This window comes from Littorina saxatilis, linkage group LG17, assembly GCF_037325665.1.
Source record: "Littorina saxatilis isolate snail1 linkage group LG17, US_GU_Lsax_2.0, whole genome shotgun sequence".
Classification (NCBI taxonomy): Eukaryota; Metazoa; Mollusca; class Gastropoda; order Littorinimorpha; family Littorinidae; genus Littorina; species Littorina saxatilis.
The window spans coordinates 61,541,508-61,601,507 of NC_090261.1; the positions used below are offsets into that span (position 1 = coordinate 61,541,508).

A 60,000-nucleotide genomic window follows, 5' to 3' on the forward strand; every position below is an offset into this window, starting at 1 on the left:
ATTATTACATGGTGTTTGGTCGGAGTTCGATTCAACTGAGTGATTCCGGCCTCCATTTTGTTTTACACAAACTCATGATGATGTCTGACATAGTTTGCTAGTGACGTGTCTTTTAGTGCATGATGTGGTGATCTACCTGATCTAAATTTAGATCAAAAAATAGGTCAAGACCAGCCGGGTCCGAGTACGAAATTAGTTCGCAAACAAAATCGCAGTTCTTGACTCTTTGGGTGCAAGTCAATGAAACTTGGTAGTTCTTCTAACAGACAGCTGCCTGAGGTATGACTAAGAGCCCCAGGGGCTCCGTGCAACTGAATTTGACAAGTTCAGTACCTTTAAGCTTTGTAACAACAGTTAGGTTTAGTAAACCAAGATAACATTTTATATGATAAAAGCAGCATGCGACATCCTCTTTGTTGTTGCTGTATGTTGTTGTTGATATTTTTTTGTTCATTGTGGTGGATTGGGATGAGTGTTTTAAAAGAGGCTAACCTGAGGTTCTGCATTTATGTGCTTGGGACCTTAATTCACAAAAATACTTTCTTAGAACTGCCAAAGAAAATAAATTTGATGTTGTGGTGAGAGAGGTTGTTGTTTATTTTGTCATCCATTTTCCTTCAAATATCATACATATATATACATGTATCACCACTCTGCCACTATGAGTATGATTTGATGGTTTTGTGTTTACCCGACACCAAAAATGTGAGTAACCTGTACTTTTGTTTTGAAAACCACAATTGCCTTTCATATGACAACACATTGCCTGTGTCTGCTACAGTGGAACACCCTCTTTAGACTTTATTTTGGAAAATAAGATCATAGAATTTCTCAGGGCATATACATGTTCAGACATTGTCGACAAGGAAATCTGAACAAAGCAAGGGCTGAAATGGGATTAGGAAAGGGGGGAGGGGGGGTGTCTGTAATAGGAAGGGGGCTGGAGGGGGAGGGGGGTCTAAAAGGGGTTCCACTGTAAATAGACGAGATTTCATACACGAGACAATGATTACAAATGCCAACAACTATTCCAGAATGGGAAGTTAAAAATAGTATCTTGGTAAGTTTGAATCCACTTGCCACAAATTCCTCGACATTATTCATCGTATTGTAACCGAAGCAACCATATCGATATCCGGCGGACATATTGACTTATTGTCGGAATTTGGGGCGAGACTTTTGATTCAAAACGAACACAATGAGATTAGGTTTAAAAACATTCCTATAAAATAAACTCCATTAAATAGAGGAGCAATACTTGTGAGGCATAAACAGTGTCCAGAACGCTTTCCTTGGACCCGTAAGTTGTCCTCACTGTAAAAGTGCAAAGGTCGAATCAATTTATAGCCACGCGAAAAATACACTGTCATCTATCTCTATATATTTATACATATAGATATATATATATATGTATAATGCAACTAAACATGTGCTGAATGGTTCATCAATTTATTTAAAATGTATGTGCATATTAAACTTAATATAATAATATGCAGATCTAAATTCAGTTATGTTCAAAATTGACACTTTTTATCATTGAAAATTGTACATAAAATGTAGTATGACAATTTATTTTCAAATTTGTATTTGTATATAGACTTACAATTACAATGTGTTAAGTTTGCTGTGATCGTTGTTTGGTTATATTGTTTTCTGTTCCTGTTGACCCTATTTTAAAGGCACGGTGCTAAGCCTCCTGTAAACCATCACAGATACTGCCAGGCTTTTACACACAGTACAAACACCCTTTCATTTAAACACTCATCGCTTGAGAACAATCCTAGGTGCCCTCCGTAAAGAGCGAGACATTTTCAAAGAATTTATTTTTGCGTGGTTTATCTTACCCCTGAGCCATCGTGAACCCGTGTGATCCAGTTTCCCTTTTTCACAATGTAGTCGTCAGTTAGTAATTTGAATGCGACTGGATGTGAGCTTATCTGCAAAAGCACGTTATTATGTACCTCTGATTATGCACGAAACAAACGGCTGTGGTTCACAAGAACTCTAGCGATGGCTTTTGACTGTTCAAATGAACTGGTGATAGGCATAAACCGTCGTCTGCTACGAGAACCACGACCTTACGTGACCCTGCTTCCGGGCTTTTCTTTTTTCAAACTTTAAAAACTTCGAATTGTACTGATCTTGTCTTGATGAAAAAAAAGAATTATTTTATGATTTAAGATTGTTTGTGTAACAAGCTGTCAATTTATTATTTAGATTTTAAAAGTTAGGTCTAGCGCAAAAACGCACCACGGTCCTCTGGGACAATCCGCAAAATTAATTCTTTAAAAATTGCTCGCTCTTTACAAAGGGCACCTAGGATGTTCCCGTATAGTGAGCGTTCAAATGGAAGGGTGTTTGTACTGTGTGTAAAAGCCTGACAGTATCTGTGATGGTTTACGATAGGCTTACTGTGCCTTTAAGGCAAGGGCTGGATGTAAAAAAGCATATATTCTTGCTTATCTATTACCCTCGATAATAAAGATTGTGTCTTCTCTCTCTCTCTCTCTCTCTCTCTCTCTCTCTCTCTCTCTCTCTCTCTCTCTCTCTCTCTCTCTAGAGCTCTCTCTCTCTCTCTCTAGAGCTCTCTCTCTCTCTAGAGCTCTCTCTCTCTCTAGAGCTCTCTCTCTCTCTCTCTAGAGCTCTCTCTCTCCCACTCCCCAGAGAAAGAGAGAAAGAGAGAGAGAGAGAGAGAGAGAGAGTGTCAACAAAGAAACAATGTACAGTGTTTGGTGTCAACAATCTACGACACGACTGCCAATTAGTCTCGGCCCGCTCAAAAAACAATGACCGAGACTTTCAGTAATTACTTCGCGTGACGTCTAACCCTCTTACGCCATAATGTGACGTCTTCAAATGACGAAATGTTAAAGTTTCTACCACAGACATACACACGCACAAACACACGCACAAACGCACAGACAGACAAAGTTACGATCGCATAGGCTACACTTCGTGAGCCAAAAATGGAAAATTGTCCTGATGGACGCCACGCTGTTGGTCGAATGATAAAGCTGGCAGTTCGCAGCTGACAACAAGGTGCACGCAGCGAGAGACAAAACCATCTAAGTGTTTTGCTTTCTGTTGCACTTTGCTTGCTGATGTATCTGGGGACAATGGTAAACGAGAGAAGAATGGAGGTTGTTGGGTATTGGTTGATAATTAGCTTTTGGGAAACAGCAGGCTATATAATCACAGAACAATTAACAACAACTTAAAATATAGTGGTGTGTGACTGAACAAACGTTTCTCTCTCTCTCTCTCTGTGCACCTGTGACAAAATAATAACAATAACAGCACTACATAAAAAAGGAAAATTGTCCTGATGGACGCCACGCTGTTAGTCGAATGATAAAGCTGGCAGTTCGCAGCTGACAACAAGGTGCACGCAGCGAGAGACAAAACCATCTAATGGCCCTGTCACACGACCGCTTTAAAGCCTGCGTATGCCGACGTATGGGACATTTGAATAAGTGCACTCATAGTGTGAGTGGAGCGTCTTCGGATATTCCCGGCGTTCTGTTACTGTTACTATTTTTAGAAGGTCAACGCAGTGTCCAGAACGTAAATTGGACCCGTAAATTATCCTCACTGTAAAAGTGCAAAGGTCGAATCAATTTATAGCCACGCGAAAAATACACTGTCATCTATCTCTCTATAGATACGGCTTCTCTGTGTTTGTGTGTGTGTGTGTGTGTGTGTGTGTCTCTCTCTCTATGTGAGCAACACCTGTGCATTGTTCAGTTCTGTTTGTGATGTGGTCTGGCGGCTTTTGTATAATTTTATGTACTGGCCTTCCTTTGAGAAGCCATAACTTGCTCAGTCCTGTTTGAGTGGAGTTCGCCTCCAAAGGTGATTAACACGGTTACATTCGTCGACAAGGATGGGACTCGATATGGTCAGGAATGGCATTATGGCCACTAAATCATTTTCGTGCTGTTCCCATTCCACGAATCTGGGAGGGACCTAAGCTTGGCGGGTCCATTGTTCGGACCCGGCGAAGCCGGCGTACGGCTCTAAGTACTTCTTCCCGGCGAAGCCGGCTACCCGGCGAAGCGGGTATTCATTCTAGTATATATATATATATATATATATATATATATATACTAGAATGAATACCCGCTTCGCCGGGTAGCCGGCTTCGCCGGGAAGAAGTACTTAGAGCCGTACGCCGGCTTCGCCGGGTCCGAACAATGGATCCGCCAAGCTTAGGTCCCTCCCAGATTCGTGGAATGGGAACAGCACGAAAATGATTCGGTGGCCATAATGCCATTCCTGACCATATCGAGTCCCATCCTTGTCGACGAATGTAACCGTGTTAATCACCTTTGGAGGCGAACTCCACTCAAACAGGACTGAGCAAGTTATGGCTTCTCAAAGGAAGGCCAGTACATAAAATTACATGATGATGATAAAATCGTTTATTTAACGTCACTCTGTAAAAACATTGGCGACATTTGTCTTAGATTAAGAACACACACATGCACGCACACAAACTTTCCCTTTATGTACAGTGGTTCACCACCCTCCCGCCCCCCGCACACTCTCGCTCATCTAATTAAAAATGGTGTTAAGAGATACTTGGATATAAAATGGTATTTTTAAAAGTTCTGATAAAAATATATAGTAGCTGTATGAGAAGCAATGGCGTCAGCCGCAGCAACGTCTCTTCATATCCAGGGACCAAGTGGGTGCGTGTGCATAAGTCCAGCGATAAGTTTGGGACCTTGCCACCCAAGGTCTTTATTAAAACTTAAAAGATAGCTTAATTTTTCCTTTGAGGTATTTGGCAGAATATTTCTATTTGAGTTTATAAACTGAGTCAGGGGTTGAAAGTGGCATGAGTTCAAATCACACTCCAAAGTCAAATGAGCTATGGTGAGGTCGGATTGACAGGTGCATTTAAGCTCTAGAAATTGGTAATTCCCAGCTTCTGCCCTTAGGCGGTTAATCCTTTTTATTACACGTGGGCATGAGTTATAGGTGTTCATCTGTTTTGATGGGGCTTCCAGAATGAGCCAGCCAGAGCTTATAGCCTTGTGCATATATTTGTTCCTCCATTCTCTCCAGAGAAGAGAGTCTGTAAGGCTACTGATCTCAGAAGCAGACAATGGCAGGTCTACCTCGGAGGCGCCTATGCCTTGGGCAGCTTCTTTAGCGGCTTTGTCCGCTTTCTCGTTGCCAGGCACGTTCACGTGTGCTGGACACCAGACCAGGTTAATCTCGCTTCCTTTTTTTATAATTTTATTTGCCAGCTCCTTTATGGCAATGACAAGATCATGTCTTTTTGATCTTTTGTTAGATCTTAATGCTTCAATGGCTGCTTTGGAGTCAGAGAATATAGCTATCTTTTGAGGAGGAGTGTTCTTGAGATTGAGATGAACAAGCGACATGCAGATGGCAAGGAGCTCAGCTGAGAAGATCGAGTTTCTGTTGCACAGTTTAAATTTCCCAGTCATGTCATCGCTGGGGATTACAAAAGCTGCGCCAGCCTTCTTGTCATCCAACACTGACCCGTCTGTGTAAACATGAACATGGCCTTTGTATACAGTATCAATGTGCTCAAGGGCTTGTATCCTGAGTAATAACTGATCATCCTTTGTAGCTGTGCAATATTCTGTGTCAAAATTCATTTCTTTCATTGTCCATGAGGGATCACGAGATATGGGGTTTTGGGCCACATCATTTGGGTCGACACTGATTTCACTAAAGAGTGAAGCGTTGAATTGAGCCAGTGAGGAGAAAGTAGTGCCAAAGTGGGCCTTTTTGTTTTGGACATGATTGTAATGCGGTTGTAGCTCCTCTTTTGTTGAGTTTTGCACTGTGATGGCTCGAACATTGTAATCTGCGCAGCACTTACGCCGCCACATGTCAAGAGGGAGGAATCCTGCTTGGTGGTATACAATGGCCTGCTTTGAATGCCTTGGGTGTCCGAGGGCAAGCCGAAGGGCACGACATTCCGCTGACTGTAGCTTATCAAGCCATTTTCGAGCCGACGAGAAGTAGGCCTCCTGTCCATATGATAGTCTTGATCTTATAAGAGCTCTGGTGATGTTTGTTAGAATAACTGGGCACTTTGCCCATGGTTGGGCAGCCAGTATTTTAAGAAGGTTGATGGTCTTATTTGCTTTGCTTAAAAGATGCTTTAAGTGAGCAGTCCATAGTCCATTTGAGGTGAAAAGTACGCCCAGATATTTCACCTGCTGACTGGGTGAGACAACAGATTTATCTAGTGAGAACTGTATCTTTTCTCGATCTTCCAGTTTTCGGTTTGTAAAGACAACGAATACAGTTTTCTCAGCAGAGAGAGTGAAGCCATTCTCCCGCATATAGTTCGCAATGTTATCTATAGCTGTTTGCCACTCTTTAGAGAATTTGTGTTCTGTTTTATAGGTTTTGTTTTGATACTCTTTGCATAGAGCAATATCATCCGCATAAAGCGTCAGTTCGGCTCCATGTGTTTTAATTGTCGATATGTCATGCAGCATAATGCTAAAAAGCAGTGGTGCTATTACTGAGCCCTGTGGCACTCCCATGTCAACTTTGCGAGTGGATGATTTGGCACCTTTATAATCAGTTTGAAAGGATCTGTTCAGTAGAAAGCTTTTTATGTATTGAAACATATTACCACTGATGCCTAATTGCTTCAATTTGAACAACAATCGTTGGTGCCATACCGTATCGTAGGCTTTTTTGATGTCAAAAAAGACAGCAAAGAGAGACTTCTTGCGTGAGAGAGCTTTCTTAATTTTGGAGGACAGTTTTACAATGTGATCCGAGACACCCCTGCCTCGACGGAAACCGGCTTGGCACAGGGGTATTACCTTTTTTCTTTCCATTTCATCTTCTAGTCTGGATTTTAGTATTCTTTCATATATTTTGCTCAGATGGGAGGTCAGAGATATAGGGCGCCAGTTGGAAGGGTCAGCTCTTGGTTTTCCAGGCTTTAAAATGGGGATCACAACAGCCTCTTTCCAAGCTGAGGGAATCAGGCCAGATTTCCAGCATGTTGAATAAAAATCCAGTAAAAGATTTAATCCTTGGTTTGGTAAATGTTGTATGACCTGATAGTTTATTGGATCAGAACCACAGGCGGATCGGACTTTTGTCACCGATGCTATAGCCGTTTTCAGTTCTTGAATGGATAAGGGAGCATTTATTTTTAAGGAAGGGTTGAGTTCTGGGTCGTTTAAGTCCTGTTTATCCTCCCACTTCTTACGGAAGAGTTCCTGCTCACATAACAGTTTATCTGTTTGGCTTGCTGCTGCAAAAATATCTGCAAACAGTTCTGCTTTTTCAGGAAGGCTTTCATATTTTTTTCCTTCGTGCATAAGAGGACGTTCAGCCTGCTTGTGTCTGCATTTGAATTTCCTTATTTTGGTCCAAATTTTTCCAGCATCTCTGTAATCGCTCACTTTGCTGGACATGTTTTCAAAATATTCTTTTTTTGCTTTGTCTATAATTTTGTCACATTGTTCTTCAGTTGATTTCATATTGTTGTGGTTTTGTGCAGACCTGAAGCGATCATACTTCTCTTTTGCAGTTCTTTTTAACCTGATGGCTGTTCTGCATTCTTCTGTCCACCATGGGCTCTGATCAGTTCTACTGGGTCCGATAAAAGGTTTTGTTTTGGGGATTGACAATTCCATTGCATTCAGCAGGTTTGATCTTAGCTGTTTATATTTGTTGTCGATACTTTCTTGGGACTCTGGATTGCCATCCAAGAGGGTATGTGCATCGGCAGACTTAGTGACAGCGTCCTTGAAAACTGCCCAGTCCGCCTTTTTATAATTGTATTTTAAGGTTTTTGGACCTGGCTCTGTGTGTGGTGATTTCCCAATAATGGATATCATGATTGGTAAGTGGTCACTTTTTAATTTATCTGACACAACGCACCAGTCCGTTGTTAATCCGAGAGTGGGACTAACCAAGGTTATGTCAATGGCGGAGGGGTGTTGGTTTGAGATATCGGGTATTCTGGTTGCTGATCCGTCATTTAGTAAGTACACATTTGATTGCGTTATATAGGTGGCAAGGCTCTTTCCCACGGCACATGTCTGATCGGGGAAGTTGGCATCCCACAGGGGGTTTCGGCCATTAACATCTCCTCCGATCACCCAGGTGCGTCTTCCGTCGAGCTCTGGGAGCCAGCTGAAAATCGGGCCTTTGGTAATGTTTCTGTTATATATGTTTAATAAGAAGATGGATGGGCCATCATTCAGCAGAAGTTCAACTAGGTTTGAATGTATTTTTGTGTCGGCCGGAACAGGGGTTGGGTGAACATTGTACTTCAGATTGTCTCTGACATAGGTTACTGTGTACTTGATAGTTTGTGCTCCGCTCGTATCATCAACCTGATAATCTGTGACGGGTGGGTAAAAGAAACCAGATATGAAGGGGAGTTTTCCCGCATGACAGAGTGGGGACTGTATCAATAATACATTGAACATGTTGTTTTGGTTAAGATAATTAATAAGGTACGGTAGAGCAGTGTTAAGGGAACGACAGTTCCACTGCAGTATATTTATTCTTGAATCCATTTCAATCACAGAAGACCTAAAGTCTGTTGTGACCGTTTGATCTGCCCCTCAACTCTCTATGTCATTGTGTTGTCAAGGGGTTGAGACTCTGTTACAGATCTGCCTCCCTGAATGCCGAGAAGAGCGCATTGGTTTGGTTTGGTTGGTTTGGTTTTTGGGGTTTAATGTCTCTTCAGCAGATGCTAGCTGCTATTCGAGACCGATGCAGTTATTTTCTTTTCCCTTCATATGGCAAGTTCTACGTTTCAGACTATTTACATTCAAATCTATCACTGTAAAAGAAGGTTCTAAAAATTAATAATTTTCACTTCTGGTACTTTAAATCTTGTAAAAAATCTTAATCTCTTTTAAAAAGTTAAAAATCTTGTCCGGGGGAACATCCCGGAATAAAACCTTCAGTGTTTCCGCATTGTAGTGTTTGTCTCGAAATTCTTGAACGTCTACACATTTTGTGAGAACATGTTCTAATGTCCATGGTTCGTCACATCCAAAACAGTATGGTGGATCTTCACCTTTCAGCAGATACGAATGTGTAATGTGACTGTGCCCAATGTGTAAGCGACAGAGAACTGTCTCTTCTTTCCTGTTGAGGCGACATTGGGGTAGGCTGTCCGACAGCTGGGGAACGATCTTATGAAGTTTATTTTCTTCACATTCGTCCCATTCACTCTGCCATAGGTACTTTATGTACATGTTGGTGCGAGTTCTGAAATCTGAATGCTTTGTGTGTTTGTCAGTGATGAGTCTTTCTCTGGCTTCTTTAGCAGCTTGATCAGCTGCAGAGTTGCCTCTAATTCCAACATGGGATGGCACCCATGCAAACACAATCCTTTTGCCTTCTTCAATCAGAGATGCATGTAGCTCTTGGATTTCGACCAACAGTGGGTGATCTAGCTGAATTCTCTTCACGGCGGTAAGAGCCGATAGGGAATCCGACAGAATCAGGAAGTCTTTCTTTTTTGACTGATATACCTGTTTCAGAGCTAGCTGTAAAGCTTTCAACTCTGCAGAAAATACAGAACTGTCATCCGGAAGACGGGCCGAAAAGGCCCTATCGAGATTAGGACCTGTGACAGAAGCTGATGCCACTTTACTTTCAGCTTTGGACCCATCAGTGTATATTCGTTGATGGGAAGGAAACTCGGTACAGAACTGGCTAAAACACTGTTTAAAAATCAAATCATTTGTCTCTGACTTCTTTAACCTTGTCAGATCGAGTCGAACAACTGGATCTGGCAATGTCCATGGTGGTGTTTCTGTCCATCGATTTTCACTAACATGATCGAGTTTTATCTTTGATTCGGCCAGATGTGACTGAATCCGAGAAGACAGAGGTGCTCGATCATTTGGGTGACTTTCAAAAAATTCAGAGCATTGTGGTTGAAATACGCATTGGTAGGCTGGATTTGTAGGCATAGCTTTCAGTTTCAACACATAATTTAGGGTGAGTTTCAGGCGTCGCAGCCTCAGAGAGGGTTCTTTGGCCTCAAAATATAAGGACTGTACTGGAGACGTCCTGAAAGCTCCCAGACAAAGACGTATACCCTGGTGGTGTATTGTGTCTAATAGCCTTAGGTTGGATTTTGCGGCTCCACCATAGACGACACAACCATAGTCCAACTTGGATCGGATTAAAGCACGGTAAAGTCTGAGTAGGATTGTGCGGTCAGCACCCCAGTCCGTATGAGAAACCACTTTCAATACATCCAGAGCTTTCAGACATGATGTTCTTAGATACTGGATATGTTTAAGGAATGTTAATCGACGGTCAAAGGTCAGTCCTAGGAATTTAAATTCTTCAACAACCTTGACAGGATTACCATTCAGGACCAGAGAGGGTTCTGGCATGGCTCCCCTTTGTTTGCAAAGATGCATACAGACAGTTTTACTGGTGGAAAATTTGAAACCGTTCTCCGTTACCCATTTTTGCACCTTGTCTATACATAACTGAAGCTGCCTTTCCACTCTATGTAGGGATTTGCCACGCACACAAAGTGCAAAGTCATCAACAAACAAGGATGACTCGGATCCTTTCAGTACTGCCTTTACTATGTTATTGATTTTGATGTTGAACAACATGGGTGATAGAATGCTTCCTTGAGGAACACCCATCTCTTGTTGACAGAACTCTGATAGGTTGGGACCAACCCGTACTGTAAACAATCGATTACTTAGAAATCCTTCCACAAAAACAGGGAGACGTCCACGAAAACCCATTTCATGCAAATCAGCTAAAATACCGTGTTTCCAGGTCGTGTCGTAAGCCTTCTCGAGGTCAAAAAATATAGCTAGTACATGTTCAGATCTCGCAAAGGCCTCTCGAACGAAGGTCTCAAAACGTACCAAATGATCAGTGGTGCTGTGTCCCTTTCGGAAGCCACATTGCACATCACTTAAGAGGTTTTGTTTTTCTAGGTACCACACCATCCTAGCGTTGACCAATCTCTCCATGGTTTTACACAGACAGCTGGTCAAGGCTATCGGACGGTAGTTGCTGGGGTTTGTATGATCTTTACCTGGTTTTGGAATGGGGACAATCATCGCTTCTTGCCATGAAGGTGGAAAGGATCCACTCTCCCATATGTGGTTAAAAACCTTCAGCAAGACCAGAAGACAACTTTCTGGTAGGTGTGTGAGGAACTGATAATGTATTCCGTCCAGCCCCATTGCTGAGTTGTTGCATTTTTGTAAGGCTTGTTTGAGTTCAGTTATACTGAACAACTTGTTGTAGTTCTCCTCATTCTGAGATGAGAAGTTTATGGGTTTACGTTCTTGGGTGGCTTTGATTTTTTGAAAATCTGTGCAGTAATTTTCTATTGATGAGTTTTTTTCCATTGTTGAAGCCAGAACGTTTGCTACTTCATTCTTCTGGGTTATAAGGGATCCATTTACCACAAGGTGGTTAATTGATGCAGATCCTTTTTTCCCTTTGATTTTACGAATAGCATTCCAAACTTTACTTGATGATACCTTAGAGTTTAAGTTTGAGCAAAAAGACCTCCAGGATGTTCTTTTAGAATGTTTTATGACAGTGCGACTCTTAGCGCGAAATCTGAAGAAAGTCAACTTCTTGCTAAGGGTCGGGCATCTGTAGAACCTGTGTAGACTTCTCTTTCGCTCAGATCGGGCTTCTTGGCATTCTTGATTAAACCATGGCACTTTAATGCGGTTGTTTGAAGATGTTTTTGGGATGTACTCAGTGGCAATGTCTTGTAGAGTGTTTGTAAAAATAGATGATGGGTCGTCACTTCCATCAAAGACAGTGTCTTCTGTGAGTTGGACAGAACATTCGGCAGTAAAAGACAGCCAGTTTGCCTTGTTCAGGTTCCATCTCTGGGGGGAAGCTTCTTCCAATCCATCTATTTGAGACATCAAGATAGGGAAATGATCGCTACCACATGTGTCATCATAGACTTTAAATTCAAAGTCTAGAACAAGAGAGGTGTCGCAAATAACAAGATCTAGTATGGACTTGCATCCTGTTGCTGGATGGAGATATGTTGGTACTCCATCGTTTAAAACGCATAGATTACGATTGTCTAAAAAATCTTCTAGAATTCGTCCTCTCGTACTTAGAGAGTTGCTGCCCCATAAAGGGGAATGAGCGTTAAAATCTCCCATTAAAACAAAGGGAGCTGGAAGCTGATCAATAAGATTTTCAAGATCGTGCTTCGTGTAACATTTGGATGGTGACAGATATACACTGCAGAGAGTGATGGTTTTATCTAATGTCACTCGTGCTGCGACGGCTTGAATGTTTGTACATAGGTTGATCTCACTACAAAGTACACTTTTCTTAATCAAAAGAGCAACTCCCCCAGACGTGTTATTGTCTGAATGGTTTCTAAAAACATTGTATCCAGATACATTAAAATCTTTGTTTGGTTTCAGCATTGTTTCCTGTAATGCTGTAGCAACAGGATGAAATTTGTGTAAAAGTAGACATAATTCTTCATAGTTAGCTTGGACCCCTCTACAATTCCATTGAATAAAATTGGCTATGTTTGTTTAGTTTTAAGAAATTTCTGCCTCCATACCCTCTTCGTCGGATAAACTCCCAAAATGATTGTATAGTGTGATGGGATTTTTCTCCATTTTTGGGGTGCGAGGCGATCTTTGGGGCAGAGTACCTTTTCCCTTGTCCGGAGGTGTTCGTGGTGTGGATTGAGTAAGGTCCACTACCTCCACTACCTCGACGGCCCCCTTCCTGTGAGTTGCCCTGTGAACGGGCTTCTGGGTTGGGGTGGTGAAGCGAACCTCACCAGGAGACCCCATAGGGTCCTCAATTGGGGTGGTGAAGCGAACCTCACCAGGAGCCCCCACAGGGTCTCCAGTTGGGGCGGTGAAGCAAACCTCACCAGGAGACCCCATAGAGTCTCCAGTGGGGATAGCCCCACCTGTGCTTTCATCTGTCTGTGTACAAATACTTTTGTTTCTTGTGGGCTCTGTCCTTTTCAACATGGACGGGCCTGCCTGGACACCCACAGACCTATATGAAATACTGGTCTGGGTGGGTGTTGACTTTGTTGCAGGTCTTTGACTGACTGCTGCCGCAAAACTTTTCTGGAAGGAAAAAACATTCGTTTTTTCAACCTCCTTCCTGGCGTCTGAGAAAGACATCTTTTTCTCCGTTTTTGTTTTTTGAATGGCCTGTTCAAACTTGTATTTTGGACATTCTCTGGAGGACGGGGAATGGTTTCCCTTACAGTTTGTGCAGGTGGGTGGTGATGTGCAGGGACCTTCGTGAGGATCTCCGCCACACCTCTCGCACACTGCCTTCTGTTTACATCCAGCCTTTGAATGTCCAAATCTTTGGCATTGGAAACATCTCATTGGTGATGGAATATACAGAGTCACTCTTATTTGAACAAATCCCACTTTGATTTTCTCAGGGATGGTTGGGGTACAAAAAGTGACGAAAAGGGTGTTGGTGGGTACTCTGATATCGCCCTTCCTGATCAACACCCGGTACACATCAATGACACCTTGATCCTTTAGACCTTCTTTTATTTCAGCCTCACTGAGGCCCTCCAGCTCTCGGCATCGGATGACTCCTTTGCTGGTGTTCAGGCCTCTGTGAGGACTGACCTTGACCGGTCTATCAACAAATTTCTGACCATTCAGACGGAGAAGACCATCTGATGCCTTTTTTGAAGGACATTCAATCAGTAGAGAACCATTACGAAGTCTCTTAATGTTGTCTATCGTTGATGATACTCCTGCAATAACCTTCTGTATCGCAAAAGGCGAAAGTTTGGAGATGGGCTGTGCCTCATCTGCTGTCTCAACAACAATGAAACGGGGCCAGGCCTCGCTGATGTTGTTCTTTGTTGCTCTGACTCGGACTTCATCGTCAGAGTCAGAGTCAACGCAGTATCTTCGTTTGTTTCCGTTTCGGGTGCTTGAAAAAAAAGAAGAAAAAGAAGAGGTGGCCATGTTTGGGGCCTTTATCTTCGTCGCATCTGATCCCCACCCACCACGGAGCCCAACAAGGGGACGCTTAGGTGGAGCGGTTATCCAACTCCAGAGCGCCAAGGATACAGATGGATATACGCAGCGATAAGAGGAAACATATGGTATCAATCTGTAATAGGAGATTTAACTCTTTCCAAGCGGAAACGGGTTAGGTAACAACTTGGCATAATGTTCGTCAACTCTTTCCAAGCGGAAACGGGTTAGGTAACAACTTGGCATAGTGTTTGTCCCGACTACCGCCGCCCCCTCCTACCGCCGCTTGCTCCTTTAGCCAAAGGTCCGATGCAATATGCTCAAGACATATACCCAGACTTGACCAGCCGATTGATTGAAGCGGGTAAGCCTTTTTCAACCTCCTGTCTTAGATAAAGACTGGGCCAAAATGATGTGTTGGCGCTACAAAGTCGCAACTAAGTAAACCCCTCAATCATCAGGTCACCAGCCCAAACCGGTACAGGTCGCAGCGCACGGCAAACACGCTGGGTCTTAAGAAGACCACAGAGAAATAAGGATGTGGAAAAGAAGACTTTTGGGAAGTGAAATAAAGGTGACGGATCCAGTCAGGTAGAAATAAGACAAGAAAGGAATCAGAAAACTGCAGGGAATAGTAGGGAGAGTTTTTTGGAGGGAAATATAGGTGAAAGGACTGGTAAGGCAGAAATAAGACAAAAGAAGAGAAGTAAAGGGGTGGGGTAGCTTAGTGGAAACACTCCCGCCGCGTGAAGGCGACCCCATGGGAGCGAGAAGAGCGCATTGAGTGGTAAGTATCTTATTTAAGACTGGTGGAGTTGGATTTTCCTTTGGCTTAAATATTTCAGTATATAGCCCTGTCAGAAGTGTCAGAACATTTTCGGGGCTTTCATTCGTTTTTGCTTCAATAAGTGCAGCTAGGATGCCAGTGACGAATTTGAACACCTCACCGCAGTTCTCGGCGCTCATCATCTTCATCTTTGCATAGCTTTCTTTTAAAATATGTTGTCTGAGGCAGTCTTCGGACTGTGGCTTTGGTGTGTTTTGTGTTTCATCTTCCTCAACAATCATCAACTTTGGTTCATCCATGAACAAGTCATCATAATCGTGTGTGGGGGAAGTTTGAGATTCTGCATCAGCAACCTTTTTCTCATTGTTTGTTGTTGGCTGTTTGTTTGTCTTTGTTTTGTCTGCTGCTTTTGTGGGGGCCTTTTTTACATTGTGTGTTGATTTTAGTTTCTGGGCAACAGTAGACTCATTATTAATAGGGTTTATGTCAGTTCTTTGTCCAGGTCTCTGGAGGGCGATATTTTGCTCTGAAATGGGGTTTTCACTACGAGGGTTGCTTGGTCCGCCTTGATTTCCTGTGCGTATGCGGCTTGTTGTTGGTTCTGGCCAGATAGTGCTATAATCCTGTTTTTCAGTCTCAGCCACGAAAGCTGGGGAGGTAGCCAGGTTTCTCTTTGCTTTGCTGGCACCGCGAGGAGCACTTTTCCCCCCTGCCATTTTCAGCACCCAGCACTCATCGACTTCTGAATCAGAGTCATTAGATGTATCTGGGTCTTTCTTTTGTTTTTTCATTATTTCAAACTTTGCTCTTCTTATTGCTTCTGCATATGGGATGTATTTGGCTGCTCGGATTTTGTTTGCTGTTCTTCGGAGCACTAGCTCAGGACAGCCTAAGTAAGCTGCCGAGTGGGGACCGCCACAGTTTAGGCAGTGTTTGTCATTTGGACAGTTGTCAACTGGGTGGTCTTTCTTTTGACCGCATCTTGGGCATTTGTCTTGTCTGGCTTTACATTGTTTGGAGCCATGTCCCAATCTCTGGCACTTAGTACACCTTCTGACTGGGGCCACATAGGGTTCGACAGCAAAGAAGGTTTTCACTATCTTCACTGTATCTGGTAGCGTTTTCTTTAAAAAAGTGATTTTGACAGCTTGAGTAAGTTCCCCCTTCTGGTTTTTTAACCGCTGAAGAGATTTTACTTTCTCAAGAGATTGTTGAAGTTTATCAAGGTCTTCAGAGAGTGGGATGGGTCTGATGACACCTTCCGTTGTTGCCTCTGGTATAGTGCATCTTATTTGCACTTGAGCGAGACTGGTGAGATTGGCAAGTTTATGTTGTTGTTTTTCATTGCAGCAGGCGATCAAGAATTTGCCCGAGGGCAGAGGTCGTACACCTTCTATCTGACCGACCGCGTCAACCAAAACACGACACTGGAGTGATGGCCCAAGTTTCGAGAACATAGCTGGACCTGTAGCCGCGTTGGTGAGAATGACTGGGTATTGTGCAAAGGTTGGAGGAAGACTTGGTGTCACCTTTTTTGACTTTGTGTGTCTAGGGGGCCCAGTTTTGACTGGTTGTGAGACTTTTGACTGTGGCTGAGGCAGAGCCTGTTCGGCATCACTGTTAGCAATGTGTGCTTTTTTCTTTCGCTGACGGCGGCGTTGAGTTTTAAAAATGTCATCGCCTTCTGTGCTTTGGGAAGGTGAAATGTTCCCGTCTTCTGAGGGCACTGCAGCGTTGTGGTTATTGACACTGGCGTCAGCGTCAGAGTGGTTGTTTGAGCTCTCTTTTGTCTTTTTTGAGCTTGTTGGAGAGAAGCTGTCGGAATCTCTTAACCTTTTTCGGGGTGTGCAACACAATGTGCTGTCCATAGATTCAGCAGGGGTAGAGGTAGCCAAAGGTGGTTTGTCGCTTATGACAAAGGTGGCAGTGGCCATTGTGAGGGCCTTTTGGTGTTCAAATGCAGTGAGGAGTACTCAGAGAGCAATGTGTTTGTGTGTAGTTGTGAGCGACCTTGGTAGAGGACCCTCTAAAAGCGAAATGACTAGAAAATGAGCTTTGGTATGAGCAGGCGTCTCGCACTGTTAAAAGAAAAAAGAAGGGATGACAAAAGCGTCCCTTGACAAAGAGTGAGCTGAAGCTCACCCTCTAGTGACTTTCACTTCTCTCCCGAGAATCACGAGGACTCCTGCAGGGCGAGTGGAAAAGCCACCAAGGGCAGTTAAAAAAGCCCTCTCTGGGTCTATGCCAAGAGAGCTGTGTCGTGTGTTAAAACACACACAAAATGTGATTGTCCCCCTTTACCATCAGGAATTCGGGAAGAAATCGTATTTTGAGCACTGACTTGGCTATGTAAGCTCGAGGTACGTTAAAGCAGTCGCTATGTAATCAGCATGTCTGCTTGTGAAAGACGCACTCTACGGGCCAGCAACTGCAGTGAATTACTCGTGCTGAGTCTGAGGACAAAAATGACCCGATAAAATTACACAAAAGCCGCCAGACCACATCACAAACAGAACTGAACAATGCACAGGTGTTGCTTACATAAGAGACACACACACTCACACACACACACACAAAAACACAGAGAAGCCGTATCTATAGAGAGATAGATGACAGTGTATTTTTCGCGTGGCTATAAATTGATTCGACCTTTGCACTTTTACAGTGAGGATAATTTACGGGTCCAATTTACGTTCTGTACACTGCGTTGACCTTCTAAAAATAGTACCAGTAACAGAACGCCGGGAATATCCGAAGACGCTCAGCGCAGTGGACAGCGCAGTGTAGTTTACAACTGAACGGGAAAGCCATACGAAGGAAGGGAGATAAACGCCAAACACTGGAGAAGATAAGGAAGAGTTACTTATAATGGTGAAATGAACACAAAAACGAAAATGAGTTCAGCGCTGCGCGCTGAGAGCACGTGTTGAAATATCTCATCGATGATATTGTGTCCGGGGTGTAGCTGAATACGGTGTCCAAATTTGAAAAAGATCCACCGAGAACTTTGGCGTTGTGATGTGGTGTAGCGGCTATGGTGTGTCGGTATGGGGGCCCGGGTAGCTGAGGTGGAACCAAAATAGCTGAGGTGGAACCAAAATCGGTTCCGCGCTGCGCGCTGAGAGCACGTGTTGAAATATCGACCAGGTTGTGTCGTGTCCCGGGTCTACCTGAATATGCCCACCAAATTTGAAGCAGATCCATCGAGAACTTTGGCCGTGCATCGCGCACAGACAGATACACAGACAGATACACAGACAGATACACAGACAGACACACAGACACTAGTCGTATATATATATAGATGCAACTAAACATGTGCTGAATGGTTCATCAATTTATTTAAAATGTATGTGCATATTAAACTTAATATAATAATATGCAGATCTAAATTCAGTTATGTTCAAAATTGACACTTTTTATCATTGAAAATTGTACATAAAATGTAATATCCCATGACCTCCCTTCTTTGTCTCTGTTACTTCAGTATGGGTATATATGTTGTATTTTTATAGCTCAATAAATACATCATGGACTCAAAAAAATATATGATAGTGCAGATTCCGATTTGGGCGAAGAACTACTTTGCTCCCGACCTTTGACCTCGCGCCGAACAATGTGACACATTTGTATGAAGTTCCAAAATCGTATTGCACGGCTCAGAAAACCATATCAGTTGCACGCAAAAATGAATCTCAGAACTGATCTGATGTATGAGATGCAATAAGCAAACGTTTCTTTCATTATGAAAGCAATGCAGGTGGGAAAAAACGAACATTCAACTTACAAGATAACCAGATGCTAGCGAACCAAAACAAAAACACGAGTACCCTCCCCTTGCTTCGTTAGCAGACGACTTTTGAGAATCTGTCAGACCGTCCTTACCTGGCACGGTTGGGCTTCGCTATCATCAGCTGTTTCACGTGTTTTGCGAGCAAGTCTACTCTTTTGCCTGGCTCTGCAGTAAGTCCACATTGGCGATGAAGGTATCTAAGAACTTAACATGTGTGTATTTTTCCGTAATCCAGTCATATTCTTTCAAAATGCAATCAAGCGGCGGTGACAGACTTGGGTCCTGTTTTCATCGCATCAATACCAGTTTAGGTTCATGCAAACACACTCGCAAAACAGTTTATCATGTAGATACATTTCAAATAGGGAGCAAATGGTTAAATCTACATATGTGTTCCCTAAAATTTGCTTCTCTGTCAATAAGACTAATTGTATAATAATGCGTTCGAAAAAAACAACGTGGAATCGATTCTGAATCGAGTCGAGTAAGCCAAATGGGGGCCAAACCGGTTTCCCCGTTCCGCCGACCTGAAACGCAAAAGAATTGTGCGCTTCAACTAAATGGATTTCTATACGACTTCATTACTTTCTTGCAACTTATGAACCTTTACTTAACGCTTTTAAACGGTCTGAAAGTAGTGTTACCGCGTACTTATAGATGCACTCATTCGTTTTATTTTTTCAGCGACGGTCACTTAGTTTAAGGTTGCAAAAAGGCCATGTCTCGCTGAAAACACTGTTTCACACTCCACAGATCGCAAAAGTGCCGCTAGTAGTCTACACTTTGTGTTTGATGGTAGAATGGGATATACAGATTACAACACTCGTGGTTTTTTATATGGCTTGTATTTCAGTCAAGACCCAGCGGGAATATCAATCGAGAGCCACTCGCCAAAGGCTCGTGTCTCCCGATGATATTCATCCGCTGGGTCTTGACTGAAATACAAGCCATATAAAAAACCACTCGTGTTGTAACCTATACGTATGACAATTTATTTTCAAATTCGTATTTGTATATAGACTTACAATTACAATGTGTTAAGTTTGCTGTGATCGTTGTTTGGTTATATTGTTTTCTGTTCCTGTTGACCCTATTTTAAAGGCACGGTGCTAAGCCTCCTGTAAACCATCACAGATACTGCCAGGCTTTTACACACAGTACAAACACCCTTTCATTTAAACACTCATCGCTTGAGAACAATCCTAGGTGCCCTCCGTAAAGAGCGAGACATTTTCAAAGAATTTATTTTTGCGTGGTTTATCTTACCCCTGAGCCATCGTGAACCCGTGTGATCCAGTTTCCCTTTTTCACAATGTAGTCGTCAGTTAGTAATTTGAATGCGACTGGATGTGAGCTTATCTGCAAAAGCACGTTATTATGTACCTCTGATTATGCACGAAACAAACGGCTGTGGTTCACAAGAACTCTAGCGATGGCTTTTGACTGTTCAAATGAACTGGTGATAGGCATAAACCGTCGTCTGCTACGAGAACCACGACCTTACGTGACCCTGCTTCCGGGCTTTTCTTTTTTCAAACTTTAAAAACTTCGAATTGTACTGATCTTGTCTTGATGAAAAAAAAGAATTATTTTATGATTTAAGATTGTTTGTGTAACAAGCTGTCAATTTATTATTTAGATTTTAAAAGTTAGGTCTAGCGCAAAAACGCACCACGGTCCTCTGGGACAATCCGCAAAATTAATTCTTTAAAAATTGCTCGCTCTTTACAAAGGGCACCTAGGATGTTCCCGTATGGTGAGCGTTCAAATGGAAGGGTGTTTGTACTGTGTGTAAAAGCCTGACAGTATCTGTGATGGTTTACGATAGGCTTACTGTGCCTTTAAGGCAAGGGCTGGATGTAAAAAAGCATATATTCTTGCTTATCTATTACCCTCGATAATAAAGATTGTGTCTTCTCTCTCTCTCTCTCTCTCTCTCTCTCTCTCTCTCTCTCTCTCTCTCTCTCTCTCTCTCTCTCTCTCTCTAGAGCTCTCTCTCTCTCTAGAGCTCTCTCTCTCTCTCTCTAGAGCTCTCTCTCTCTCTAGAGCTCTCTCTCTCTCTAGAGCTCTCTCTCTCTCTAGAGCTCTCTCTCTCTCTCTCTCTAGAGCTCTCTCTCTCCCACTCCCCAGAGAAAGAGAGAAAGAGAGAGAGAGAGAGAGAGAGAGAGAGAGAGTGTCAACAAAGAAACTATGTACAGTGTTTGGTGTCAACAATCTACGACACGACTGCCAATTAGTCTCGGCCCGCTCAAAAAACAATGACCGAGACTTTCAGTAATTACTTCGCGTGACGTCTAACCCTCTTACGCCATAATGTGACGTCTTCAAATGACGAAATGTTAAAGTTTCTACCACAGACATACACACGCACAAACACACGCACAAACGCACAGACAGACAAAGTTACGATCGCATAGGCTACACTTCGTGAGCCAAAAATGGAAAATTGTCCTGATGGACGCCACGCTGTTGGTCGAATGATAAAGCTGGCAGTTCGCAGCTGACAACAAGGTGCACGCAGCGAGAGACAAAACCATCTAAGTGTTTTGCTTTCTGTTGCACTTTGCTTGCTGATGTATCTGGGGACAATGGTAAACGAGAGAAGAATGGAGGTTGTTGGGTATTGGTTGATAATTAGCTTTTGGGAAACAGCAGGCTATATAATCACAGAACAATTAACAACAACTTAAAATATAGTGGTGTGTGACTGAACAAACGTTTCTCTCTCTCTCTCTCTGTGCACCTGTGACAAAATAATAACAATAACAGCACTACATAAAAAAGGAAAATTGTCCTGATGGACGCCACGCTGTTAGTCGAATGATAAAGCTGGCAGTTCGCAGCTGACAACAAGGTGCACGCAGCGAGAGACAAAACCATCTAATGGCCCTGTCACACGACCGCTTTAAAGCCTGCGTATGCCGACGTATGGGACATTTGAATAAGTACGCTGGCGTACGTCGAATACGTTATGGGTACTTTATGGGTACGTTTTGTATACGTTAAGAGGACGCTGAAGCACGCTGGCATACGTCGTAGTACGCTGAGCACGCAGCAAAGTTTTGTGCATGCCTTCGGCCTTGGTCAATAAATATGAAACAAAAGACGATATGCTCCCCCTCGGACCGACAAAAAAGCTGGTCTGTCAACAACCCATCAAACATCTTATAATATACAATGTTTGTGGTGGTGGTAATGTTATATAAACACTTTTGAAACTGTGAAAAAAAAAGAAGAAACAAAGTTGCCTGTTGACTACCCAGTAAACATTTTGGGTGCGCCGCGCATGCGCCGCGCATGCACCATACACCTGCGCCGTGCATGCGCCTCATGGAACTTTGGTGCATGCGCCTCAGTCAATACTATGATCGTCCACTAGTCGACGCGGCGCATGCGTATATGGTGCGCCTGACCATCGCGTGACCATGCCTGGAGCAGGTGACATGCATGCTAGAAGTCGATGCGGCGCATCCCAAGTAATTCGAAGTAAAACAAAATTCGAGTTACTATGACTATGCATGTACGCAATCTAACTGGACACACTGTTGAAAGACATATTGTAATATCATACATGGCATCAAGCAATAATCAAGGACACAAATGGAAAACGTGTAAAGAACATGGCAAGTAATTAACACCGTTACCTACTATACAATTGATGATATATATATACCACTCACTTGCTATTCGCCTAAATGCTTGCGGTGTGCTGTGACACATGTAAGAAACCCAAAGAAACAAGAGGCGAAGCCTTCAAGGCTCACGTAAGAAATAGACAAACAGTAACACAAACTCAATCACTCCGTCACACATACACACACACACACACACACACAGTAAGCATAGGTGACACTGTGCAAGAAAGCGAGACATTTGATCTAGATCTGTCTGTCTGCATGTAGCCTACTTACAGGGACACGACTAAGAGTAATACCTAATATTCTGGACTCGCAACGAAATATACAAACAAATGACAATGAACAACGCTTCGACCTAATGGTCTTCAACAGGTTAAAAAAAAAAAATGAAAACAACAATACAAATATCAAAACGACTTATCAGAGAAGATGATGTCCTCCAAGCGCAAAAGAAGGGGGAAAGGGAGATAAATCAAAAAGAAAAATGAGCAATGAAAAATGAAACCAAAACGAAACAAACCAGAATAATAACGCTTGAAGAGCCTGAAGTTAAAAGAGAGAGAGAGAGAGAGAGAGAGAGAGAGAGAGAGAGAGAGAGAGAGAGAGAGAGAGAGAGAGAGAGAGAGAGAGAGAGAGAGAGAGAACGAACGAACGAACGAACGAACCAACTTTATTTTTCGAGGGTAATGGAGTAGATACAGCAAAGATCTTTTTTCATCCAGCCCTCGCCGAGAGAGAGAGAGAGAGAGAGAGAGAGAGAGAGAGAGAGAGAGAGAGAGAGAGAGAGAGAGAGAGAGAGAGAGAGAGAGAGAGAGAGAGAGAGAGAGAGAGAGAGAGAGAGAGAGTGTCAACAATCTACGACACACTGCCAACTAGTCTCGGCCCGCTCAAAAAACAATGACCGAGACTTTCAGTAACTCCTTCGCGTGACGTCTAACCCTCTTACGCCATAATGTGACGACGTCTTCAAATGACGAAATGTTAAAGTTTTTACCACAGACATACACAAACACACGCACAAACGCACAGACAGACAAAGTTACGATCGCATAGGCTACACTTCGTGAGCCAAAAAGGACTTTACTTTGGCGAAAAGAGCATATGCTGCTTATTTTTGTACATAACTGCTATAACTGTATTTTTTACGAACACTTACATGTAAAAAACATAGAGATATATATCTTACCATTTCACTAAGACAGCCAAAATAACGGTCAAATTATTGACGATGAATAACGCATAATAAGGGGAGATCATGATGACGTACATGTCTATGGTTGCACAGTTGCCGCCCTTGGTTCGAAAACCCGGGGAACAGAATCAGGAATATTTAGTCGCTGGAACCTATAAGGTTATACGGCGACTTATCAGATGATAATGTTTCGAACTTATCTTTTAAAAATTAAGTAAACAAATCTATGGAATATTTTGGAGTTCCATTGTGATTGGTTAAACAGATCTATCTATCTTCTTATTATTTTATCTACTGTGTTTTCATTTGAAAACAGATCCCACTAAATTCATTTAAAAAAGAAACAAGACCTATAGGCTCTCGAAAATTTGATTTTCATAAGCACATCCCCCCCCCCCCCCCCCCCCTCTTCGTTCACAAAAAATCCGCAGGCGCTAGCTCTTACGGTTAGGACGTCGCTCTCGTGAAACGTTTTGGGGAAATCAAGCTGCTTGCCGTCAGGGGCCAGATATTGTTTTGCCAATTGTTTTTTAGTGTACCCCTTCAATAGCATGATACTGTCTTAAAAGGATTTTGAAATCGCTTGAGCCGTTTCGCCGCCGAATTAAATTAAAGAAATAGCTATTTGGACTTTTTCACATTTTAAAGCTGGTTTTTTTTCTACCGTCTACACGACCAACACACAATCCGATGTACCTTTCGGCTCTACGTAAAAACAAAATTAACAAACAAACAAACCAACAACAACAAAAACCAAGCAAAACAAATACACCCGCATTTCGGAACTGCGCGGCGTCGGTATGGCGCATTGACAGTGGCGATGGTGAAACCTAGAATTTAAATGCACCGGCGCGTAGTCTCCGCGGCGTATGTCCGCGCAGGTGGGATCGCCCAAGCGACGGTGCAACACTTTATTCAGGAGAGTTGTGGGTATATATAATGCACTGATTCTTTTGAACCTGGCTGTTTCCAACTTGACACAAGTCAGTCTGCTTGATATTTCGTTATTCACATAGCCGGGGTGTCAGACTAAGACCCTTGGACCTAGAACCTTGGTAAGCAACACTGTTTTTTTTATTGATTGTGTAATCTATTCCTTGGCTTAAATTACTGTTACATCAGCAGCTTGTGTATACTATATATCTTAAATGTAACTATTACAATGTTGTTTTATTGTTTTGTTGGGCAGGTGGGCCAGTGCAAAATGAATCAAATAGTTCAAAACGTTGTGTTTTTTTTCAGATTATGGTTCCATAACATACCTATAATGCATGTGTGGCAGTGTTTTAGTCAAAAGTGTCATATTTATGTGTCAATAAAGACAATATTTGAATAGTTCTATCTCCAACGTCGGTTTTCTCATGTCAGCCATTTTTGCGGCAGTTGCATCTTGGTGGTTGCGATTTCTCTGGCTGTAATTAAGCTAGAGCAATCATTTTGTGTGCAGTTTGTGCAAAATATGATATTCTAGGAGATTACAAAAGTATTTTGTTGCAATTGTATTACAGTCATAACCAGATTATTTCAAAAAATAATTTTGCAGGGGTTACCCTAAAGATCGACGGTTGTAGCAAAGAAGTGTCCCTAACTCCAGATATGAATATGATAATCTAAATCTGCTTCGTAATCCCCTAGAGCATACCCAGAAAAATAAAATAAAACAATAGTTGGAAGTGTGACAGTCATATCTGCTAAATCATCTTATCCTCCCTGTACTCCACTTTTGTCCGTATAGTTTGACTGTTTTCGTCGCGTAATACAAAAACTACAAACCCAAAATACAAAAAGTGACTATTATTTGTCATTGTTTATTCATTTCTTTCATAAAATAACATTCAAACAAAATTAAACATTCAAGTAAAAAAAAACCATAGTGCACTGACCCACCTGCCCATAAACAATGTTCTAGTTGCTGTTTAGGCCATATCTGTTTCCATCAACAGTATGCGTATACATGCAGGGGCGGACGAGGGGGGGGGTTCTGGAGTTTCCGGAAACCCACCCCCCCCAGCCAAAAAATAACATATTTTTGTGTGTGTTTTTTTAGTTGTTAATCAGTGACAAAATCTGCTGCCTGAAACTGGTAATGATCATTCTCAGAATGCATCAGATTGCACCATTTTGCATCCTTTTTTTCAAAACCCCCCTAGCAAGCAAGGCGCTTCGCGCCGTCGGCTCGGCGCTTCGCGCTTTCACACCCATATATTCTCAATATACTTTTGGAAACCCCCCCCCCCCCATAAAATGACTGATCCGCCCCTGACATGTATAAGACCTTGGATGATCCTGTGTCAAAAGTCCGTCCCCTAAAAGTGTCCGAAAGGCCTACACATATAACACTTATTCAATCTATATTAATGAAAGCTGATCTTTCAGAGTATTGTAAAACATTTCAGAGAAAATAGCTGAGCGTCTGGTTTACATGTAATTATCCGTAATGTCACCAATCTGAACCCATACCGACGTAATGCGTGGACGAAAATTAATAAGTTCACTGTTTTGCTCGTATGATACATTCTGATAAAAGTGATTTTTGGAGTTATCATGTCAGTATTCAGTACACTTGCTTCGGAGTAATCTGAAGATCGGCATAGGTTTATAGATGTACATTAAAAATAATCATGACTCGCATGCATACAGCCAAAGGGTTGAAATACATACTTCCAAAGTTTCATTCAAGTATGACCACCAGTGTAAAATTGATACATGTAATCCTTTAAACACGATTACATTTTTGGAATGATTAGGGTGCTTTAGGGGTACCCATGCAGTCATGCGGGACCGCAGCGTGTTTTGAGAGGCACTCAGCGATACCCACTGTCACAGAAAACAGCCTGAACGTTCCATTATTTCCTAATACGTTTACATCACCAGCAAATGTCCGCTATGTAAATAAAACAGTGGCAATAATTGTAACAATCATCTGTCTGCATGCATGTAACAGAAATCTTTGATCCGAAAAGTGTGACAGATAGCCAAGTTAAAGGACCGCAACAGGCTATTTTTGGTGTCAAAAACGCGTTTATTTGCGTTTTGGCGTGACTTAGGTTAACCAGACATATGCATGCCGTAGGAAATTGTTTTCTCGCCTTTCCTCACAGGGTTTAGTTTATTTCGGAATCGTTTAGGCCATAATCTGACGAATTTCGTGGCTGAAGCGAAGCGTTTTCGCGTTCCGATCTGGCGGCCATTGTATCTCGAACGTCCGCGAGAGTACGGAAGTGGTGAATTCTGGGTAACATTTTTGATGACGTCAGAAGGGGTATTCATAGAAGCAACTTTAGCTGCTGAACCTTACAGTTTTGAGCCTGGGAGTTAAAATCAAGGGTCTGCGCGCCCCGTGATTTGTAATCATTTTTTTTTTTTTACAAATCACGTTAATGTTCCCGATATCTTCTTGTCATCCCAATAGTCATTCAAGGCACACAAACAAAATCCTTTGAGTTTTGGGGTAGCGCGACTCCGTTGATTTTGTTTTCTTTCTCCATATCATTACTAGATTGCCCCGTCGCTGGGAAATTCGGATCACTTCCTCCCAGTGGAAAGCTAGCAGCAACAGAGTCGCGATACCCCAAAGTCAAGGGAGATCTTTGGGATTTGTCTTCCTTTTTATATTTAGTCAAGTTTTGACTAAATATTTTAACATCGAGGGGGAATCGAAACGAGGGTCGTGGTGTATGTGCGTGTGTGTGTGTGTGTGTGTGTCTGTGTGTGTGTGTGTGTGTGTAGAGCGATTCAGACTAAACTACTGGACCGATCTTTATGAAATTTGACATGAGAGTTCCTGGGTATGAAATCCCCGAACGTTTTTTTCATTTTTTTGATAAATGTCTTTGATGACGTCATATCCGGCTTTTCGTGAAAGTTGAGGCGGCACTGTCACGCCCTCATTTTTCAACCAAATTGGTTGAAATTTTGGTCAAGTACTCTTCGACAAAGCCCGGGGTTCGGTATTGCATTTCAGCTTGGTGGCTTAAAAATTAATTAATGACTTTGGTCATTAAAAATCTGAAAATTGTAAAAAAAAATAAAAATTTATAAAACGATCCAAATTTACGTTTATCTTATTCTCCATCATTTGCTGATTCCAAAAACATATAAATATATTATATTCGGATTAAAAACAAGCTCTGAAAATTAAATATATAAAAATTATTATCAAAATTTTTTTTTCGAAATCAATTTAAAAACACTTTCATCTTATTCCTTGTCGGTTCCTGATTCCAAAAATATATAGATATGATATGTTTGGATTAAAAACACGCTCAGAAAGTTAAAACGAAGAGAGGTACAGAAAAGCGTGCTATGCAGCATAGCGTAACCACTACCCCGCTCTTCTTGTCAATTTCACTGCCAATGCTGTGAGCGGTGGACCACGAGTATACGGTCTTGCTGCGTTGCATTGCGTTCAGTTTCATTCTGTGAGTTCGACAGCTACTTGACTAAATATTGTATTTTCGCCTTACGCGACTTGTTTATATTTAGTCAAGTTTTGACTAAATATTTTAACATCGAGGGGGAATCGAAACGAGGGTCGTGGTGTATGTGCGTGTGTCTGTGTGTCTGTGTGTCTGTGTGTGTGTGTGTGTAGAGCGATTCAGACTAAACTACCGGACCGATCTTTATGAAATTTGACATGAGAGTTCCTGGGTATGAAATCCCCGAACATATTTTTCATTTTTTTGATAAATGTCTTTGATGACGTCATATCCGGCTTTTCGTGAAAGTTGAGGCGGCACTGTCACGCCCTCATTTTTCAACCAAATTGGTTGAAATTTTGGTCAAGTAATCTTCGACGAAGCCCGGACTTCGGTATTGCATTTCAGCTTGGTGGCTTAAAAATTAATTAATGACTTTGGTCATTAAAAATCTGAAAATTGTAAAAAAAAATAAAAATTTATAAAACGATCCAAATTTACGTTTATCTTATTCTCCATCATTTGCTGATTCCAAAAACATATAAATATGTTATATTCGGATTAAAAACAAGCTCTGTAAATGTGAATGCCCCTGCTAAGGAGCCTTCTGTGTATTTAGATTCTTTTTGTTTTGCTTGTGTTTTTTAGTCTTGCTTCTAGCTTGACTCGCATGCGACTTTCCGTGGTGGTGGCTTCCCCTTTTTCTGATCTCCTTCTCACCTCTTTTCTTTCACTTTTCTCACTTTTGCCCCTATTTGTTCCCTTTTTGCAACCACCTCTGTAGGTTCGCGTGCGGGTCTAGCCCTCTCTTTATCTTTTATTTTTCTTTATTAAGTATGAGCGTCCTGGTACGACCTTTGTTTTTGTTGTACTGACTTTAAATATTGTAACGAACAAATTCATAAACGAGAGTGTGGCCGGCGTTTTTCTGATATTAATTTCATGTGCCTGTATGGCTCACGCTGGGCATCATGCGAGCCTATGGAGTTTTTCCCCGGAGAGCACGGGACGCATGTTTTGCAACAGTAATATTGTAGTAACGCGCAGTAATTTTTAGTTCACCTCTGTGGTGGATAGCCTGTATTCGTCGTCACTTACTGGGAAGCCGTTCACGGAACAAGATGTTTTAGTATAGATATATTTTTTTTGCTCTGTTCCGGGGCCCAGTTTCTTCTGCCAGCCTCCAGTTTTGTTTTAAGTTATTTTGTAGTTCAGGTTCAGTTGCTCGCCTTGAGTCTGTTTTAGATTATAGATGCTGTCAAAGGCGAGTATCATTTTCTGCCTCCATTCTGTTCTTTTATTTACCGAATTCGTGTAATTTTCGTTTCGAATCTTTGTTTGTTATGACTTCTTTCCGTCTCTGTGTCTTCTGTCCGTTTCTTTGTCTTACGTTTTTATTTATGCAAGGTAAGAGCTGAGACTGTTCTGTTTATTATGATTTGACTTTAAGCCAGTTTTTGTTTGCTAACTTTCTGTAAGATTTTGGTTCATGTTCTCGAGTCGTATTTGTATTTCTCCGTCCTGTAATGTTGATCAGCTTTCTTTTCACTGCGTGTTGTTTCTTGTTTAGTTAGCCTAGTGTGTCCTACGTTTTTTCTATGTAGGGTTTTCTAACATATTTTGTCTTGGTGATTTTTTATTGATCGGCCGCCATCTTGTTTCGGCCGCCATTTTGACGTCCATCTTTGATGTTTATGTTTTTAGGACACCTTTGATGTTTAGTTTGATGTTTCGAATTCTAAGTTTAGTTTTTTCTTTCTATCAGTTTCCACCGCTCCGCGCTTCTCGCTCCATGCTCCACGCTTCACACTCTACTGTTCTGCACTCTCACTCAAGCTAGTCCGTTGTACTTTACATTTTAGCTTTAATTCACTTTCTAAACTTAGATTAGTTTTTCCGCCACGCTCCGATATAGGTTACTTAGCCTCTCCATAGATTTATGTTTAGCCTTTTATATATTGATATTATGAGCTGATTCCGAATTACTATGACATCGACAAGTATTCACAATAAACTTTAATTAATTTTCCAATTCTAGTGTTCGTTTTGTTTTGTGAGCGCGTCGGTTCTTTATAGCACCAAAATTACATTCTCCAAAATTTATATAAGCCATCTCAAAACCTAACAGCTACTCAAGGGCAAGCACAGTAAATTAAATATATAAAAATTATTACCAAATGTTTTTTTTCGAAATCAATTTAAAAAACACTTTCATCTTATTCCTTGTTGGTTCCTGATTCCAAAAACATATAGATATGATATGTTTGGATTAAAAACACGCTCAGAAAGTTAAAACGAAGAGAGGTACAGAAAAGCGTGCTATCCTTCTCAGCGCAACGAATACCCCGCTCTTCTTGTCAATTCCACAGGCACTGCCTTTGCCACGGGCGGTGGAGTGACGATGCTACGAGTATACGGTCTTGCTGCGTTGCGTTGCGTTCAGTTTCATTCTGTGAGTTCGACAGCTACTTGACTAAATATTTTATTTTCGCCTTACGCGACTTGTTATATTTAGTCAAGTTTTGATCTTTATTGTCCCATCGCTGGGAAATTTGGGTCGCTTCCTTCGAGTGAAAAGCTAGAAACAACAGAGTCGCGCTACCCGAAAGTCAGTGAGTCTATTAGATTGTTTTTCTCCATTTCTTTATTGTCCCATCACATTCCACAACTTGGACACATACCAAAACTTGGACACATGACGATATTACCACTTCTTTTACACATACCACAACTTGGTCACATACCACAACTTGGACACATACCACATCTTGGATACATACCACAACTTGGACACAAACCACATCTTATACGCATACCACAACTTGGACACATACCATAACTTGGACACATACCACATCTTGGACACATACCACAACTTGGACACATACCACAACTTGGACACATACCACATATTGAACACATACCATAACTTGGACACATTACCACATCTTGGACACATACCACAACTTGGACATATACCACATCTTGGACACATACCACAACTTGGACACATACCACATCTTGTACACATTCCACATCTTGGACACATACCACATCTTGAACACATTCCACATCTTGGACACATACCACAACTTGGACACATACCACAACTTGGACACATACCACAACTTGGACACATACCACATCTTGAACACATTCCACATCTTGGACATATACCACAACATTGCACATATTGGACACATACCACAACTTGGACACATACCACAACTTGGACACATTCCACAACTTAGAAATTTCCACAACTTGGACCACAAACGCGACTCTGTTGCTGCTAACTTTTCACTGGGAGGAAGCGATCCGAATTCGCCAGCGATGGAGGAAAATAACGAAATTGAAAAAGAAAGAAAAACAAATCTAATGGATTCCTTGACTTTGGGGTAGCGCGACTTTGTTGCTGCTAGCTTTCCACTGGGAGGAAGCGATCCGAATTTCCCAGTGATCGGACAATAGGCTGAACAGAGATTTTTTTTAATTTTTTTTAATTTTTGTTTTACAAATTGCGGATTTAGGTTCGACGTAATTTGTACAATATTTTTACATTTTTACAAACCACGGGTTAACAGCTCAGTTGGAGGTTTAATTGGTGCCAGTGTGTAGACATACAGGCTGGGGGAGTGGCTTAGGAGCGAGCAGATAGCTGTATCGTTATCAGCGTCTGTTACTGGAGATCGTTCTTACAGCGGCGTCCGAGTTGAGACGGAAGTGTCCCACCTATTTGGGTTGATAATCGGGGATTAATGTAGAATTGTATCCTCTTGGTCAGGTTTGAGGCACAAAGTGTACGAGGAAAAAAACATTCTCTCTCAAGGGGGGAAGTAAAATGTCTGCCAGACTCAGCAAATAGATTAGGCAGCCAATGATCACTGTTGTGAGTGTAGTTGAAGTTCTATCGAATTTGTTGTTGGCTATGTTGTTGAAGACGTATAATTATGTTCTCGAATTTAAGTTGATGTTGTTGTTGTCGTCGTCGTAGATGAAATCAAGGTTGTAACGTGTCAAATCATTCGTGTTCCACCTACAGTTTATCAGTGTAAAGCTGTTGTTGTTGACATTGTAGTTGTTCTTGGTTTTCGAGTTGTTGTCAGTGTTATTGTCGTCGTTGTAGTTGTTACCCAGTCGGATAGAAACAAATAAAAACTCAAGCCTGAGTCTTTTTTTTGCAACTCCGAACATTCGGCAGCAGCACACTCTCTCGGCATGATGTCGGGAGCACGCGCGCATCCACAGCTGCAGCAAAGACGCACACCGAGCGTTGCTACTTTCGCTTCTGGCTCCCCCTTGTGACGTCACAGCCAAGGGCTTGCCGCCGCGAGAAATTTGAAGTCTCGCGTAGCAGACGAATTTGGTCGCTTTTTGAGCATGCATTTTGTGTAAAATTAGACTGATGCAACACAAAACCTGAGATTTACTGATCGGTTTTTGCATCTGTAGATGCTTACCTATATCATTAAATCAACCCCAACTGCTTTATCTGACCTTAAAAAGAGCCTGTTATGGTCCTTTAAGTGCCTATAAAGGTGTAGACAGTTTATTATTATGATGAAGAGCTTATATAGCGCGAACCACAATTAACTGTGCTCTCCGCGCTTTACATATTAATTTCTGCCGTTTGAAATGGAATTTTTTATAGACAGACAGACAAACAGACATTTTTTACACACAATATATAACGCATTCACATCGACCAGCAAACCTCAAGCCTGTTAGGCGAGCCTTCACCATTTCACGGCCTATTATTCCAAGTCAAACGGGTATTTGGTGGACATGTTTACCTATGCCCATACAATTTTGCCAGGAAAGACCCTTGTCAATCGTGGGATCTTTAACGTGCACACCCCAATGTAGTGAACACGAAGGGACCTCGGTTTTTCGTCTCATCCGAAAGACTAGCACTTGAACCCACCACCTAGGTTAGGAAAGGGGGGAGAAAATTGCGGCCTGACCCAGGATCGAACACGCAACCTCTCGCTTCCGAGCGCAAGTGCCACTCGGCCACCCAGTTCCGAATGAATGCTTTGATTATGGTACACACATGGGTGCAATACATTCTTTGCCGAGTGCATGTAAAGTATTGAATACTACGCTTTTTGTGTGCTAATTTTGCTGTTTTGGATGGTTATTGCGGTATTGTGGTGAACATGAACAGGCGTGAGTTAAAAAAAAGATAGGTTGAAGCAGCCTGCATGCAACTGAGCCCCCCTCCCCTCCCACACAAAAAAACCCACAAAAAAACAGGCATGAGTTAGAATGATGCGAGTCAGGTGTGTGTATGTTTGATCTGCATGAAAAGAAGCGAACTCCCCTATAGCTTATCTCTTGTGCGGAAAATCTCATTCGTCTGGCTTTTGTGCAAATCGGATATTGACAACAACAGCTGCAGGATATACCTTGAAAACGTGTCCTCAAAACTTAGTAATATAATTATTTAGTGACGGGTCCTGGGTGTCCGAAAATTTCCGCTTTGTATGTGAGAGCTTTTCAGTTTCATTCCAGAAACGGACACATCATTATGTCTGGGCTGAAGAGCGAGGTCAAGAGGTTCGCCGAGACACACTGTGAAGAAGATGTCTCGGCTTTCAAGGCTTGTTACAACGTGGGTCGCCCGGGCATGTTGCCCAACGAATCTACGCAACAGTATCATAGCTGGAGCTCAGAGTACGAACAGGTACATTACATTTGTAGTCTTTTTTTTTTAACAAAACTAGATTTAAACAAACTTGCGAGGGTCTGAAAAAAATCTTGCAGTGCCTCTTCAAAACTGCAAGAGTACGAACAGGTCAATAACATGTGTACAGTCTGGGTTTTTTTTTAAACAAAACTAGATTCAAACAAACCTGCGAGGGTCTGAAAAAAATCTTCCAGTGCATCTTCAAAACTGCAAAGGTACGAAAACTGAACTGCACCTGTACCGTTGACACGCAGCGTTGGTAACTAGATTAAAAACAAGTCGCGTAAGGCGAAAATACAACATTTAGTCAAGTAGTTGTCGAACTCACAGAATGACACTGAACGCAACGCAACGGAGCAAGACCGTATACTCGTAGCATCGTCACTCCACCGCCCGTGGCAAAGGCAGTGCCAGTGAAATTGACAAGAAGAGCGGGGTATTCGTTGCGCTGAGAAGGATAGCACGTTTTTCTGTACCTCTCTTCGTTTTAACTTTCTGAGCGTGTTTTTAATCCTAACATATCATATTTATATGTTTTTGAAATCAGGAACCGACAAGGAATAAGATGAAAGTGTTTTTAAATTGATTTCGAAAAAAAAAAATTTGATAATAATTTTTATATATTTAATTTTCAAAGCTTGTTTTTAATCCAAATATAACATATTTATATGTTTTTGGAATCAGCAAATGATGGAAAATAAGATGAACGTAAATTTGGATCGTTTTATAAAAAAAATGTTTTTTTTACAATTTTCCGATTTTTAATGACCAAAGTCATTAATTAATTTTTAAGCCACCAAGCTGAAATGCAATACCGAAGTCCGGGCTTCGTCGAAGATTACTTGACCAAAATTTCAACCAATTTGGTTGAAAAATGAGGGCGTGACAGTGCTGCCTCAACTTTCACGAAAAGCCAGATATGACGTCATCAAAGACATTTATCAAATAAATGAAAACAACGTGTGAGGATATCATACCCAGGAACTCTCATGTCAAATTTCATAAAGATCGGTCCAGTAGTTTAGTCTGAATCGCTCTACACACACACACAGACACACACACACACACACACACACACACACACACACACACGCACATACACCACGACCCTCGTCTCGATTCCCCCCTCTACGTTAAAACATTTAGTCAAAACTTGACTAAATGTAAAAAGAAGAGGCATACACTATAAACTATACACTGTAAACAATAAATTAAACCCTATAAACGCGTAAATGTGAGAAAGTTTCTGAACAATTCGTCTTCAAAGCTGACAAAATGTGTAATTACCCTTCAACTATAAACGAGTATACATGTTTCGTCCGATTTTGCTTATTTGTGTGACATACTGTTATCATTTTGCAGTAAAGTCAGAACTTGATTTACCTGAAGCATACGATATGGAGACAGTGCATTTTAACAGAGTATGGGTTGTGTGCGGCCACAGCATACGTTTAGTCTGTTTGACACAGACATAGACATTTAAACTGAACTGCCACTGTTCCTCGAAAACCCTGTACTCTTTCTGCTGCGTTAAATGATATTTGTATCAATCCACTAATGGAAAATGGCTTTGTACTCGAAACTCAAATCAGGGAATAGTTTCCAGCAAATTCTAAGCCATAATGTTACAATAACTAATTACTTTCATACCATCATGACGAAGGCAGTTTATCTGCTGAAATATTGAGAGAAAAAAACATCTAACCGGGTTACTGATGTGTCCACGTTTAAATCCACTCGTGTTGTAACCTATACATTATATGTATATACGGTGACTGATAGACGGTAAACTGCATGTCTATAGGTGAATCATTGAGTAGTTATATACTCTGAACATTTTTAGTAAACATTGATATTTTATGATTATACAAAGGTACGTCAGACGAGAAAGAGATTGCTACAGTTTTGTTGGTAATAGTTAAAACTTCTATATCGATCTTTGACGTGTTTGAAGGAAAGTATGACTGTGTCAGCCATTTTGACACAAAGAAAGTAGTATTGTGAGTTGAAAGAATCGTACGCAAAGAACGTAGTATTGTGAGTTGAAAGAATCGTACGCAAAGAAAGTAGTATTGTGAGTTGAAAGAATCGTACGCAAAGAAAGCAGTATTGTGAGTTGAAAGAATCGTACGCAAAGAAAGCAGTATTGTGAGTTGAAAGAATCGTACGCAAAGAACGTAGTATTGTGAGTTGAAAGAATCGTACGCAAAGAACGTAGTATTGTGAGTTGAAAGAATCGTACGCAAAGAAAGTAGTATTGTGAGTAGAAAGAATCGTACGCAAAGAAAGCAATATTGTGAGTTGAAAGAATCGTACGCAAAGAAAGTAGTATTGTGAGTTGAAAGAATCGTACACAAAGAAAGTGGTATTGTGCGTTGAAAGAATCGTACGCAAAGAAAGCAATATTGTGAGTTGAAAGAATCGTACGCAAAGAAAGCAGTATTGTGAGTTGAAAGAATCGTACGCAAAGAAAGTAGTATTGTGAGTTGAAAGAACGTGGTATTGTGAGTTGAAAGAATCGTACGCAAAGAAAGTAGTATTGTGAGTTGAAAGAATCGTACGCAAAGAAAGTAGTATTGTGAGTTGAAAGAATCGTACGCAAAGAAAGTAGTATTGTGCGTTGAAAGAATCGTACGCAAAGAAAGCATTATTGTGAGTTGAAAGAATCGTACGCAAAGAAAGTTGTATTGTGAGTTGAAAGAATCGTACGCAAAGAAAGCAATATTGTGAGTTGAACGATTTCTACGCAAAGAAAGTAATATAGTGTGTTGACATTTATTTTTACACAACACTCGTTAAATGATGACAAGACTGAATTTCTTCTTTTCTCTGGAGCTTCCTCTTCGACCACTTCCTTTCCAGCCTCCATCACAGTAGGTTCTAGTGACATTTCTCTCCCTGATAGTGCTAGGAATCTTGGGTTCATCATGGACTCCCACCTCTCAATGAAACAACACATCAAAAAAGTCTGTCAGACATGTTACTTTGAGATCAGAAGAATAGGTTCCATAAGAAAATTTCTCACTGTTGATGCCACTAAAACTCTCGTTACATCCTGCATTCGGTCCAGATTAGATTACTGCAACTCCCTTCTCATAGGCTGCCCTGACTCCACTCTCCAACCCTTGCAAAAAGTACTACACTCTGCTGCACGTCTCATTTTCAGAGCACAGCATCGACAGCCCTGCACTCCTCTCATGAAAGAACTTCACTGGCTTCCTGTATCTGAACGTATTAGGTATAAAGCTGCCTGCTTCTGCTACAATATCATCTCTGAATCGGCACCTGCCTATCTTTCTGAACTGGTCTCCCTCTACACTCCCTCTCGCACCCTTCGTTCTTCTGATGATGCTCGACTTCTCCGTCAAGGTCGCTTTAAACGCAAGGCTCATGGCTTCCGCACGTTTTCGTATTATGGACCTCAGTTATGGAATTCACCCCCCTTTCAATTACGTCACTCTCCATCCGTTTCATCTTTTAAGTCCAATTTGAAAACTCACTTGTTCCAACAACACTACGGATAGTTCCTTAGTATAGAGTCTGGGGATGTGAGATGTGCATGATGTGTTGTTTGAATATGACAGTGATTGTATGATTTTTGTATACATGTATTGTTGTCACGCGCTTTGAACTTCTGATAAGGCGCTTTATATTTATAATTATTTATTATTATTATTATTTAAGTTATTGAGACATCCCAGTGCACTAAGGGATTTATAGAGCAAATCGAGAAAATTCATTATTGAACGAAGCGCATAGCGCTGAGTTCAATAATTATTTTCGAGATTTGCTCTATAAATCCCTTAGTGCACTGGGATTGTTTCAATAACGATATTGTCAGTACCGCCAGAGAAAAAAGAAGATTCAAAACGCACATTTTGCAACGCGCATTTGGATAGGCGTAACTGTGTGGTCAGGTTTGTGTCACTGGATCTACTTTTGTGTGGGCTGTCTCAAGTGTGTCGTGCTTTCGTCACACGCAAACTCTTGTTTTAATTTCTGTTGGTAAATTCCAGTGAAGCGTTAAGCTAAAAAGTGATGACCTTTCACAGAGACCTCATTTAAACTCGGAGAAAGGACTGTACCCTTAATTATTTGCGATTCGAAACCTTCATCGAGCTTCGACAGATTGACTGTGCAGAGTGTTGCCCCTTGAATTGACTCCGGCCAAGGCCACGGTTAGCAGACTCTGATTTTCAAAGTAAATGTGGTATGTTTCTTCTGTTGTATCTTCACTTTTCGGGGAGACTGGTACTATTATATATGAACCGTAAGAATGCTGTGAACTCTACACGTAGTATGTCCCCATCGTTTGCTTGTTCACATTTGCCCAACATGTTAATTTGCTGCGAGGTTTATGTCGTCTGCTAGGGCGGCAAGGGCAAGCGAACCACGGCACTGCACTGCAGTCTCATTTCAAAAACAACAATTGCTCGTCTGCATGCATAAGGCAGGCTGGTAATAAGTTTTATACATGGTAAGAACGTTCTTAACCCTACACGTTTTCGATTCCGATTGTTGTTGCCTTGAAATAATAATTCGGAAACCATTCATTTACTGAACTGATGCAGTCGTAAATTTCAGTGTAATCTAGTCTGCTACGTATATATTTCAAATGCTGATCTAGTTCAGTGGTACGTTATCGGAATAACACTTGTGTTTTCTGTTAGCTGCTGGGAATTGTATACTAACTCATCATTTGGTAATGTGGATAATAAGCTACGGCATAATTATGAGAAGATTCTTCGCAAGTCGAAACTGAAAAATAGACACAGCGGGTTCTATTTTTAGATAGTGGCAACTGTGGCACAGGCACATGCAATCTGTCAGAAAAAACACTTCTGCTTTAATTAAGAAGCAGGAATTTATAGTATTTTGGTATTGTGGAGAATATAAGCTACATGTCATTAATTAATTCTGAGGCTGAGAGCACAGTCTCGCTTAGGCAAAGGGCGGAAGAATACGCTCTATGGAAAAGTTAGCGCACTCCAAGAGTGCGCTAACAGTTTTAGCGCATCGCCATTAGCCAATCAACTGGTTCACATCAGTCATGTGACACCAGTACTTACTGACAATTATTATTATTATTTAAGTTATTGACACATCCCAGTGCACTAAGCAGGCATGAAAATTCTCCGTATTTTCCGTATTTTTTTAAAAAATAAACCGTATTTTTTTTTATTTTCCGTATTTTTCCTTTTTTTTCCTCCCTAGTCATAGTTATAGTAAAATAGTTTTGGGGCCATGTTTGAATCCGATTTTAAGGCTCAGATAGCCCCAGGTTGCACCAAATTGCACCCTTGAAAAATAAATTTCCAATCCGGGGGAGTATGCCCCCGGACCCCCCAAGAAGTCTTGGCGCTACGCGCCCGCGAAACTAAGCGCTACGCGCCTTCGAATTTTGTTTTCAGTATTTTTTTGGCTTTCAGTTTTCATGCCTGACTAAGGGATTTATAGAGCAAATCGAGAAAATTCATTATTGAACGAAGCGCATAGCGCTGAGTTCAATAATTATTTTCGAGATTTGCTCTATAAATCCCTTAGTGCACTGGGATTGTTTCAATAACGATATTGTCAGTACCGCCATAGAAAAAAGAAGATTCTAAACGCACATTTTGCTACACGCATTTGAATAGGCATAACTGTGTGGTCAGGTCGTGTACAGTAAGATCTACTTTTGTGTGGGCCGGTGTCTCAAGTGTGTCGTGCTTTCGTCTCACGCATCTTAATTTCTGTTGGTAAATTCCAGTGTAGCGTTAAGCTGAACAAGGATGATCTTTCAGAGATACCTCATTTGAACTCGGAGAAAGGACTGTGCTCTTCATTATTTGCAATTCGAAACCTTCAGTCGAGCTTCGATGGATTGACTGTGCGGAGTGACTCCCCTTGAATTGACTACCCCACGAAGGACTCGACGGTTCGCACATTTTCAAAATAAATGTGGCATATTTCTCGTGTTGTATCTTCACTCATCGGGGAGTCTGATACTAACTATGAACGGTAAGAATGTTCTGAACCCTACACGTATTATATCCCCATCGTTTTTTCGTTCACATTTGCCCAACATGTTAATTTGCTGAGCGGGGTTTATGTCGTCTGCTAGGCAAGAACAATCGAACCACTGCAGTCTGCACTGTCACTGAGTCTGCACGAATGAGCCAGGTAGGCTGGTAATAAGTCTTATAATTATATGGTAAGAACGTTCTGAACCCTACACGTTTTCGATTACGATTGTTCTTGCCTTGAAATAATAATTCGGAAACCATTCATTTACTGAACTGATGCAGTCGTATTTCAGTGTAGTCTGCTACGTATGATAGAGTCGATCGAATCAGTCTTCCAAATGCTGTGTACGTTATCGGAATAACACTTGTGTTTTCTGTTAGCCGCTGGGAATTGTATGCTAACTCATCATTTGGAAATGTGGATGATAAGCTACATGCCACTAACACGGCATGTGAGAAGAATCTATACAAGTCGGCGAAAATGAGATGAAACACAGCGGCTTCTATTTTTAGATCAGTGGCAGCCGCACTGTGACACAGGCACATGCAATCTGTCAGAAAAAACCCACTTCTGCTTTGATTGAGAAGCAGGGAATTTATGGTCATTTGGTATTGTGGAGAATATAAGCTACATGTCATTAATTAATTCTGAGGATGAGAGTACAGTCTCGCTTTGGCAAAGGGCGTAAGAATACGCTCTGTGGAAAAGTTAGCGCACTCCAAGAGTGCGCTAACAGATTTAGGCGCATCGCCATTAGCCCATCAACTGGTTCACATCAGTCATGTGACACCAGTACTTACTGACAATTATTATTATTATTATTATTATTATTATTATTATTATTTAAGTTATTGAGACATCCCAGTGCACTAAGGGATTTATAGAGCAAATCGAGAAAATTCATTATTGAACGAAGCGCATAGCGCTGAGTTCAATAATTATTTTCGAGATTTGCTCTATAAATCCCTTAGTGCACTGGGATTCTTTCAATAACGATATTGTCAGTACCGCCATAGAAAAAAGAAGATTCCAAACGCACACTTTGCTACGCGCATTTGAATAGGCATAACTGTGTGGTCAGGTCGTGACGTACAGTAAGATCTACTTTTGTGTGGGCCGGTGTCTCAAGTGTGTCGTGCTTTCGTCACACGCATTTTAATTTCTGTTGGTAGATTCCAGTGTAGCGTTAAAGCTAAACAGTGATGATCTTTCAGAGAGACCTCATTTGAACTCGGAGAAAGGACTGTGCTCTTCATTATTTGCGATTCGAAACCTTCAGTCGAGCGTCGATGGATTGACTGTGCGGAGTGACTCCCCTTGAATTGACTACCCCACGAAGGGCTCGACGGTTCGCACATTTTCAAAATAAATGTGGCATATATCTCGTGTTGTATCTTCACTCATCGGGGAGTCTGATACTAAATATGAACGGTAAGAATGCTCTGAACCCTACACGTATTATATCCCCATCGTTTTTTCGTTCACATTTGCCCAACATGTTAATTGCTGAGCGGGGTTTATGTCGTCTGCTACTGCTAGGCTAGAACAATCGAACCACTGCAGTCTGCACTGTCACTGAGTCTGCACGAATAAGCCATAAGGCAGGCTGGTAGATCTAATAAGTCTTATAATTGTATGGTAAGAACGTTCTGAACCCTACACGTTTTCGATTACGATTGTTCTTGCCTTGAAATAATAATTCGGAAACCATTCATTTACTGAACTGATGCAGTCGTATTTCAGTGTAGTCTGCTAGAGTCGATCGAATCAGTCTTCCAAATGCTGTGTACGTTATCGGAATAACACTTGTGTTTTAAGTTAGCCGCTGGGAATTGTATACTAACTCATCATTTGGTAATGTGGATGATAAGCTACATGCCACTAACACGGCATATTATGAGAAGAATCTATGCAAGTCGGCGGAAATGAGATGAAACACAGCCGCTTCTATTTTTAGATCAGTGCCACTGTGGCACAGGCACATGCAATCTGTCAGAAAAAAAACCCCACTTCTGCTTTAATTGAGAAGCAGGGAATTTATGGTCATTTGGTATTGTGGAGAATATAAGCTACATGTCATTAATTAATTCTGAGGATGAGAGTACAGTCTCGCTTTGGCAAAGGGCGTAAGAATACGCTCTGTGGAAAAGTTAGCGCACTCCAAGAGTGCGCTAACAGATTTAAGCGCATCGCCATTAGCCAATCAACTGGTTCACATCAGTCATGTGACACCAGTACTTACTGACAATTATTATTATTATTATTATTATTATTATTATTATTATTATTATTATTATTATTATTATCATTATTATGTGAACCGGACGATCGAATGCACACTGCTCGAAACTGACAAATTGACAAAAATGTGATGTCGGAGGTTGATAATCAACCTGATGATACTTTGTCAGTTGAACAAACTTAATTATGCACATTCAGTATAAGAAACCTGTTAATACACATTCAGTATTAAAACAAGAGGCGAAGCCATCAAGGCTCACGTAAGAAATCGACAAACAGTAACACAAACTCAATCACTCCGTCACGCATACACACACACACACACACACACACACACACACACACACACACACACACACACACACACACACACACACACACACACACAGAGAAAGAGCAGATCTATAGGTGAAACTGTGCAAGAAAGCGAGACACTAGATCTAGATCTGTCTGTCTGCATGTAGCCTACTTACAGGGACACGACTGCCAACAGAGTCTCGGCCCGCTCAAAATAATAATGACCGAGACTTTCAGTACTTCCTTCGCGTGACGTCTAACCCTCTTACGTCATAATGTGACGTCAATGTAATGTGACGTCTTCAAATGTTAGAGTTTCTACCACAGACATACACACGCACAAACACACGCACACACACACACACACACACACACACACGCACAGACAGACAAAGTTACGATCGCATAGGCTACACTTACGTGAGCCAAAAACCACCAGGTAATGCGAATTTAGTACACGAAATCTGATAATACACATTCCGCATAAGGAACCTGATATTACACATTCAGCATAAGGAACCTGATATTACACATTCATTACAAGAAACCTGATAAATACACATTCCGCATATAAGGAACCTGATATTACACATTCAGCATAAGGAACCTGATAATCCCTGCGCCTTGAATATGTGCGCGATATAAATTGCATAAAATTAAAAATTAAAAAAAATAAATCCCTGCGCTTAGAACTGTACCCACGGAATACGCTTGATATAAGCCTCATATTGATTGATTGATTGATTGATTACAAGAAACCTGATACATACAAATTCCGCATAAGGAACCTGATATTACACATTCAGTGTAACATACCTGACTATTTACGTTCAATGTATCACACCTAATTACACACATAAAGTATAAGAGGCGTGATTTTTCACGTTCAATCTAATACACCTGTACCTCTGCCTGCAGGATTTGAACCCGGAGAGGTACAGAGGGCCGGTCATCGCTGCAGAGTCTGTGGCCGCGTTCTACCCAACACACAGAGACAAGGTGCTCATTCTCGACGTGGCTTGCGGCACTGGCTTCGTCGGACAAGAGGTATGGTATAATGCTAGCCTTTAAAACGCAACATCTTCGTCGGACAAGAGGTGTGTTAAAGTGCTAGCCTTTAAAACGCAACATCTTTGTCGGACAAAAGCTATGGTATAATGCTAGCCTTTAAAACAAAATATCTGAGTCGGACAAGAGGTACTGTATGGTTCAATCCTTTAAAACACAACATCTTTGTCTGACAAGAGGTATATAGTATAGTTCTAGTCTGTAAAACACAACATCTTTGTCGTACAAGAAGTACATAATATAGTTCTAGTCTGTAAAACACAACATCTTTGTCGTACAAGAGGTACATAGTATAGTTCTAGTCTGTAAAACACAACATCTTTGTCTGACAAGAGGTATATAGTATAGTTCTAGTCTGTAAAACACAACATCTTTGTCGTACAAGAAGTACATAATATAGTTCTAGTCTGTAAAACACAACATCTTTGTCGTACAAGAGGTACATAGTATAGTTCTAGTCTGTAAAACGCAACATCTTTGTCGTACAAGAGGTACATAGTATAGTTCTAGTCTGTAAAACAAAACATCTTTGTCGTACAAGAGGTACATAGTATAGTTCTAGTCTGTAAAACGCAACATCTTTGTCGTGAGTTGTTCTTCAGTACTGGTGACAGAAAGGGGGAAAAGTGGTCAAAATTCAAATCTCTAGTTTTGTTTTTGAAATATTGCTTTTCATAAAGCAGAAATACTGTAGTATCTGTTGTACATAAGAAAAAATCACTGGTTCACATGGTTCCCACATAATCTAACTTTTAAAGCTGGTTCTTGTGTGTCTGTGTGTATGTTTGTATGATGACGATAGGACCCGAAACGGCTGCACGGACTGAGACAGGAATTGCAGAGAATGTTCTTTGCCACTCGAGTCGTGTCATAAGGTACTTTTGGAATAGCAAATTTGAAAGGATTCTTCAAAAAACGGCGGAAAACATTATATACCCTGTGAGCTATCGAGGATCCTCCCCGTCTGGGCTGTCGAAACATGGTCTTGTTAAAAGACGTTTTCAAATGCGGTTAACGGAGAGATACACTCGAAGCACATTTAGCGAAGTTATGTTGCCAAATCATCAAAGATCAACATTTCACTACACGGATCGATGCACACAGTCGAAATAGATGTGACTTTCACACGACCGAAGACTATACTTACTAGCAGACTAGCAGACGACAAGATCTAAATATTTAGATCAGTGAGAGCAATCCGCGTTGAAGAACAGTTACTCCGCTTATTCGTCTTCAGTTAAGCTTATTTCCCCTGCCAAAAGTTTCCTTGCAGATCTGCAGTCGCGTAGTGAAATGAACTAGTGTCATCGGAAGATTCTTCTCAGTCAATGATCAAAGCACAGTAAGTTCTATGCTGACAAAAGTCACTTTCGAACAACACCACGATTGACTTAATTTATGAGCCCAAAGGTAACAATATCGACAAGAATGTACGCATTTGACATTAAATGAAACATTCATAGACAGTTTCCAACTCACCAGATCTGCCAAAGAGCCGTCATTCGTGAAAAAACGATGATTTTAATCAGACAGGTATCGGAAACAGGCCTTGGTCACCTGCGTTATTCCTTCCAAGGCGACGTGACGGCGCCACATTTGTTTGTTTATGGCTGTTTATCGCGAAACAACACAGTTGAAATTTGTGTGTAAAATACCACAAATTTGTGGTGAATCAGTTCGTCATCTGCGTTTCGATTGTAATTAAGTCAGATTGGAGTTACTTTGAATCGAAGGCGAGGGTAACCTGCGTTATTTGTGGGACATCGTGAACAAATTTGATTGCAATATTTTATACAGAAAGTAAATTTCAATGATTCTGGCTCAGACTTGTAGATCTGTTATGCAGTGTGTTGGTAGTGTATCTGCTTTTCTGCTATGAAGCTCATTTGGAGTGATACGCTGATCGAAGTGGGGTACCCTATGTGGGACATCAGCCGTATGCAGATTACGCCTCAGAACACTCTCGCATTTCACAAAGACAACAATAATTTGCAACATTTCAAGAACTGCATCAGTTTTATTAGATACTATTTCAACAACAACAGCACAAACACGACTATTATCAACAACACAGAACGGGAGGTAAGTCTTCAAAGACGCACCAAGTGTGCGTTCCCGTTTTTGGACGCCATTTTTGCTGGCATTTTCACAGTAAATCTTAATATTTCCATATCTACTGAATGATTTTGGTATTTCCTTTGATTGTGCCGATTCTCCTATCTCTCTGGCATGTACTGGGTGCTTTGTGACCAGTTTCTCCCCTAGACTGTATTGAAAAATGCGTCCGTGTGAGCTGACCCCCACTTGTGACCAGTAGCAAAGAACAACTCTCGTACAAGAGGTACATAGTATAGTTCTAGTCTGTAAAACGCAACATCTTTGTCGTACAATAGGTACATAGTATAGTTCTAGTCTGTAAAACACAACATCTTTGTCGTACAATAGGTACATAGTATAGTGTTCTAGTCTGTAAAACACAACATCTTTGTTGTACAAGAGGTATATAGTATAGTTCTAGTCCGTAAAAGGCAACATCTTTGTCGTACAAGAGGTACATAGTATAGTTCTAGTCTGTTAAACGAAACATCTTTGTCGTACAAGAGGTACATATTATAGTTCTAGTCTGTAAAACGCAACATCTTTGTCGTACAATTGGTACATAGTATAGTTCTAGTCTGTAAAACACAACATCTTTGTCGTATAATAGGTACATAGTATAGTTCTAGTCTGTAAAACACAACATCTTTGTCGTACAAGAGGTACATAGTATAGTTCTAGTCTGTAAAACACAACATCTTTGTCGTACAATAGGTACATAGTATAGTTCTAGTCTGTAAAACACAACATCTTTGTCTGACAAGAGGTATATAGTATAGTTCTAGTCTGTAAAACACATCTTTGTCGTACAAGAGGTACATAGTATAGTTCTAGTCTGTAAAACGCAACATCTTTGTTGTACAAGAGGTACATGGTATAGTTCTAGTCTGTAAAACACAACATCTTTGTCGTACAAGAGGTGTATAGTATAGTTCTAGTCTGTAAAACGCAACATCTTTGTCGTACAAGAGGTACATAGTATAGTTCTAGTCTGTAAAACACAACATCTTTGTCGTACAAGAGGTATATAGTATAGTTCTAGTCTGTAAAACACAACATCTTTGTCGTACAAGAGGTATATAGTATAGTTCTAGTCTGTAAAACACAACATCTTTGTCTGACAAGAGGAAACTTCCCAAACTAATCCTGAGAATGATTTGTTTTAACTTTAGCAAGAATGTTTAAGATATTCTGTTAGATGTTTTATTCCACAGGCTAAGCTCTAAGGAAAGCAAATAAAGTGATAGAAATGTCGACTTTGTGGGTACAACATTTATGAAACCTGGAACATGTTTATCTCTTTAAAATAAAATACTAAAGCTTAGTCCGCAACAAAACCCATCTATCAGCATGTTTAAAACATTTCTACAAAAGTTTAAATAATTCTGATTAATAGTTTTAAAATGATCTTGTCATCCGTGAACATGTTTTAATACAATGCTTTGCTAATTTTTGGCTCACGTAAGTGTAGCCTATGCGATCGTAACTTTGTCTGTCTGTGCGTTTGTGCGTGTGTGTGTGTGCGTGTGTGTGTGTGTGTTTGTGCGTGTGTATGTCTGTGGTAGAAACTTTAACATTTCGTCATTTGAAGACGTCACATTATGGCGTAAAGCGGGGACCACATTTGGACGCCGTTTTACGCTCTATGCGCCGCAGGCCGTTTTGTGCGTCGCGCGGGAATTGCCGAGTGGCCACACATCGACGATTTTTTTCACAACGCGGTATCACAGTGGAGCGGGTCTCCTGACAAGAAAGTTCAGTTGCATTCGACTGCCGCGCCGCGAGCAGCTGACGTCATCGCTCTGGTTTGCTCTGATTGGTCAAATTTCCGTCGTTCTATGTCTGTGTCATAGAAATTAGAACACGCGCTATTCTTCTGCAAATAACGCTTCGCGATCATAGCACGCTACGGCGTTCCCACGTGGGCCGTTTTGAGCATAAGTCAAATGTGGACAGGGTCGGACGGGAGTGTATGGATTGGCCTTAAGAGGGTTAGACGTCACGCGAAGGAATTACTGAAAGTCTCGGTTTTGAGCGGGCCGAGACTAGTTGGAAGGCAAGAGTTATCTTTTTCTTTTCATGTCTTGGCGTCTCAAATCTTATTAGTCAGAAAGCGCATGCACGTAGTCTCGACCAGCGCGTGGTGTGCTTCTTTCTGAGTACTTTACGTCACAAATTGGACTTAACGTACTTGATGAAGACGTAAGTTAATTGTATGTGTTCTATTTCGTTGACTGAGCACGGCCGGGACCAGTTGGCGTGAGCGCTGGGGTTTCGAGTTTCATTCGACATGTCAATGCATCGCAGTATGAAATAATACAGGCAGGAGGTTAGTTCTTGTACTTTGGGTCAACCAAAGTCGATAAATGCATTCTTCACTATGGTATTGAATCCGATTTCGTCGTCCATCTTGAATCGAAAAGCACTCTTCTTTAAAAAAAAAACCAACTTCGTTGCGAGCTACGGCGAAGCTTCGCATGTCAAAACTTGAGAAGCGATGTTGGGGTCAAAGTACCACGCCGTAGCTGCGGGTTTTTGGTATTAAGACGTTGCGAAGCTTCGTGTAGTGAGTTTGTGTTACTGTTTGTCTATTTCTTACGTGAGCCTTGAAGGCTTCGCCTCTTGTTCATTTAATAATTGTTACTAAGGTCAATCGAAAAGCAATGTTTTGGGCGACCATAATCATACTATCATTTTGCATACTTTAAAAGTAAATGCACCCGAAATGTTAACACAAATAGTTCTGGTTCATGAATGTTGTGGTCAAATGACTTGAAGAGAAAAACGGTGTATTTTAAGGAAGCTCCGACCTTTAAGTCTGCTCGAGTTTTCACCTCTTGTTCTTCTTTTTTTTCAAAGGGTAAAAAAAATCTCCAATCGGGAAGAATAATTTAGGTTGGTCGGGTAACCTTGCACACTAGCTGGGGTGGGTTTTTTGGCGTTACATTTGTAAAATGACATTTAATAAAACAAAACTTTCAAACGACTAAAGGCGCAAAAGCAGAGTTTATTTTGGTTACCTTTATTTAAAGCTTAGTTTTGTTTTTCTCTCTCTAGAATCGACATAAAAATTGTGAAATAAATTGCGGGTTTTTCTTTGTTTTTGTTCTATCTCTCATCCCTTTCTTATTTTATGTAGTTGTGCGTTTGTTCGTCTTTTTGTTGATTAACCAATACTACTTTGTAATCTAATCTGCCTTCCTGATTGCTAGTCTGTCTGTCTGTCTGTCTGTCCGTCTGTCGGTCGGTCGGTCGGTCGGTCGGTCGGTCGGTCTATCTATGTATGGTATGTATATGTATGTATCTATCTATCTATCTACCTATCTATCTATCTATCTATCTATCTATCTATCTATCTATCTATATGATTATTCCATTTAGTCTTGTGTAAAGTTTGTTCATTGTGTAACAATTTAAACAGCTGTGGAAACGAGGCTTTAGACAAATTGATGGCCTTGACCCCTGTTCAAGCATGCTGGAAAGAGCTCGCGCAAAGAAGGTCTACAGAAAAGAGTTCTGCTGCTACCTCAACGAAAAACCACTCCCTATAGCAGACAGTGAGTCCTGACTTAACCATTCTTAGCGTTACTATTGTGAGATGATAGAAAGGGCTCGTGCCAAAAATGTCTACAAAAAAGAGTTATGCTGTTACCTCAACGAGAAACTTCCTCCTGCAGCAGACCGCGAGTACTTACTTAACCATTGTTAGCGTTACTATTAGGACATCTTGTCACGTGACTGTATATATACCCCAACACCGTGGCCTAGTGGTAAGGCGTCCGCCCAGTGAGCGGGAGGTCGTGGGTTCGAACCCCGGCCGGGTCATACCTAAGACTTTAAATTGGCAATCCAGTGGCTGCTCCGCCTGGCGTCTGGCATTATGGGGTTAGTGCTAGGGCGGGTTGGTCCGGTGTCAGAATAATGTGACTGGGTGAGACATGAAGTCTGTGCTGCGACTTCTGTCTTGTGTGTGGCGCACGTTAAATGTCAAAGCAGCACCGCCCTGATATGGCTCTTCGTGAGCGAGTGGGCGTTTAAGCAAACAAACAAACAAACAAACGTGACTGTATAGTAGAGCTGCAGCAGCATTTTCTTAAAAAAACAAAAACCGGTCAAACCGGTTTGAAGAAAAGTAAACTTGTTCGTATTCGGTTTGAAGCGGAATTCTTCGTGTAGGTCTGTAGCATATTATATATTGATTATATGCAGAGGAAGTAAATATAATTATTAGCAAAATATTCAACATGGCCGCCATTTGTATTTCATATTGTCCAAAATATGACTGTCTGATCATCGTTCAGATTACAGTGACTCTCTGTCTCTGTGTTTCAGATGTCTATGACTGTCTGATAATCGTTCTGATTGCAGTGTCTCTCTGTCCCTGTGTTCCAGATGCCTATGACTGCGCGGTGATGGCGGGAGGTATGATAGAGGGACACGTACCATGTTCTGGTCTCTACCAACTGGCCAGAGTGGTCAAGCCAGGTATACAAAACAGAAGCAACTAAGGGAAGCAACTAACGGAGTTCTGTTTAAAGGATGTGGAATAATAGTGCTCTCCCTTGTGGGTTTTTTCCCTTGCTTTTCACTGGAAACAAACAGTCAACCTTCACGTGGCATTGTAGACCAATGACTAGTGAACGGCGGATTTCTGCGCGCGGCGACGATCCATGCCCGTGAAAGCATGCGAATGACAGACATCACAGCCAGGATTAACTCCGACCTGTGTTTTCAGCACAGTTCGGTCAACGTAACTGTCTTTTTGTTCAAAAGTACGCACATCCGAGCCCACAATCGACGTTGTGGACGTCATAGTGTCAGAAATGAGGTCACCAAAGTGTCTGAGTACACATGTTTTGTATCGGTCAGCCCAAAATTAATTTGGTCAAACAAATTATGATTTTTGTAAAAATAAATATCTTTTTTTCAAAATGTAGAGGGTGTTAAATATGAGGATAGTGATGGTGGTGGGAAGGGGCTCGGACTGCTGCACGTTTGTGTGTGTGGGATATTCTAAGGGTTTGATAACTGAATGGATTGATGCAGGTGACTATACCATCAATGTTGTGTCAATTATTCAGAAATGAATGTTGTTCTCTCGAACGTTTTTTTGTGAAGCTGGAGCAGCGCTTTTTTTCTTTATTTTGTATTAGGGGGGTGGGGGTGTAAGATACACTGGAATGCTCCTTTTAAGACTTATAATGTCTTGAAAAAGGAGTCTTAAAATGGGGGTAAACTTTCAGAAACCCTGGTCTTGAAAGGGCGAAATGTCGGAGGGATGGGGGTCTTATTGGGTCAGGATAGTTTGGGGCAAGGGGGAGGGGTAGAAGAGAGGGAGACTTCTATCGGGTGGGCAGGGGGGAGGTATTAAAGGGGAGGGAGTACTGTAATGGGAAATGACGAAGGGGAGTCGTGTAAGCAATATCTTTTCTTATTTGTCGTGCATGTGTCGGTATCGTATATGTTTAATCGTTCCAGGGGGCCTGGTTTGCCTGGTGATGCGCGAGGAGTTCCTGGGTCATGTTGAAGAGTACAGAGCCAACCTGGACACTGTCATCACAGACATGGAGTCACGTGCAATATGGCGTCTCGCTTCCAGAACAGTCGTGCCAAATTATTTCATTGACAAAAACGGTGTCGTTTTCAACTTTGTCAAATGCTAAATAAGACATAAATCAAATTAAGGAAATAAAGTTATAGTTATTGTCTTGTTCCTTTGTATGTCTGTCATGTCTGGATGCGGATGTGAGCGTGAACAAGCAATGGATTCGTACAACGATATTGAGACCACACCGGTTCCATGTTGGGCAGAAGTAGAAGTGTATTTATTCTTCTCTATTCCACAAGAGTTCCGCAAGGGCAACAATCAAACATGGTAATTAACACAGATAAGGAGTTGTCTCCCATAGACCATTAGCTTATCGTTACAGTTATAGACAATCGAACACACACACACACACACACACACACACACACACACACACACACACACACACACACACACACACACACACACACATAAACAGCATACGCACAAACACACACCGAAATATACACACACCCACAGAGGCACACCGACACGCTTATAAAAGTGTGCTTCGTGTCTTTTTAATCTGACAAGTTTACATAAAGAAGTAACATCAACATAATATAATAAAGTCAAGTTGAAAGTGTGTGTGAGTGTATATGCGTTAGTGGTTGTGTATGTGTGTCTGTGTTGCATTGAGCAAGGTGTATATATCAATCAATCAATCAATGAGGCTTATATCGCGCATATTCCGTGGGTACAGTTCTAGGCGCTCAGCAGTGATGCCGTGTGAGATGAAATTGTATACGGCCAGTAATTGCAGCCATTTCGGCGCATATTTACCTTTCACGGCCTATTATCCCAAGTCACACGGGTATAGGTAGACAATTATTAACTGTGCCAAAGCAATTTTGCCAGGAAAGACCCTTTTGTCAATCGTGGGATCTTTAACGTGCACACCCAGTGTAGTGTACACGGGGGGGAGTTCGGACACCGAAGAGAGTCTGCACACAAAGTTGACTCTGAAATAAATTTCCGCCGAACCTGGGATCGAACTCACGCTGACAGCGGCCAACTGAATACAAATCCAGCGCGCTACCAACTGAGCTATATCCCCGCCCCTATATATTATTACAAGTGGGAGTAGTGCATGGGACCCTCTGGGATTGACACACGGGTCGGGCCTTCACAGTGGCCGGGTAGTATTCAAAACTTTGCAAGGATGGATGTTGGGAGTTAAGACGTTTGCAGTTTATCAATGGGTTCCTGCAAAAGAAGGGAAACAAATATAAACAAGAAACTAAGTCCATCTCACGATGAACACGAGCCGAAATCATATGCACTCGACTTATGAAATAGAAAGAAATCAAATACGACGAAGAGAAGAAAAGTTTGAAAGTACCATTGAACTTCCATGTCGGCGTGTGGCTGAGCTTAAAATAGAAATGTTGTTGCAATCTGTTATTTTTGAAAATTGTGGTAGTTGTTATGTATTATTTTAAGAGCAAAGGAATGATGGGAAAGAAGAAAAAAACACACAAATTGAGTAGTTTTTCCGTCCAAATCAGTTACGGTATTGGGCAATGCAGAAGATATCTGTTCAACATCAGTTGTATGTGTATGCATTGACGAAAAATGAACTGGGGTAAAATCAGTCAGGTTCACAAATGCAGTAGTTTTTCTGTCCAAATCAGTCAAGGTTTTGGGTGATTCAGAAGACATCTGCTCAACGTCAGTTGTATGTGTATGCATTGATGAACAAGTCACGTAAGGCGAAATTACTACATTTAGTCAAGCTGTCGAACTCACGGGATGAAACTGAACCACTGTATTTTTTTTACCATGACAGTACAGCTTCGTCAATCCCCGCGTGAAGGAAATCGCTCACCTTCCACGTGCAAAACGTAGTGATATTGACACGCCAGATTAGCGCGGTGGCGTATTGTGCTAAGCAGGAAAGCGCGCTTTTCTGCATTCTTGTTAACTTTCTGAGCTTGTTTTTAAATACAACCTATCATATCTATATGTTTTTGGAATCAGGAAATGATCACGAATAAGATGACATCATTTTTGGATCGATTTCTTAAATTTTAATCGTAAGACTAATTAATCTATTTTCGTTAATTGTGATCACATTTTAAGAGTAAACATGACATATGTATATATGTTTAGATTCAGAATGTAATGAAGAATACGATGGAATCAATTTTAAATCTGTTTGCGAAAAATCGATTTTAATGACAACTTTAATGAGCAAACTCATCAATTAAATTTTAAGCCTTCAAGCTGAAATGCAATACCAAAGTCCGCGCTTTGTCGAAGATTACTTGACCAAAATTTCAACCAATTTGGTTGAAAAAATGAGAGCGTGACAGTGCCGCCTCAACTTTCACGAAAAGCCGGATATGACGTCATCAAAGACATTTATCAAAAAAATGAAAAAATATCTAAGGATATCATACCCAGGAACTCTCATGTAAAATTTCATAAAGATCGGTCCAGTAGTTTACTCTGAATCGCTCTACACGCACGCACACACACACACACACACACCACACCCTCGTCTCGATTCCCCCCCCCCCCCCCCCCCCTACGTTAAAACATTTAGTCAAAACTTGACTAAATGTAAAAATGAACTGGGGTCAATTCATACAAACAGTTGTATTGATTTGTCAAAAAAGAAAGCTAATCTGCATAACTATCAAACACCATCATTACTGCTGCTCCATCTGAAGTAATCGCACCAGCAGAATTTCTTTCATGAGAGTCAAAAATGTAGAGAGTTTGAGAATTCAGATCACCATAGATACCCACACTTGACTCGTGAAACGTTGCAAGAACAAAATGTGACAATGCAAGAGCTTGCTGCAATCCCTCCGACAACGGCATTGTGGAAAAAGCATTGTCCAATACTACAGTCGAATTTGTGTGTCCTGAAAACGCATCGACCACATATTCAATGTGCACTGGATGACCGGCAACAGATGAGGGCAAGTGTTCATGTCCCAAATATCCGTCAATACCGAGAAAGCAAAGTAATTCCTGTAAGCCTGCCACTTATTTATAAAAAGAAACGTTTGATACTTTTACCAAACAGTAAGTATAATGCACGCTCTACCTGTATTCGTCTTTAAATTCTGCAAGACTGAAGCGAAAGAGGTCTGTCTCAGTTTTGTGGTCAGTTTGTTGTGTACATTTACACACGCACAACGAACAACACATGCACAGGCCCGGGGGAAGCTCTCCTTTCTTATGTCCGACCATAGACGTATACATGTAGTTTACATGTTTATTAGTCATTAATTTGATTGATTACGTGTATGATATGACGGAGAGTCGCATCGGTTTGATGCCGTGAACCCAACCGTGGCTGTGGCTGTCGTTTGAAGTAGCCTACTTCTTTATAAAGATTCATTTACATTCTACTTCTGACCAAGGCATGTTTGGTACCTACTGAATCCTTGTTGCGTGTAGTTTTACGTGGCACGTTGCCCAAAGTTGTATTCTTGAGGAGCATAAAATAAAACGTGTTACAAAGTTATCTCAAAACTCTGCAGTGACTGCTCGTGCAGCGGGTCAGCTATTTATAGCACGCAGCCTCCACAGACAGCTTTCGAGCCGAGACAATATGACTCGCCGCTCCTGCGGCTCGTCAATAAGGGGAAACAAGTCGCGTAAGGCGAAAATTCAACATTTAGTCAAGTAGCTGTCGAACTCACACATAGTATGTCTCTGATGAAACTGAACGCAATGCAACGCAGCAAGACCGTATACTCGTAGCATCGTCAGTCCACCGCTCACGGCATAGGCAGTGAAATTGACAAGAAGAGCGGGGTAGTAGTTGCGCTGGGAAGGATAGCACGCTTTTCTGTACCTCTCTTCGTTTTAACTTTCTGAGCGTGTTTTTAATCCAAACATATCATATCTATATGTTTTTGGAATCAGGAACCGACAAGGAATAAGATGAAAGTGTTTTTAAATTGATTTGGAAAATTTAATTTTGATAATAATTTTTATATATTTAATTTTCAGAGCTTGTTTTTAATTCAAATATAACATATTTATATGTTTTTTGAATCAGCAAATGATGGAGAATAAGATAAACGTAAATTTGGATCGTTTTATAAAAAACATATTTTTTTTACAATTTTTAGATTTTTAATGACCAAAGTCATCAATTAATTTTTAAGCCACCACGCTGAAATGCAATACCGAAGTCCGCGCTTCGTCGAACATTACTTGACCAAAATTTGAACCAATTTGGTTTAAAAATGAGGGCGTGACAGTGCCGCCTCAACTTTCACGAAAAGCCGGATATGACGTCATCAAAGACATTTATCAAAAAAATGAAAAAGAAATTTCGGGGATATCATACCCAGGAACTCTCATGTCAAATTTCATAAAGATCGGTCCAGTAGTTTAGTCTGAATCGCTCTACACACACACACACACACAGACACACACACACACGCACGCACATACACCTCGTCTCGACTCCCCCCTAACAAAACAAAACAAGTCGCGTAAGGCGAAAATACAATATTTAGTCAAGTAGCTGTCGAACTCACAGAATGAAAGTGAACGCAATGCCATTTTTCAGCAAGACCGTATACTCGTAGCATCGTCAGTCCACCGCTCATGGCAAAGGCAGTGAAATTGACAAGAAGAGCGGGGTAGTAGTTGCGCTAAGAAGGATAGCACGCTTTTCTGTACCTCTCTTTGTTTTAACTTTCTGAGCGTGTTTTTAATCCAAACATATCATATCTATATGTTTTTGGAATCAGGAACCGACAAGGAATAAGATGAAAGTGTTTTTAAATTGATTTGGACAATTTAATTTTGATAATAATTTTTATATATTTAATTTTCAGAGCTTGTTTTTAATCCGAATATAACATATTTATATGTTTTTGGAATCAGCAAATGATGGAGAATAAGATAAACGTAAATTTGGATCGTTTTATAAATTTTTATTTTTTTTTACAATTTTCAGATTTTTAATGACCAAAGTCATTCATTAATTTTTAAGCCACCAAGCTGAAATGCAATACCGAAGTCCGGGCTTCGTCGAAGATTACTTGACCAAAATTTCAACCAATTTGGTTAAAAAATGAGGGCGTGACAGTGCCGCCTCAACTTTCACGAAAAGCCGGATATGACGTCATCAAAGACATTTATCAAAAAAATGAAAAAAACATTCGGGGATTTCATACCCAGGAACTCTCATGTCAAATTTCATAAAGATCGGTCCAGTAGTTTAGTCTGAATCGCTCTACACACACACACACACACACACAGACAGACAGACAGACACACACACGCACGCACATACACCACGACCCTCGTCTCGACTCCCCCCTAACAAAACAAAAATACATGAATACGAACAAAAAGAAAAACAGACAGAATGAAAGAAAGAAATGAATGCGGAAAAAAACGATTTATAAATAAATTTGGATAACAATATTTTTTCTTTTAAAATGTAAGTAAATCACTTTTCAAATGAAATTGCTACTGTGAAAGTCTTATATATATGCGTTACTATGTCCCAAAGTTTCCTCCAAAACTTGTCAAACGAGAGTAAAATTAATGCTAAATCATTTACACAAGAGTATATGGTCTGAACCAAGTTTTATTCTATACTCGACTATCTCTCCCTCCATCAAACCTCGAAGAAAACGGACAAATAACAAAATAAATCAAGCAGTGTCTTAAAAAACCACTTTGCTTGTTTTTTTCTAAAGCCACAACTAATTTTTATCTGCCAATTAATGTCAAGGTTTAAACGTGCGAGTTCAAATCGTAATGCCTGTCTTACACTGTGCCGAATATCCTTTCAAATACACGTATGAACATGTTGTATTCGGCAAAAAAAGAGACGAATGGACAGGAAAAAAATATTGAACATGTGTGTGTGTGTGTATGTTTGTGTGTGTATGAGTGTGTATGTGTGTTTGTTTGTAAAGGTGTGTGTGTCCGTCTGCCTATGTGCGTAGGAGAGTGTGTTTTGTGTGTATGAGATTTGTGTGAGTCACTGTGTGTGTGTGTGCCAGTGTGTGTGTGTGTGTGTGTGTGTGTGTGTGTGTGTGTGTGAGCCTGTGTGTGTGTGCGTGCGTGCATGCGTGCGTATGTAAATGTGTGTGTGTGTGTCTGTTTGTAAGAAAGAGAGAGAGAGGAAGAGAGAGTGTGTGTATGTGTGTGTGCATGAGTGTGTGTGTTTGTTTATGTGTGTATTAGTGTGTATGTGTGTGTGTGTGTGTATGTGTGTATGTGTGCATGTTTGTGTGTGTGTTTGCGCGCGCACGCTCTGTGTGTGTGTGTCTGTGTGTGTGTGTGTGTGTTCGCGCGCGCGTGGCGTTCTTGTGTTGGATTTGACCTTTGCATATTTGTGTCTTTTTGAAGGTCAAAAATAATTCTCTATCGCAGTTTTCTGCACAAAAAAGGCGTACTTTTATTCGCAGACAAATAACACAACAAAACAACACAACACAATGGAAACAAAAACAAAACAAAGCATAAAAACAAACAAAACACATCATCACCACACACAAAAAACACACACACTCAAACAAACAAGCAAACAAAACGCACACAAAAAAAAGCAATTCACACCAAACAAATAAACGTTTGGTATCGTGGGAATTTGACCCGTTCTTCTTCTTCTTCTTCTTCTTCTTCTTCTTCTTCTTCTTCTTCTTCTTCTTCTTCTGCGTTCGTGGGCTGAAACTCCCACGTTCACTCGTGGTTTTTTTTTTGCACGAGTGGAATTTTACGTGTTTGACCGTTTTTTACCCCGCCATTTAGGCAGCCATACGCCGTTTTCGGAGGAAGCATGCTGGGTATTTCGTGTTTCTATAACTCACCGAACTCTGACATGGATTACAGGATCTTTTTCGTGCGCACTTGGTCTTGTGCTTGCGTGTACACACGGGGGTGTTCGGACACCGAGGAGAGTCTGCACACAAAGTTGACTCTGAGAAATAAATCTCTCGCCGAACGTGGGGACGAACTCACGCTGACATCGGCCAACTGGATACAAATCCAGCGCGCTACCGACTGAGCTACATCCCCGCCGACCCGTTCAACAGTCAACACAAATCCAACTCTTCGTACATACCTGAGGATCCCTTATAATGGGAGCATCATACGGAAATTGTCAGATGTAACGTGTTTGTCATTTTGCCGCAATGTTTATTATCAAACAGCCAACTTTTTTTCATGAGCTTGGAAAACTGCTAACACGAGCTGCTTATTGCTTTCAGACATCAAGCTGCTTCGGGAATGAGCCCCTGATAGAAAGTTTTAGAGCAGGCGTGTTGGAAGCTGAAATGAGTTTCGTTGAAAATAAAACAGAACAAAAGCAAGATCAAAAGCAATATGCGCAGGCGACGATGAGAAAAAAGGAGTGCCTTCAAAGGGAGGTAATTCTATGCAGTTTGCTATCTCTTCTTTCTTTTCCTTTTCCTCCTTTAATGTTTCATATTTTGTCCTTTGTTGTCCATCTTTATTATTATCATTACTCCTTAGTTGAACTTTAGTTAGATAATTCGTTGTTCTTGAAGAGACCTCCAGACATGATATTTTATGATAATGTACTTCCAGAATCATGCTCATCCTAACCTTTTATTTTATTTTATTTTTTTATTTTTTTTTGGGGGGGGGGGGGGGGGGGCGGGTGTCTAGAATTAAACGTTCCATTAACTCACCATTCTTGGTGTTTTTTATTCGCGTCTACGAGGGGATTGCCACACTGAGAGAAAAAGTGCGTCTGTCTCCATCTTTTTGTTTTGTTTTAGAGACTTGCTTTTGAACACCTGAACGATAGAGTTGTGGTGAAACACAAGCTTTCCTACCCAACACCTGAACGATACAGTTGTGGTGAAACACAAGCTTTCCTACCCAACACCTGAACGATAGAGTTGTGTTGAAACACAAGCTTTCCTACCCAACACCTGAACGATAGAGTTGTGGTGAAACACAAGCTGTCCTACCCAACACCTGAACGATAGAGTTGTGTTGAAACACAAGCTTTCCTACCCAACACCTGAACGATAGAGTTGTGGTGAAACACAAGCTGTCCTACCCAACACCTGAACGATAGAGTTGTGGTGAAACACAAGCTTTCCTACCCAACACCTGACCGATAGAGTTGTGGTGAAACACAAGCTGTCCTACCCAACACCTGAACGATAGAGTTGTGGTGAAACACAGGCTGTCCTACCCAACACCTGAACGATAGAGTTGTGGTGAAACACAAGCTGTCCTACCCAACACCTGAACGATAGAGTTGTGGTGAAACACAAGCTTTCCTACCCAACACCTGACCGATAGAGTTGTGGTGAAACACAAGCTGTCCTACCCAACACCTGAACGATAGAGTTGTGGTGAAACACAGGCTGTCCTACCCAACACCTGAACGATAGAGTTGTGGTGAAACACAAGCTGTCCTACCCAACACCTGAACGATAGAGTTGTGGTGAAACACAAGCTGTCCTACCCAACACCTGAACGATAGAGTTGTGGTGAAACACAAGCTTTCCTACCCAACACCTGAACGATAGAGTTGTGGTGAAACACAAGCTTTCCTACCCAACACCTGAACGATAGAGTTGTGGTGAAACACAAGCTTTCCTACCCCAACACCTGAACGATAGAGTTGTGGTGAAACACAAGCTTTCCTACCCAACACCTGAACGATAGAGTTGTGGTGAAACACAAGCTGTCCTACCCAAAACCTGAACGATAGAGTTGTGGTGAAACACAAGCTGTCCTACCCAACACCTGAACGATAGAGTTGTGGTCAAACACAAGCTGTCCTACCCAACACCTGAACGATAGAGTTGTGGTGAAACACAAGCTTTCCTACCCAACACCTGAACGATAGAGTTGTGTTGAAACACAAGCTTTCCTACCCAACACCTGAACCATAGAGTTGTGGTGAAACACAAGCTGTCCTACCCAACACCTGAACGATAGAGTTGTGTTGAAACACAAGCTGTCCTACCCCAACACCTGAACGATAGAGTTGTGTTGAAACACAAGCTTTCCTACCCAACACCTGAACCATAGAGTTGTGGTGAAACACAAGCTGTCCTACCCAACACCTGAACGATAGAGTTGTGTTGAAACACAAGCTGTCCTACCCAACACCTGAACGATAGAGTTGTGGTGAAACACAAGCTTTCCTACCCAACACCTGAACGATAGAGTTGTGGGGAAACACAAGCTGTCATACCCAACACCTGAACGATAGAGTTGT

The 60,000-nt window shown here is 41.3% G+C and overlaps 1 protein-coding gene across 4 annotated transcripts; it reads left to right on the forward strand.

The window, feature by feature from the left end:
* The first annotated feature begins 18,607 nt into the window (after window positions 1-18,607).
* On the forward strand, window positions 18,608-50,903 carry LOC138951987 (methyltransferase-like protein 27). 4 transcript variants are annotated; one of them, XM_070323558.1, is made up of 6 exons: window positions 24,319-24,453; window positions 33,331-33,502; window positions 42,968-43,096; window positions 48,636-48,771; window positions 49,607-49,699; window positions 50,693-50,903. In XM_070323558.1, the coding sequence occupies exons 2-6, from the start codon at window positions 33,347-33,349 to the stop codon at window positions 50,875-50,877; spliced, it is 699 nt and encodes a 232-aa protein (XP_070179659.1). In that variant the 5' UTR covers window positions 24,319-24,453; window positions 33,331-33,346; the 3' UTR covers window positions 50,878-50,903. The 4 variants fall into 4 exon arrangements, with proteins under 4 accessions (XP_070179661.1, XP_070179659.1, XP_070179658.1 ...); XM_070323557.1 differs by having other exon boundaries at window positions 24,327-24,453; window positions 33,320-33,502; XM_070323560.1 differs by lacking the exons at window positions 24,319-24,453; window positions 33,331-33,502 and adding an exon at window positions 18,608-18,761.
* The last annotated feature ends 9,097 nt before the right edge of the window (window positions 50,904-60,000 follow it).

Bases quoted from the DNA above. Each gene is read 5' to 3' on its own strand.
- LOC138951987 (XM_070323558.1), top strand. From the start codon at position 33,347: ATGTCTGGGCTGAAGAGCGAGGTCAAGAGGTTCGCCGAGACACACTGT. The intron at 48,772-49,606 runs GTGAGTCCTGAC...CCTGTGTTCCAG, and splicing joins ACCACTCCCTATAGCAGACA to ATGCCTATGACTGCGCGGTG. The intron at 49,700-50,692 runs GTATACAAAACA...TAATCGTTCCAG, and splicing joins GGCCAGAGTGGTCAAGCCAG to GGGGCCTGGTTTGCCTGGTG.